The sequence below is a fragment of the Mobula birostris genome, chromosome 29 (assembly GCF_030028105.1).
Source record: "Mobula birostris isolate sMobBir1 chromosome 29, sMobBir1.hap1, whole genome shotgun sequence".
In the NCBI taxonomy this organism is placed as follows: domain Eukaryota; kingdom Metazoa; phylum Chordata; class Chondrichthyes; order Myliobatiformes; family Myliobatidae; genus Mobula; species Mobula birostris.
Window position 1 is genome coordinate 2,108,986 of NC_092398.1, and position 62,429 is coordinate 2,171,414.

Here is a 62,429-nt window from a genome sequence, read left to right on the forward strand (position 1 = left end):
AATCTAAAACCCTGCTCCCTGTACCAACTCCTCAGCCATGCATTCAACTGCCATCTCCTCCAATTCTTACCATCTCTGTCACATAGCACTGGTTGCAATCCTGAGAACGTCACCCTTGAGGTCCTGTTCTTCAGCCTTCTGCCTAATTCCCGAAACTCACACTTCAGGACCTCATCCCTCTTCCTGCCTATGTCGTTGGTCCCAACATGTATCATGACTTCTGGTTGCTTTCCCTCTCGTACCAGGATGTCATGCACCCGGTCAGAGACATCCCGGACCCTGGTACCCGGGAGGCAACAAACCATGTGGGTGTCCTTCTCATGTCCACAAAATCTCCTGTCTGCTCCCCTGACTATAGAGTCTCCAATGACGACAGCTCTCCTCTTCTCTTCAATTGTATGAACAATTGAATTCTCCAACTTCCGGTAATTCCCTCCCCCTCCCTTCCCCTAACCCAGTTTCACTCTGCCCCCCCTTCCCCAGCTGCCTATCACCTCCCTCATGGTTCCGCCTCCTTCTACTACCCATTGTGTTTTCCTCTATTCCTTCTTCACCTTTCCTGCCTATCACCTCCCTGACTCCCCTCCCCCACCCCTTTATCTTTCCCCTTACTGGTTTTTCACCTGGAACCTACCAGCCTTCTCCTTCCCACCCTCCCCCACCCCACCTTCTTTATAGGGCCTCTGCCCCCTCCCTCTTCAGTCCTGACGAAGGGTTCCGGCCTGAAACGTTGACTGATCGTTTCCACGGATGCTGCCCGACCTGCTGAGTTCCTCCAGCGTGTTGTGAGTGTTGCTGTGGTGATATAACACGCCAGAACGTGATTGGACAGAGTTCTGAGCATGCGCAGAAATGACAGAATGACGTAGCAACTTGTTTGGTGAACACGTGGTTGCTGTTTGTTGTTGTAAATAAAAGTTCTAGTTCGATTCCTCCAGAATATGGTTTGTTCTTAGTAACCCACGGTACGTATAAAGAACACAGCAATACCCCTCATAATTTTGTATAGCTCTATCAAATCTCCCCTCAGTCTTCTACGTTCCAAAGAATAAAGTTCAAAATATATTTCGTACTAATTAACTGCTCATCATAATTGCTACTCCTCCCTTCTCCAAAGCTTCACGCTAAAAGTTTATGTGATGTAGAAGCAGATACAAATACAGGTCACACGTGCTTTCAGTGTTCTGGAATGAATATGATGTTGTTAGTTTATTAAAATAAACAAAATAAATAGTTTAAAGGGCGCCACGTGACTTTGCGGTTAGCACGATGCTGTTACAGCTCTGAAATGTCAAAGTTCGGGGTTCGGTCCTGTCAGGAGTTCACACATCCAGGTGTGTGCGGGTAGTATTAAGAGTTAGTTTAGTTGTCGGTCAAAAGTCGCTTCTGGCCCGTTTGAATGATGCAGCAGCTCTCTCCCAAGGGTTGCCTTGTGTCCCACGGCACCGGTGCACAGATCCAGGCACCCTTCGTCCCGGGGGCACTTGGTTTCACCCAGAGGTCGCGAAACACTAAGGAAGTGTGCTGTGGACACAGGGGAGGCAACTGAGAGTCTGTGTGTCAAGTGTTTCCTCTTGTGGTTTGTGTAATTTAGGGTGGTTTAGATGTTCGGTCGAATGTCTGTAAATAAATGATTAATCTGTGGCTTGTGTCTCACATGCCGGCTTCCCCGTGACAGTGCGTGGATTTCCTGGTTCTGTAATATTAATTAGTCACTGTAAATTGCCCGATGAGTAGGCTATATAGAATTAAGCTGGGGGATCACCGTGACTGCCTGAATTTCCTCCGGGTGCTCTGGTTTGCCTCCTTAGTCCAAACACATATCGGTTGGCTGGTTAATTAGTCATTGTAAATTGTCCCGTGATTAGGCTCGTGTTAAATCCGGGATTGCTGAACTCATCGAGGCGGAAGGACTCGTTGTTCTGCGCTGCGACTCAAGTGCTGGAAACTTGTTGCTGTATTATCGTTAGATCCTGGAAAGTCTGCAAGAATCTGATTTATGTTTGGAATTAATAGACTTTAGCAACACACACAAAATGCTGGTGAACGCAGCAGGCCAGGCAGCATCTATAGGAAGAGGTACAGTCGACGTTTCCCTCCCCCTCCCACTTTCAAATCTCTTACTATCTCTTCTTTCAGTCAGTCCTGACAAGGGGTCTCAGTCCGAAACGTCGACTGTACCTCTTCCTATAGATGCTACCCGGCCTGCTGCATTCCACCAACATTTTGTGTGTGTTGCTTGGATTTCCAGCGTCTGCAGATTTCCTCGTGTTTGCGAATTAATAGATTTTTATGTCTTGCACTGGCCAACTGTTCCCTACATCTGAAACACAACTCCGATGAATCGCACTGGAAGGTTACTCGTTTCCCTCTCTGCAGACGCTGTCGTGTTTCCAGTGTTATCTGTTCAAATGGAAGATTTCCAATAAAATACAGTTTTAGGATTTTCAGGACATGAGCAGTTGGTTTGAAACGCAGCAGAGGAGGTCTGGTGGTCTTCCTGAAGAACTCTTTGTACAATGCCAGCTATGAAGAATCCTAGTGTATATCAGTCCAGGGGACAATTAATTGTTACGGCTCTGTGCACTGCTGTGAACCCTCGCTTCTCCACACAGCTTTGGCCAGAATTAAAATTATTCCAAATTCCAGGGTGATGAGAGCAGGAGCCAGCATCCACTTATTTCTTGTTGGAACATCATCGACTTTCTCTTCTGTGGAAGGAAGGAAAATGTTAAGGGAGTTTTGCGTTACTCCAGGCTTCTGTTTAACATACATTCATCATTGGAGAGCATTGATATCTACTGATCTTTGGGACGGAGCCTCAAGATAATTTTACAGATCCAAAAGTCTCTGGCTTTTGCACTGGCCAACTCTTCCCTACATCTGAAACACAACCCTTATCATCTATCTATACCTCTTATCATCTTGTATACCTTGATCAAGTCTCATCCTCTTTCTCCCCAAAGGAAAAAAAGCGCTCGCTTGCTCAGCCTGTCCTCATAGGACACTCTAATCCAGGCAGCATCCCGGTAAATCTCCTCTGCATCGTCTTGAAAGCTTCCATGTCCTTCCTATAATGAGACCATCGGAACAGAACACAATACTTCAAGTGTGGTCTAACCAGGGTTTCACAGAGCTGCAACATTACCTCACGGCTCTTGAACTCAATCCGCCAACTAATGAAGGGCAACACACCATACTCTTTCTCGACCACCATACCAACTTTAAGGGATCTATAGATGTGGACCCCAAGATCTCTCTGCTCCACCCTGCTAAGAATTCTGCCATTAACCCTGTAATCTGCCAAAGGGAATCATAGAAACATGGTAACAGAAAATAGGTGCAGGAGCAGGCCATTCGGCCCTTCGAGCCTGCACCGCCATTTATTATGATCATGGCTGATCATCCAATTCAGAACCCTGCACCAGCCTTCCCTCCATATCCTCTGATCCCCCTAGCCACAAGGGCCATATCTCACTCCCTCTTAAATATAGCCAATGAACTGGCCTCAACTATTTCCTGTGGCAGAGAATTCCACAGATTCACCACTCTCTGTGTGAAGAAGTTTTTCCTAATCTCAGTCCTAAAAGGCTTCCCCTTTATCCTCAAACTGTGACCCCTCATTCTGGACTTACCCAACATCGGGAACAATCTTCCTGCATCTAGCCTGTCCAATCCCTTTAGGATTTTATACGTTTCAATCAGATCCCCCCTCAATCTTCTAAATTCCAACGAGTACAAGCCTAGTTCATCCAGTCTTTCTTCATATGAAAGTCCTGCCATCCCAGGAATCAATCTGGTGAACCTTCTTTGTACTCCCTCTATGGCAAGGATGTCTTTCCTCAGATTAGGGGACCAAAACTGCACACAATACTCCAGGTGTGGTCTCACCAAGGCCTTGTACAACTGCAGTAGTACCTCCCTGCTCCTGTACGCGAATCCTCTCGCTATAAGTGCCAGCATACCATTCGCCTTTTTCACCGCCTGCTGTACCTGCATGCCCACTTTCAATGACTGCTGTATAATGACACCCAGGTCTCGTTGCACCTTCCGTTTTCCTAATCGGCCACCATTCAGATAATAATCTGTTTTCCTATTTTTGCCACCAAAGTGGATAACTTCACATTTATCCACATTAAATTGCATCTGCCATGAATTTACCCACTCACCCAACCTATCCAAGTCACCCTGCATCCTCCTCAAAGCTAACACTGCCACCCAGCTTCGTGTCATCCGCAAACTTGGAGATGCTGCATTCAATTCCCTCATCTAAGTCATTAATATATATTGTAAACAACTGGGGTCCCAGCACTGAGCCTTGCGGTACCCCACTAGTCACTGCCTGGCATTCTGAAAAGGTCCCGTTTATTCCCACTCTTTGCTTCCTGTCTGCCAACCAATTCTCTATCCACATCAATACCTTACCCCCAATACCATGTGCTTTAAGCTTGCACACTAATCTCCTGTGTGGGACCTTGTCAAAAGCCTTTTGAAAATTCAAATATACCACATCCACTGGTTCTCCCCTATCCACTATACTAGTTACATCCTCAAAAAATTCTATGAGATTCGTCAGACATGATTTTCCTTTCACAAATCCATGCTGACTTTGTCCGATGATTTCACCGCTTTCCAAATGTGCTGTTATCACATCTTTGATAACTGACTCCAGCAGCTTCCCCACCACCGACGTTAGGCTAACCGGTCTATAGTTCCCCAGTTTCTCTCTCCCTCCTTTTTTAAAAAGTGGGGTTACATTAGCCACCCTCCAATCCTCAGGAACTAGTCCAGAATCTAACCAGTTTTGAAAAATTATCACTAATGCATCCACTATTTCTTGGGCTACTTCCTTAAGCACTCTGGGATGCAGACCATGTGGCTTTATCTGGGGATTTATCTGCCTTTAATCCCTTCAATTTACCCAACACCACTTCCCTACTAACATGTATTTCGCTCAGTTCCTCCATCTCACTGGACCCTCTGTCCCCTACTATTTCTGGAAGATTATTTATGTCCTCCTTAGTGAAGACAGAACCAAAGTAATTATTCAATTGGTCTGCCATGTTCTTGCTCCCCATAATCAATTCACCTGTTTCTGTCTGCAGGGGACCTACATTTGTCTTTACCAGTCTTTTCCTTTTTACATATCTATAAAAGCTTTTACAGTCAGTTTTTATGTTCCCTGCCAGTTTTCTCTCATAATCTTTTTTCCCCTTCCTAATTAAGCCCTTTGTCCTCCTCTGCTGAACTCTGAATTTCTCCCAGTCCTCAGGTGAGCCACTTTTTCTGGCTAACTTGTATGCTTCTTCTTTGGAATTGATACTATTCCTAATTTCTCTTGTCAGCCACGGGTGCACTACCTTCCTTGATTTATTCTTTTGCCAAACTGGGATGAACAATTGATGTAGTTCATCCATGCAACCTTTAAATACTTGCCATTGCATATCCACCGTCAACCCTTTAAGTGTCATTTGCCAGTCTATCTTAGCTAATTCACGTCTCATACCTTCAAAGTTACCCCTCTTTAAGTTCAGAACCTAATCACTTCACACTTTTCCAGGTTGAAGTCCATCTGCCACTTCTCAGCCTACCTCTGTATCGCATTGTAACCTACAGTGACCTTCTACACTATCCACAACTCCACCAACCTTCATGTCATCTGCAAACTTACTAACCCACCCTTTCACTTCCTCATCCAAGTCATTTATTGAAATCACAAAGAGGAGGGGGGGGTCGCAGAACAGATCCCTGTGGAAAATGACTGGTCACCGACCTCCGGGCAGAATACACTGCCCTCCATGCCAAGCTTCCATGGATCTCACGCCTCTTGAAGTTCTAGATGGGCTCTCAATGGGGAACCTCATTGAACACTTTACTAAATTCCAGTGTTTCTCAAAAAAATGTCAATCAGGCTCTTGGCATGTTCAAGCGTAACAGCCAGCTCTACACAGACCTCATTATTCACATAGGCATAGAACACCTTGGGGTTTTCCTTAGTGCCACCTGCTAAGTCCTTCCCATGTGCCCTGCTAGCTCTCCTAAATCAGGAGGAACTCAGCAGGACTGGTAGCACCTGTGGAAATGAATAAACAGTCGACATTTCAGGCCGAGGAGGAGGACAGAACCTGGGGGAGGTGGTAGGCAGGTGAGAAGAGGTAAACGGTCAGAGTGGGAATTGGAGGAGTGGGAGAGGGGGAAAGCAAATATTTTAATTCCAATTCCCATTCTGACATGTTGGTCCATGACGCCCTCTTGTGCCAGGATGAGGCCACCCTCAGGGTGGAGGAGCAACACTTTATATTCCATCTGGGTAGCCTTCAACCTGATGACGTGAACCTCTCTTCTTCTAGTCCCTAGTCTGACCTCTTACCTCTTCTCACCTGCCTATCATCTCTCCTTGGGTCCCCTCCTCCTTCCCTTTCTCCTATGGTCCACTCTCCTCTCCTATCAGATTCTTTCCTCTCCAGCCCTTTAGATTAGATTAGATTAGATTCAACTTTATTGTCATTGTGCCAAGTACAGATAGAAAGCCAATGAAATGCAGTTGGCATCTGACTAGAAATGCAAAGAATAGTGTTATTTACAAAATAACTGCAAATAAAAAGTAAGTGCTATAGCACACAAATATAAAAGTACTGAGATAGTATAATATGGGTGCAATACTGCTTAGCGTTGTGATGAGAGGTTCAGCAGGGTCACAGCCTCAGGGAAGAAGCTCTTCCTGTGCCTGCTGGTGTGGGAGCGGAGGCTCCTGTAGCACCTACCGGATGGGAGGAGAGTAAAAGGTCCATGGTTAGGGTGAGATGCATCCTTGATAATGCTTTTCGCCCTGCCCAGGCAGCGTTTATGGTAGATGTTCTCAATGGTGGGCAATTGGGTGCCGATAATCCGCTGGGCAGTTTTCACCACACACTGGAGTGCTTTGCGGTCTGATACGGGACAATTGCCATACCACACTGAGATGCAGTTGGTGAGTACGCTCTCAATGGTACAGCGGTAAAAGTCTGTCAGTATCCTGGGACAGAGGTGAGCTTTCTTGATGCTCCGCAGGAAATAAAGGCGCTGTTGTGCCTTTTTGACCAAGATGGAGGAGTTCAGGGACCAGGTGAGATCCTCGGAAATGTGGACACCAAGGAATTTGAAGCTTGATACACGCTCCACTACAGCTCCGTTGATGTAGATGGGGACGTGAGTGTGGCTCCTAGCATGCCTGAAGTCCACAATGATCTCCTTGGTCCTCTGGGTGTTAAGGGCCAGGTTGTTGTCGGCACACCACGCAGCCAGGTGCTGGACCTCGTCCCTGTAGGCCGTCTCATCATCCACTTTGATCAGTCCAACCACCGTGGTGTCGTCTGTGAACTTGATTATGGAGTTAGGACCGTGTACAGGAACATAGTCACAGGTGAAAAGGGAGTACAGAAGAGGGCTCAGCACACAGCCTTGAGACATGCTGGTGTTCAGGGTGAGAGTGGAGGAGGAGAGGTTGTCTAACTTAACTGATTTACCTTTCCTACCCACCGTGGGAGTGTGGAATGAGCTTGCCAGTGCAAGCAGTGCTTCGAGCTTGATTTCAACCTTTAAGAGAATTTACGCGTGCACATGGATGGTAGGGGTATAGTCATAGTCATAGTCATACTTTATTGATCCCGGGGGAAATTGGTTTTTGTTACAGTTGCACCATAAATAATAAATAGTAATAGAACAATAGTTAAATAGTAATATGTAAGTTATGCCAGGAAATTATGAAATAAGTCCAGGACCGGCCTATTGGCTCAGGGTGTCTGACCCTCCAAGGGAGGAGTTGTAAAGTTTGATGGCCACAGGCAGGAATGACTTCCTATGACACTCTGTGTTGCATCTCGGTGGAATGAGTCTCTGGCTGAATGTACTCCTGTGCCCACCCAGAACATTATGTAGCGGATGAGAGACATTGACCAAGATGGCATGCAACTTAGACAGCATCCTCTTTTCAGACGCCACCGTCAGCGAGTCCATTTCCATCCCCACAACATCACTGGCCTTACGAATGAGTTTGTTGATTCTGTTTGTGTCTGCTACCCTCAGACTGCTGCCCCGGCACACAACAGCAAACATGATAGCACTGGCCACCACAGACTCGTATGGAGGGCTATGGTCCTGGTGCAGGAGGTTTAAATGGTTCAGCATGTACTAGATGGACTGAAGGGCCTTTTTCTGTGTTGTACTTTTTTAATCATTCTTTGACAAAGCATGCTGACAACCTCTGACTTGCCAAATTTATAGAAATCCAAACCCTGAGTATTTTCCCAATTAATTTCCCTGCCACTCATGTACTGTAAGGCCCATCAGCCTGCAGGTTAAAAGGCAAAATTAGTCAACATACCTATGGAAAGATCAAAAGTTCTTGAAACTGACTGATGTAAAACTTCATTTCTTAAATTGAACATGTAGCCTGAACTCTGGTTGGCATTGCTGACTCTCAGAATGCTCTGCAGTAAGTATAAGCCGTTGGAATCTTGTTGGTATAAGGTCTCAGACTGTGAGGAAATATTCTCCCTTTCGTTATTGTACCAAGAAACATTGGCTGCGGGATAACCTCTGGACTCGAATGTAAACACCATTGATGAAGGCGTTAATCTGATAAACAGCTTAGGTTCCTCATAGTAAGCTGCGGAATAAAAGAGATTTTTAAACGTTCATTAGAAATAAAGTCGAAACTGGTCATAAAAATAATTCCAGTCAGAAACTTTATTACACTAAAGAACAGTGCATGATTATGTCATAAAAGATTTGCAGACATGCACGACGATAACCAGCTAAAGATAATTGCTGAGAAAATACTCAATTTATTGAAATATCCGAACAATTTTATCTGAGATTATCCACCTACCAATACAGCGCTGGCCACTGCCAAAACAAAGTGGAATTTAATATGTGAAGCTTAAATTTTCAGTAAGGCCACGGTAGATTTTTAAATTAAATTCCCTGAGCTTTTGCATAAAACTCAGGGCCTCAAGCCTGGTTCACAGCCGCTGGTGGAGAGGCATCCGAGCTGGTGTGCCCCACTGGGAACGTGTGGTGCAGCATCCGGCTGGAGTTGGGGTGGCCCACACAGAGTTCATTCGGTGACCAAAGACAAGCGCTCTTGTGGTCCACTGAAGATTTCAATGGACTGAAGTGTCTGGACTATCGACAATTATATTTTGTGTGGTAGTGGTGTCCAGGCTGGAGTATACAGGCTCTACAGTGGTCGACTGTGGATTAATGGACGAGTTTTTGATTCTTTTATTGCCTGATCTGTGATACCATCTTGTGTGTGCTTGGTGCTGTGTGTAACTGTTGGTACTACGTTTTGTCTCTTGACCCCGGAGTAACGCTGTCTTGTTTGGCTCTATTCATGGGCATTCATGTATGATTGAATGACAATTAAACTTGAATTGAAAAGCAGGAACAGGTGGAAAAGAGAATTTCCACTCTGTGCACACCTTCTCCAACAAAAATAGGTGCTGAAATCAGGCAGCAGTTACAGAGAGTCAATACTTCAGGTTGATAACCTCATTAGAACATAGAACATAGAATAGTACAGCACAGTACAGGCCCTTCGGCCCACAATGTTGTGCCGACCCTCAAACCCTGCCTCCCATATAAGCTCCCACCTTAAATTCCTCCATATACCTGTCTAGTAGTCTCTTAAATTTCACTGGTGTATCTGCCTCCACCACTGACTCAGGCAGTGCATTCCACGCACCAACCACTCTCTGAGTAAAAAACCTTCCTGTAACATTCCCCTTGAACTTCCCACCCCTTACCTTAAAGCCATGTCCTCTTGTACTGAGCAGTGGTGCCCTGGGGAAGAGGCGCTGGCTATCCACTCTATCTATTCTTCTTAATATCTTGTACACCTCTATCATGTCTCCTCTCATCCTCCTTCTCTCCAGAGAGTAAAGCCCTAGCTCCCTTAATCTCTGATCATTGTTCAAAGTAAATTTGTATTGAAGTATGTCTGGGTCACCATACACTACCCTGGGATTCATTTTATTGTGGGCATTCACAGTAGAACAAAGAAATACAACAGAATCATTTGAGTCAATCACACAGACTGACAAGCAACCAATGTGCAAAAAGACGACAAACTGTACAAACACAAAAAAAAATTAATAAGCAAATAAATAATACTGAGAACATGAGTTGTAGAGTCCATAATTTGTGGAACCAGTTCAGTGTTGTGGTGAGTGAAATTATCCAAAATGGTTGAGGAGCCTGATGGTTGAGGGGTCAGAATTGCTCCTGAACCTGGTGGTGTGGGACAAAAGAGTCCTGTTCCTCCTCCCAGATGGCAGCAGTGAGATGAGAGCATGGCCTTGAAGGTCGGAGTCCTTGATAACAGAAGCTTCTCCCTTGAGTTAGCGCTCCTTGTAAATATGCCCAATCTTTCACCGGAACTGAGACATGTTTGACATCAAAGACACAATAAGATACAGAGAACAAAGGAAGTATCTCTGATATACATCTTGGCCTGCTATGGAAACACCATTATCCAGGAAAGGAAACCTCTACCAAAAGTGGTGGATACAGCCCTGTCCTCACTGGCGAAGCCCTCCCCATCATTGAGCACATTTACAACGAGCACTGCCACAGAGAGCAGCGTCCATCGTTAGTGACCCCCTCCCCCACCACCCCATCCAGGCCAGGCTCTCTTCTTGCTACTACCATCAGGCAGGAGGTACAGGAGCCTCAGGCCCCACACCACCAGGTTCAGGGACAGTTATTACCCTACTACCATCAGGCAGGAGGTACAGGAGCCTCAGGCCCCACACCACCAGGTTCAGGGACAGTTATTACCCTACTACCATCAGGCAGGAGGTACAGGAGCCTCAGGTCCCACACCACCAGGTTCAGGGACAGTTATTACCCTACTACCATCAGGCAGGAGGTACAGGAGCCTCAGGTCCCACACCACCAGGTTCAGGGACAGTTATTACCCTACTACCATCAGGCTCCTGAACCAGTGTGGGTAACTTCACGCACCTCCACTCTGAACTGCTTCCACAACCTACGGACTCACTCTCAACAACACCACAACTCACATTCTCAGTATTATTATTTATTTATTTTGTACTTGTACAGTTTGTCTTTCATCTTCTTCTGCACATTGGTTGTCTGTCAGTCTTCGTCATTTATGATTTTTCGTAAATTCTATTGATTTTCTTTATTTTCCTGTAAATGCCCGCAAGAAAATGAATCTCAAGGTTGTACGTGGTAACATATACGATCTTTGATATTAAATTTACATTGACTTTTTGGGTAGTGACCTAGGGCAGTTTGGAACTACATTTTGGTGATACTGGTTGGAGAAGGGTGGTGAAGTCATGTTAACATCGGATTATCTGTGAGGGAGAGGATGCTATAAAAAGGGGAAAGTACTTGACAAAAGGGGAGAGTAAAGGGCAAAAAAATGGCACTGAGAGAGAAGATCCATAACACATGGGAGCAAAATTAGGCCATTGGGCCCACTGAGTGTGCTCTCTCATTCAGTCATGGCTGATTTATCTTCTGCCTTCTCCCCATAACCTTTAAAACCCTGTGTAATCAAGGACCCGATGTTGGGGGAGTCCAGAGCCAGAGGCCACAGTTTGAGAATAAGGGGTAGGCCATTTAGAATGGAGTTGAGGAAAAACTTTTTCACCCGGAGAGTTGTGAATCTGTGGAATGCTCTGCCCCAGAAGGCAGTGGAGGCCAATTCTCTGGATGCTTTCAAGAAAGAGTTAGATAGAGCTCTTAAAGATAGCAGAGTCAAGGGATATGGGAAGAAGGCAGGAACGGGGTACTGATTGTGGATGATCAGCCGTGATCATACTGGATGGCGGTGCTGGCTCAAAGGACCAAATGGCCTACTCCTGCACCTATTGTCTATTGTCTGTTGACCTATCCAGCTCTGCTTTAAATGATTTAGCCTCCACAACCATCTGGAAGTCTCAGAATACAAGGGCGTACCTTTAGAACAGAGATGAGGAGGGATTTCTTTAGCCAGAGGACGGTGAATCTGTGGAATTCATTGCCACAAGTGGCTGTGGAGGCCAGGTCATTGGGTGTGTTTAAAGCAGAGGGTAATAGATACTTAGACACCAATAAGGTGCTGTAGACAGTCCACAGAAACAGAATAGCTCCCACCCAGCTGGTCATCTCCAGTGGCAGATCCCTCACTATAACAGTGTTGTCGAGTCCAGGGTCCTCCCCTGGTTCCATGAGGAGTGCAGAATGGTGTGGTAGGACCATCTGCTGATATACCTAGACATGAATTCCCAGCCTGGCCAAGATACAATGCAGGTCCACAGGCACGATTAACGACAATTAGCTAACCCATGGACGAGGGAAATCATGTTCTAAAGCAATGATTCCTAACCTTGGGTCAACAGACCCCCATGTTTGATGATATTAGTCCATGGCATAAAAAGGTTGGGAACCCCTGTTCTAAAGCCTTATCACAACCATTGCCAAATGTGATTGGGGAATTAATCAGTTGGAATTAATTTGGAAGATGTATAGCTCATGTGGTTGATAGTTGGGTTGAGATGTTCTCTGATCTTGGCAAATTCCTTGCAAACATTTCGTTGCCATACAAGGAGATGTCATCAGTGCACTGTCAACTGTGATGTGCCCTCCCAATGCCTGGCCTTTATCAATCAGCTGGTCATCATTTCGGGAAGTCAATTGTAATGTGGGGAGGAAATCTCGTCGCTGATTGGCTGTGTGGTGAACTTTGAGTGTTGTCCTCTGGAACTTTGCCCACATCTGCTCATAAGTAAGATCAAGGCCTCGCGTTTGTTCACAGAGAACCATGCAAGAGAATTCCAAGAAAATGCAGCTGATTTAAAAGTATATAAAGGCTAAGCATTTGGAGGACACTCACAATCAACAACACACTGATGATACCCTTGTATGGTGACAAAACGTTTGCAAGTAAATTGCCAAGATCAGAGAACTATTAATCAGTCGACGGGAATAGAAGGCCCACAGACCACATTTGTCTTCAGCATTAGCAGCGAAGAGTATAAAAGTGGACTAATTCAGCTCCAACATCTAACAGTTTGATGTTATCCCCAGTGTGGAGTCCATTAAAATTGTAATACAATCAATCGCTGCTTTACCCAGGGTTGTTTACGTCCTGGAATGTAGAAGAGTGGTGGAGAAAGGGTGGGCACTGCATCAGAACCTCAGGTTTCTGGCAGCCGCAGCTCTTGTTTTTACTTAGAAATATTGCTGCCATCAGATTGTGATATGACAGTGTGTGATAATCATTAGTAATTTTATCACCTAGTACTCAGGCTGAGTATTGCAGAACCCACAGAGATACATCTCCTACTGTGGGATTGGGCAGGCGACAGGAACGTGCAGATCTTTTCCAATCTAGAACTGGCTGAGCATCAAACTGTCATACAGTCACACCACACAGAAACAGGCCCGTCAACCCAACTAGACCACAGCAATATCTATGTCAACACCATCATTCCCTCAGTACTAATCAACAAGCTTCAAAACCTGGGCCTCTGTACCTCCCTCTGCAACCGGATCCTTGACTTCCCCACTGGGAGATCAGTCATTGTGGATCAAAAATAACATCTCCTCCTCGCTGACAATCAACACTGGCACACCTCAAGGATGCGTGCTTAGCCCACTGCTCTACTCTCTCTACACCCATAACCACATGGGTAGGCACAGCTCGAATGCCATCTATAATGATGATACAAACGTTATCAGATGGCGATGAGGAGGTGTACAGGAATGAGAAAGTGTTGACAAGAAAACAAGCTTGCACTCAGTGTCAGGAAGAACAAGGACTTCAGTGATGCTGAGACAAAACAACAAATCTCAATGTATCAGTGATAAGAAACCTGTCATTCTGCTGACTTGGTCCATTTGCCTGCGGCTGGCCCAAAAATCTTCTAAACTTTTCCAATCCGTATACTTTTCTCAATGTCTTCTGAAAATTGTCATTGTACCTGTCTCAACCAGCTCATTCCACATAAATACCACTCTTGTGTAATAAAAAAGTTGCCCCACAAGTTCCTAATAAATCTCTTCCTTCTCATCTTAAACTTACACCCTCTAGTTCACCCTGAGAAAAAGACTGACTGCTTTCAAATTATCTATGACCCTCATAAGACCATATGATAAAGGAGCAGAATTAGGCCATTTGGCCCATCGAGTCTGTTCTGCCATTTCATCATGGCTGATCCATTCCCCTCTCAGCCCCAATCTCCTGCGTTCTCCCCGTATCCCTTCATGTCCTGACTAACCAAGATTCTATCAACCTCTGCCTTAAATATACCCAATGACTTGCCCTCCACAGTCATCTGTGGCAATTAATTCCACAGATTCACCACCCTCTGGTTGAATCCCTCCAAATCCCCATTCTAAATGGATGTCCCTCTATTCTGAGGCTGTGCCCTCTGGATTTAAACTCCCCCACCATAGGAAACTTCCTCTCCACATTCGCTGTCGAGGCCTTTCAATATCCAGCAGGTTTCAATGAGGTTTCACTGACATATAATGTAAAAAGAAATGGTCCCAACACAGACCCCTGTGGAACACTGCTAGTCACTGGCAGCCAACCAGTAACGGTGAAAAACAGTGCTTTCAAATTATCAACAACACAAAATAATCTGCAAATGCAAGGGTCAAAGCAACACTCACAACGCGCTGGAGGAACTCAGCAGGTCGGGCAGCATCCGTGGAAAAGATCGGTCGGCGTTTCGGGCCGGAACCCTTCGTCAGGACTGAAGAGGGAAGGGGCAGAGGCCCTATAAAGAAGGTGGGGGGAGGGTGGGAAGGAGAAGGCTGGTAGGTTCCAGGTGAAAAACCAGTAAGGGGAAAGATAAAGGGGTGGGGGGGGGGGGGAGGGGAGGCAGGGAGGTGATAAGCAGGAAAGGTGAAGAAGGAATAGGGTAAAACACAATGGGTAGTAGAAGGAGGCGGAACTATGAGGGAGGTGATAGGCAGCTGGGTGCTCCTGGTGCGGCCTCCTCTACATCGGTGAAACCTGACGCAGATTGGGGGACCGTTTCGTCTAGCACCTCCGCTCCGTCCGCCAAAACAGACAGGATCTCCCAGTAGCCACCCACTTCAACTCTGCTTCCCACTCCCATTCAGATATGTCCATACATGGCCTCCTCTACTGCCATGATGAGGCTAAACTCAGGTTGGAGGAGCAACACCTCATATACCGTCTAGGTAGTCTCCAGCCCCTTGGTATGAATATAGAATTCTCCAACTTCCGGTAATTCCCTTCCCCTCCCTTCCCCTATCCTTATGTCACTCTGCCCTCTCCCCTAGATGTCTACCACCTCCCTCATGGTTCCGCCTCCTTCTACTACCCATTGTGTTTTCCCCTATTCCTTCTTCACCTTTCCTGCCTATCACCTCCCTGCCTCCCTCCCCCCACCCCTTTGTCTTTCCCCTTACTGGTTTTTCACCTGGAACCTACCAGCCTTCTCCTTCCCACCCTCCCCCCACCTTCTTTATAGGGCCTCTGCCCCTTCCCTCTTCAGTCCTGACGAAGGATTCCGGCCCGAAACATCAACCGATCTTTTCCACGGATGCTGCCCGACCTGCTGAGTTCCTCCAGCGTGTTGTGAGTGTTGCTTTCAAATTATCTATGCCCCTCATGATTTTATACCACTCTAGGAGATTACCTCTCGATGTCCTACACCAGTCCAACCCCTCCCTATAACTCAGTCCCTCGACATCCTTGAAAATCTTTTCTGCTCTCTTTCCAGTTTAATGGCAGCTTTACCATGGCAAACCAATCAAAAGCAAACACAACTCTTCCATTGCAGTCTCACCAGCATCCTGTACAACCTCGTCATAATCTTCCAACTCAGTGCTTTGACACCTGAAAGCCAGTGTTCCAAAGACCTTCTTCACCACCCTGTGTACTCTGACTCCACTTGTCCTGTTCTGAGGCTCAGGTTGGATCAGTAGGCCTCGCAGAGGAGCCATGTGGTTCAGTGTGAAGCATCGATAGGAGAAAAATCAGAAGAATCTTGCACATACCTGCAAATGTGAGTGAGACAATCCCTTGGCCACTGGCCTTTAAACTACTGACATAGCAGAGGTACTGTCCAGCATCCTCCAGCTTCACCGAATCCAGTCGCAGTGAAGCGTTCCCATTTTTAATGTCTTCGGGGAATAAACTTGTCCTCCCTGAATACCGAGGGCTTTGGCGACTCAGTTGCTCTTTGTCATAGTAATAACTGTAAACAACCTCCTCTGTACTGAGACATTGCCAGTTGATGACCAACTTGTCCAGTCCTATCTCGGCGTTAACAGGGAAGCTACACGTCAATACTGTGTACTGGCCGTAGACAGCAGTTACTGGAGTTTCCGGTGTAGAAACTTGAAACTCAACTGAAAATGAGAAAAAGCATCAGATTACCAACCATTTTCAAATCAGAATCAGGTTTATTTTCACTGGCGTATGTTGTGAAACTTCTTGTTTTGTTATAAATTACAATAGGAGTATATTAAAGATAATATATAAAGCAAAATAGCATTGACGGGTACAACGACCATTCAGAGACTCAATGGCAGAGAGGAAGAAACTGTTCCAAAGATGCTGTGTGTGCACCTGCGGGTTCCTGGACCTCCTCTCTGATGGTAGAAATGAGAAGAGGACACGTCCTGGCTGACGGAGGTGCTTAATGATGGACGCCGCCCTCTCGAGGCATCGGCTTTTGACCATGTTCTTGATGGTGGGGAGGCTGGTGCCCATGATGGGGCTGACTGAGTTTACAACTCTCTGCAGTTTTTCCCAACCCTGTGCAGTGCCCCCCCCGCCCCGATACCAGACGGCAATTCTACCAGCCAGTTAGAGTGCTCTTCATGGTATGTCTGGAGAAATTTGCTAGAGCCTTTGGTGACATACCAAACCTCCTCAAACACCGAATGAAATATAGCCACTGTCGTCCCTTCTTTATAACTGCATCAGTATGTTGGGCCCAGACAGGTCCTCAGAGATGTTGGCACCCAGGAACTTGAAACTGCTCAGCTCTACCCTTTCTTTTCAATCCTCAACCCAATATTTGATCCAGTTTGCCAACACACACATTGCTTGCCTTAGAGATTTCCCATTTCCATATGTTCATAGTATATGTCTGTAATTGTATCAAAATTGGCAAACAAGCCATTTATCTTATCACTCGTTATATATTAAAGGATCATCATCATCATTATGTACTGTGTCCATGACCATGATTGTTCTCGGCAAATTTTTCTACAGAAGTGGTTTGCCATTGTCTTCTTCTGGGCAGTGACTTTACAAGACGGGTGACTCCAGCCATTATCAGGGATTGTCTGCCTGAGTGTCAGTGGTCACATAACCAGGACTTGTGATGTGCACCGGCTGCTCGTACGACCGTCCACCACCTGCTCCCGTGGCTGAGCGGGTGCCACACCATGAGGGACCTGCAGGCCAGCAGAGGGAAGGAACTCCTTACACCTCCTTTGGTAGGGATGTATCTCCACCTGCCACGCTTTTGAAAGGGTATTATTTCAAAAGGGTTTAATAAAGCACTGATCTGAAAGATGAAATGCAGAGGAGGTGTCCAAGGAAGTTGCTGGGACTTGAGAGACTGAGTTATGGAAAGAATGAGGGGTAACCTTACAGACACGTATAAAACCATGAGGGGCTTACATGGCGTTAATGCACACAGTGTTCTTCCCAGGAGTGAAGAATCAGGAATTAGAAGACATGGGTTTAGAGGAGAGAGATTTAAAAGGAACCTGAGGGGCAACTTTTTCACCCAGAGGGTGGTCAATATGGAATGAGCTGACAGAGGAAGTGGGCGAAACAAAGATTCAAGGTACATTTATCATCAACGTAGGCATACAGAATCCAACCCTGAGGTTCGTCTTCCTTCAGGCAGCCACAACATGCAACCCCTTCAGGAAAACATCAAACATCCAAGGCACATAAAAAACAGAACAAATTGCGCGAATGGCAAAAAAAAAATGAGGGAAAAGCCCACAGAATATTAAACATCAAGGCCACAGCGACCTCAAAACATTTAAAAAGGTACTTGGGCAGGTACATGGATAGGAAAGGTGTGGAGGGAGGTGGGGCAAATGTGAGGAAATAGGACTAGTTTAGATGCGAATCTTGGCTGGCATAGACTGGATAGACTGAAGGGCCTTTTCCTGGGCTGTATGGCTCTGTGACTATGACAAAATTACAAGCATAATTATGTAAAGTTATCAATATCCCTCTGTATTTCCCTCCCCCCAGCCCTGTTTCCCAGAATATTTCAGTAGGTACTCTACTGAAACCAGTTCTCTGAAACTTTTCAAAAAAATTTGATTACCTCAGCCACTTTGGTTCAAAACACTCAGATTAACTTTGCTTCTAATTTCAGTTGAACAGCTGCAAAGATCCAATGTGCTGCCACTGACCGTAACCAGGGCAGGTCCAGATGAAGGGTCTCGGTCTGAAACATCGACTGTTTATTCCTTTCCACAGATGCTGCCTGAACTGCTGAGCTCCTCCAGCATTTTGTGTGTGTTACTCTAAGTAATTACATGTTGTTGTTGTAAGAGACTTGAGGATTTCCTCTCTGGTTCCAAAGACTTGCGGATTGGTGTATGGTGATATGGTAGAGTAGCAGTTAGCGTACAGCGCCACCAATCAGCAAACGGGGTTCAATTCCTGCCACTATTTCACGATAAAGATTAAATTTAAACTCTTCTCAAGCTTCCAGCCGGGTACAGGTATTGAAAACAACCGATGTTTCGAATGCCGAGAAGAGTTCCATTTGTCATGCACATCAGGAAAGCACCTGATCGTCTTTCAGAGATTAACTTTGTCACACATATTGTACATCAAAATGTACAGTTTGCGTCAACGACCCACAAGTACTGCCAAACTTCAGGCGACAACATAGCATGCCCGTAACTCTCTAACCCTAACCCGTAAGTCTTTGGAACGTGTGAGGAAACTTAGAAGAAGAACATACAAATTCCTTTCAAATAGCAGTGGTGGGGGGAAGATTTGAACCACTATCACTGGCATTGAGAGCATCGGCATGAAACACTGTCGTAGGAAAGCAGCATCCATCATCAGAGATCCCCACCACCCTGGCCGTGCTCCCTCCTCGCTGCTACCGTCAGGTAGAAGGTACAAGAACCTCAGATATCCCACCACCAGATTCAAGAACAGTTACCACCCCTCAACCATCAGGCTCTTGAACCAAAGAGGATAACTTCTCTCATTTGCCCATCCGTTGAAATGTTCCCACAACCAATGATCTCACTTTAAGGCCTCTTTATATGTTATTTCATGCTCTTGTTATTTATTGCTATTTATTTATACTTACATTTGCACAGATAATTATCTTCTATGTCTTTTTGTTTCTCCATTAATCCTGATTGTAGTTACTACTTATAGATTTGTTTCTAGTCTATAGGTTTGCTGAGTATGCCTGCATGAAAAAGAATCCCAGGGTTGTATATGGTGACATTGTACACTTTGATAATAAAATTTACACTAACTTTGTATCTTTATTCTTCAGCTATCAGCAATGCAGCATATCTTGGTTGCATCATGCAGCAAGTTCTGAGTAATCTTCCACATTCTTACACTACACAATTTCCAGGTACTCAGTTGGTTCCAGTGAATTTCACATCAGGAAGTGGAAACGATGCCAAAACTCCTGTTTATGTCAATGGTGTTGAGGTCAAGAGATTCAGGTTTCTTATTCATCACCATTAGTCTGTCCTGGTCCAGTCCTGTTGATACCACCACCAGGAAAGCTCACAAATGCCTCTACTTTCACAGGAGGCTACAGAAACGTTGCATGTTCCCCTTAACCCACACCAATTTTCAATGCACCTTCGAAAGCAGCCTGTCTGGGTGCATAACAGCTTGGTACAGAAACTGCTCTGCACTTGACTGCAGGAAACTGCAAATAGCTGTGGACACAGCTCAGCACATCACTGAAACCAGCCTCCCCTTCCATGGACTCTGTCTACACTTCCCGCTGCCTCAGGAAAGCAGCTAGCATGATCAAAGGCACCACCCAGCCCAGACATTCTCTCTTCTCCCCTCTCCCTTTGGGCAGAAGATACAGAAGCCTGAAAGCACATTCCACCAGGCTGAAGGGCAGCTTCTACCCCACAGTTCGAAGATCATTGAACAACTCCCTAGTACGATAAGACCTCATAATCAGTTTTGTTATGATCATGCACCTTATCATCTGCCTGTACCACACTTCCTCTGTAACTGTAACACTTTATTCTGCATCGTTACCATTATTATTGGGTGGTAGGGTGGAGATTCGTCTCTATAAAAAGGAGGTGGAAGGTGCTCCCTCCCTCCACTTGCCCCCAGGTCAACCTTGGGCAAAGTGTAGCACCTGCTTAGCCCCTTGATCAGGGTCACGTGAAACCATGGGAGCAGGTGGTGGATGGTGTGACAAGAATACACATAGATTAAGATTTTAACTGTCCTGTGGGATCAGCAGTTGGTCTGCCACCTGTCTTCAGGAGAGAGAGAGATAAAGAGAACAATGGAGCAGCATTTGGAGATGTGTAATGAAGGGACGGGAGTGAGAGTAACAGAAGGAGGGAGCTGTCAAGAGTGGCTCCCCCTTTGAACCCTGAACTGTTTGAAGTGATGGACAGGCGATACCCCAGCAGGGGGATAAAAAGGGACAGGTTCGCTAAGGCAGGAGACACACGACACCCGAGGTAACGAGACCCTGGAAGCGGTGCGCCTCTCACAAGTCGGTGGGAAGTACCGGGCCATATACGCACAGGGTGGAAAGGCACGATCGGCAGGAACCTGGTGTGTGTCCACCCTTGCCTGGGTGCCAGGTTCACCGCAGGGAAACGATCGTATCTGGAAACGGAGGGGTCACGGTCGGTGTCCTCAGATGACATCACAAAGGACTCGCCGGAAAGCTGACTGCGAAGGTCTGTGTGTGGAAGCCGTTTTGAATATTCATTCGTTTTGCTCTCTCTCTCCTTCCCCCACACTGTCCATCTCCCACGGCAGCGATTACTGCAAACTGAACTGAACTTTGCGTCACTTTGAAACTGGTCATTTGCTCCTAGACAACGATAGAGCTTGATTGATCCTGTTATCTGAATTCTGTGTACATGTGTGTTTATCATTGCTGAACTGTTGCATTCATTATCCTTTTGATTAGAGTACTGTGTTGCTTGTTTCTTTAATAAAACTTTCTTAGTTCTAGTAATCCAGACTCCAACTGAGTGATCCATTTCTGCTGGTTTGGCAACCCAGTTACGGGGTACGTAACAATGGTCATACGAGCAGCCGGTGCACATCACAAGTCCTGGTTATGTGACCACTGACGCCAGGCAGACAATCTCTGAAGAGTATTGATAATGGCTGGGGTCACCCGTCTTGTAAAGACACTGCCCAGAAGGAGGCAATGGCAAACCACTTCTGTAGAAAAACTTGGCAAGAGCAATAATGATCAAGGGAAGGCCATAATCGGCCACATGACACATAATGATGATGATGAAACCTCTCATCTATGAATTAGAATTCCCTGGAGATCGTTATGTTGCTTCTAATGAAGCCATGAACACTAGCTCACTATTTTTGCACTACTCATTTACAGTACTGGGCAAGAGTCTTCGGCACATGTAATAAAATTCTGTAAAGTGAACATGCTTTCTAAAATAACGAAATGAAAATTCTCTCTCTCTCTCTTTATATAGTGTATCAGCTGGGGTCACCTGTCTTGTAAGGACATTTACCAGAAGAAGTTCACACCCGGTTAATTAAGCCAAGTGGTGTCAAACCAGGTTAATGAAAGACATGGGCCAGATTAACATGGCTCCGCCACAGCCCCACGTACCTCCTGACACGAAACTCCAGAAGCCTATCTCGCCCAGCCCCACGTATACATCCCCCAACCCTACCCAATGGCCCACACACCCCAGCTGACTTGGACCACACCCTGACTAACCCTGGTCACACCCCCTTGTGAGAGCCTACTTGTGTAAGGAGGAGGAAGATGCCATTAAAGGCAAGTGTAGGACCTGGTTAATGAAGGTGTGGCCAGATCAAAGCGGCAGGGTTGTGTGACACTGAATCTCGCTTGATGAGATCAAGAAGCACAAGGGGGATGATTCTCCCACTCCCCACATAATCACAAACCATTTCTGTAGAAAAATTTGCCAGGAACAGACATAGTCACAGGATCTCGATTGCCCACATCATACAACATAGCATGTAATGATGATTATTGTTTACCCCTGTTCTACCTCAGTATTAATCTGATCTGTATGAACAGAGATATAATGATCTTTTCAGTTCAAACAAACACTAATTCTCGTGGTTTGTAAAGTCCCAATGATTAACGATTCTCATTAAACAATATTGATAACATTATTTCTCTGGAAAAACTTTGGTACTTTTTATTTGCATAAACAAAACCAGTTGACAAGGGAAGTTTCCAATATAAGATAACGAAATTTTACAAGCCCTTGTTATTGCTCTTGGCATGTCACCTTTAACTGCTGCTAAACCTCACTGGCACTTTTGTTTTCTCTTATCTTGACCGTCCCAATCCACTCCGGCCTGATCTCTGAGTTTCCGTTATCTTTTAACAAAGACATCCAAACCTCTGCTGCCCAGGTCTTTGTAGAAGGGGCTGCACTGAGACTGCCAGATGTAGCAGTCTAGGTCGGAGGAGATGCACATGATCATCTGGAGGATGCTGGTGAGGGAAAAGGTCCTATACCCCCCCCCCCCCACAGCTTCAGAGACAAGTACCAGGGGATTGGGGGTGGGGGCGGGGTGGTGAATGGAAAGGGATGAGCGGACTGGGAAGTCTCTATAAAACACAGATAAAACATAAAACATAGAAAAGCTCAACATTGTGCTGACTCTTCAAGATGAATTTAACCCTTCCCTCCCACATAGCTCACCATTTCAATATCACCCATGTGCCTACCTAAGAGAACCTTACATGCCCCTAAGGTATCTGCCTCTACCACCATCCCTGGCAATATATTCCATGCATCCACCCATCTCTGACAAAAAAAAACTAGCTCTGACAACCCCCCTTATATTTTCCTCCCGTCATCTTACATCATGCCCCCTTATTTTAGAAATTTCTGCCCTGAGAAAAAGTCTCTGGCTGTCAATTCAATCAATATTTTTTTATCATCTTGTACACCTCTATCAAAGTCACCTCCCATCCTCCTTCGGCCCAAAGAGAAAAGCCCCAACTCACTCAAACATGCTCTCTGATCCAGACAGCACCCTGGTAAATCTCTGCACCCTCTCTAAAGCTTCCCTGTCCTTCCTGTGATGAGGCAACCAGAACTGTGTTCAAACCAGGGTTTTATAGAATTGCAAAATTACTTTGTGGCTCTTGAGCTCGAAGTTCAAGGTAATTTTGTTAACAAAGTACATATATGTCTCCATATAGAAACTTGAGATTAATTTTCTTGTGAGCATACTTAGTAAATCCAATAACCATAACAGAGTCAATGAAAGACCACCCCAACGGGGTGGACAACCAGAGTGCAAAAGACAGCAAACTGTGTAAATACAAAAAAGAAAAAAACATAATAAAAAATAAATAAGCGATGAATATCGAGAACATGAGATGAAGAGTCCTTGAAAGTGAGTGCATGTATAGTGGGAATATTTCACTGATGGGGCAAGTGAAGTTATTCGCTCTGGTTCAGGAGCCTGAGGGGTATTAACTCTTCCTAAACCTGGCGGTGTGAGTCCTGAGGCTCCCGTACCTTCTTCCTGATAGCAGCAGCGAGAAGAGAGCGTGATCTCTGTAGTGAAGTTCACCAATGATGGAGGCTACTTTCCTGAGACAGCGCTCTATGTAGATGTGCTCAATGGAGGGCAGGGCTTTATCCGTGATGGACTGGGCTGTATCCACTATTTTTTGTAGGATTTTCCATACAAGGGCATTGGTGTTTCCATACCAGTCCTGCTCAGTATATCAGAGTGTTCCCACGGCTTCCAGGAAATGAGATCGACAGTGCCTGAGCTCACCAACTCTCAGGTTGGGTTTTGCCTGGACTAGTCAGATCCACACCACAGCACAGCCTTGGTCCAACCACACGCAGGCGAACGGAATTCAGATTCATTTACTTATCACGTGCACACTGAAACTTATGGTGGAATGTGTCATTTGTCTTAACGAACAACACAACCTAAAGATGAGCTGGGGCCAGCTCACATTCCGACGCCTACATCGCATACCCATGACGCTCAGCAATGCAATAACAACAGTAGTCTGACAGGCTCTTTCCTGTACACATACTCAGAGAGGTCTCCAACCCCAGTTCAGGCTGCCTCTAGACCTCCAGTCCCTGGCCCTAGACTCGCAGACACTGGGCTTCCGACTTCTGGACATGATGACCCTGGGGCGTCGACCTTCGGCCTTCAACCTCCGACCTCCAGTATCAACCCCAGGACTTGCCAATCATGGGATATTGAGCTCCGTGTTGATCTTCAATAATAATTAATAAAAAAGATTTTAAAATGGATAATTGAACTCCGGGCCTCAACATCTAGACTGCACGGGATCAAAGTAAACTGCAAAAAATTGTAAACTTAGTCAGCTCCATCAAAAGCACTAACCTTTGTGATATCCATGACATCTTCAAGGAGCGATGTCTCCTTGACCACCATTAACGACCCCCATCACCCAGGTCATGCTCTCTTCTCATTGCTACCATCAGGGAGGAGGTACAGGAGCCTGAAGGCACACACTCAACGATTTAGGAACAGCTTCTTCCTCTCTGCCATCTGATTTCTGACTGGACATTGAACCCATGAACACTACCTCACTACTTTATTAATTTTGTATCTTTCTCATTACACTACCTATTTAATAATTCACTGTTTAGTAGTTCACAGTTTTTTCTATTATTATGTGTTGCTATTATCATTGTACTGCTGCCTCAACACAACAAATTTGATGGCAAATATCAATGATAAATCAAGGCAGTAATGATGAGGCTTTATAAGGCACTGCCGAGGCCTCACTTGGGAGTACTGTGAGCAGTTTTGGGCCCCTTATCTAAGAAAAGATGTGCTGACACTGGAGAGGGTTCAAAGGAAGTTCATGAAAATGATTCTGGAGTTGGAGGCTTGTCATATGAGGAGTGTTTGATGGCTCTGGGCGCAGAAGAGTGAGAGATGACCTCATTGAAACCTCTTGTATATTGAAAGGCCTCGACAGAGTGGACGTGGAGTAGATGTTTCCTATGGTGGGGGAGTCTGGGAACACAGCACACAGCCTCAGAATAAACAGAAGGGTGTCCATTTGGAACAGAGATGAGGAGGAATTTCTTTGGCTGGAGAGTGGTGAATCTGTAGCATGTATTCCCACAGACGGCTGTAGGGTCCAAGTCACTGGATAGATTCTTGATGTCAGGGCATGAAGAGATACGGGAGAAGGCAGGAGACTGGGGCTGACATTAGCCATGATGAAATTTTGGAGCAGACTTGATGGGCCAGATGGCTCAATCTGATCCTATATCTTATGGTCTTACAATAAACCTGATTCTGATCTTTTGCTGATTTACCAATGGTCAGAATGATTCATTAGTGTCATAAGATAAGAATTCAGGATCAACACTCAGGTCAGGCACGGGCTATGACACAACAGATTTACATTCATAGCACGTGACTGCGCAGCAATCACCATCTCCAGCAGGAGAGTCTCGTCAACTGCCCCGACATTGTCCCACTCCCACCAGGAGGGGACGACAGGCCAGGACCCGAAAAACAGTTACTTTCCCCAGTCGGTGAGCCTGATCCACCCCTCCAGCTGCTAACCCACCCACCACTACTTTATCACGTCCTCTTAGAGCCACCTTATGTACAGACACTCCTGTGCCTAGCGTCACTTCATGGACATACAATCATTCTATGAATAAAAGCTATCTTATGTATGTATATTTATTGTATTTTTATTATTGTCTCCTTCATCGTATTGTGTTTTAAGCTGAATCAAGAATCTGTCAACATCTGCCTTAAATACACCTACTGGCTCGGACTCTGCAGCCGGCTGTCAACAAGCTCCACAGATTCGCCACTCTCTGGTTTACAAAAGTCCTCCTCATCTCCGTTCTAAGTGGAAGCCCCTCTGTTCTGAGGCTGTGTCCTCAGGTCACAGACTCCCCGCTGCAGCGGAAGGGTCAGTCAGCTGTTGTTGGAATTGTTTACAGGCGCGGGCTGACTCAGACTGTGCTGATCTTTGTTGTAAACGAAGCATTTCTTTGTTTCGGCGGGTTACAAAAGAGAAACAACGGCTTTTCAAGGAGGCAACTCTCCCAACTTTGGCATTTAGGGATGGGCGAGACACAAAACACATATTATCTAAACACAGTCAAATGTGTGCGGTGTAAGTGGTGAAAACGATGCTTTACTTGTACAGAAAGTTCACAAAGTCTTACCTGAAGCAAAGCTGAATCCAATTCCCACCAAGACACTGAGGAAATATAACATAATTCCCAGAATGCGAACTTGTCACCTGCGACCGGGTATAGAGCGACGAATGAAACCAACTGAGCAAGTGCCGTTTAATGTCTCCGCCGAATTCTCCCGGAATCCCCGCCCCCCACCTACACACTCTATCGACCCACCGGGAAATCCCCCTCTCCCCCAACACACTCCATCCCCAGCCGGGATCCTGCCCCCAATACTTAACACTCTTATCCACAGCCGGGACCCTCTCCTGATTTACCCGATTCCGTGTCGTTTGTGCGACTCCTGTTAAAGTCCCAAAGCATAACAGCCCCCGTCCACCAAGATGGCTCCGCCCCCCCCCCCCACCCCGGGAACAGGGCTGCGAGGATATTGAGATGCTGCTGCTGAGGGGAAAGGATCGGTGGCCGGCGACCGGTCTCTCCGGGAGATCTTCTGAACACTCCTGCCTCTGGAGCAAGTTATTAGTTAGACCGAATTTAGAGTGCCAATCACCGGTTGGTGTATTGTGAGCCGTTTTGGACCCCGTTTCTAGGAGAGAATGTGCTGGCATTGGAAAGGATGTACACGAGAACAGCTACCAGGAGCCACAGGTGAGAGGTGAGTGCCAGGTGGGGACCAAAGGTGGGCTAACCACCCTGAAAAGGACGCGACATGTTCCCCCACCGGAGGTGCTACCCCCTCCCTGACACCCAAGATAGAGTGGATGTGGAGAGGATATTTCTTGTAGTCAGGGAGTCTGGGCCCAGTTGGTACAGCCTCAGGACAGAAGGACGAACCTTTAGTACGGAGATTAGCCAGAGGATGGTGACTCTGTGGAGGTTAAGTCATTGGGTATATTTTAAAGTGGAGTTTGATGGGTTCACAATTAGTAAGGGGCGTCTAAGGTTTCAGTGAGAAGACAGAAGACAGGGTTGAGCGGGATAATAAATCAGCCTAGATGTAGAGTAGACTCGATGGGCTGAATGGACTAATTGTGGTCCTATATCTTCCAGTTAACTCAGTGGGTCAGTCGGCGTCTGTGGAGGCAGAGGGATGAGATCCAGTCCCGCTTCTGCGTTCAGGACACTCGTTCGGTGTGGCTCGGTGGAAGTGTTTCAGCTGCTGGCCACACCTGGAGATGTGCGTTGATTTCACAGAAAGACACAGATGACCCTGCCACCAGTGGTGGAGAACTTGTTTCGTGCCTCCGTGGGATTGTTGTCGGCAGTCGGAGTGCTTGGCTTGAGGGAGGGCAACAAGCAAGGTAGGTAGTGCAAGAGGCACAGTGCTGTGTGAGGCAAGCATGATGACCCAGGTCTCCTCTCTAATTGTAAATGCTTGTCTGAGGTCAACCGTCCAATAAAATCACATCTTTAAAAAGGTGCTGTTCATTCAGGATCCTCACTGACCAGGATACAGCCTCTTCTCATTACTACCATCAGGGAGGAGGGACAGGGGCCTGAAGACCCCTCTTCTCATTACTACCATCAGGGAGGAGGGACAGGGGCCTGAAGACCCCTCTTCTCATTACTACCATCAGGGAGGAGGGACAGGGGCCTGAAGACCCCTCTTCTCATCACTATCATCAGGGAGGAGGGACAGGAGCCTGAAGACCCCTCTTCTCATCACTACCATCAGGGAGGAGGGACAGGGGCCTGAAGACCCCTCTTCTCATCACTACCATCAGGGAGGAGGTTTGGTAGCCTGAAAATCTACCCTCAATGTTGTAAGAAAGTCTTCTGCCCCTCTGCCATCAGATTCCTGAACGGGTCATGAACCCATGAAGACGACCTCGCTAATTTGCTCTCTTTTTCCTCTATCTGCCTGTCTGCCTGTATGTCTGGAGAAATGCACACAAAATGCTGGAGGAACTCTGCAGGTCAGGCAACATCTGTGGAAATGTTGACGTTTCAGACCGAGACCCTTCTTCAGGACTGGAAAAAATGGGGGGAGACAGCAGAATGAAAATGTGGGGGTGGGGGGAGAAGGAGGCTTAGCTAGAAAGCGACAGGTGAGGGTAGGTGGGAAGGAAAGGTAAAGGACTGGAGAGGAGGGAATCTGATAGTCAAGTCAAGTCAGATTTATTTATATAGCACATTTAAAAACAACCCACGTTGACCAAAGTGCTGTACAGATCAGAGCAAAGTAGACGAGAAGGGACCCTGGGAGAAAGTGAAGGAGGAGGGGACCCAGGGGAAGGTGATAGGCAGGTGAGAAGAGGTAAGGAGCCTGTGTGGGGATAGAAGAAGAGGGGAGGGAGCGGGAATTGCTTTTTTTTTTACCGGAAGGAGGTATCTATGTTTACGTTTTCAGAGTGGAGGTTATAGGTGTTGCTGCTCCATCCCGAGAGAGGCCTCATAGTGGTACAAGAGGAGGCCATGGTCCAACATATCAGAATGGGAATGGGAATAAAAATGTTTAGTAACTATATAACCATGTAACAATTACAGCACGGAAACAGGCCATCTCGGCCCTTCTAGTCCATGCCGAACTCTTACTCTCACCTAGTCCCACCGACCTACACTCGGCCCATAACCCTCCATTCCCTTCCTGTCCATATATCTACCCAATTTAACTTTAAACGACAACATCAAACCTGCCTCAACCACTTCTGCTGGAAGCTCGTTCCACACAGCTCCCACTCTCTGAGTAAAGAAGTTCCCCCTCATGTTACCCCTAAACTTTTGCCCTTTAACTCTCAACTCATGTCCTCTTGTTTGAATCTCCCCCACTCTCAATGGAAAAAGCCTATCCACGTTAACTCTATCTATCTCCCTCATAATTTAAAATACTTCTATCAAGACCCCCCTCAACCTTCTATGTTCCAAAGAATAAAGACCCAACTTGTTCAACCTTTCTCTGTAACTTAGGTGATGAAACCCAGGTAACATTCTAATAAATCTTCTCTGTACTCTCTCTATTTTGTTGACATCTTTCCTATAATTCGGTGACCAAAACTGTACACAATACTCCAGATTTGGCCTGACCAATGCCTTGTACAATTTCAACATTACATCCCAACTCCTATACTCAATGCTCTGATTAATAAAGGCCAGCATAACAAAAGCTTTCTTCACCACCCTATCCACATGAGATTCCACCTTCAGTGAACTATGCACCATTATTCCTAGATCCTTCTGTTCTACTGCATTCTTCAATGCCCTACCATTTACCATGTATGTCCTATTTTGATTAGTCCTACCAAAATGTAGCACCTCGCATTTATCAGCATTAAACTCTGTCTGCCATCTTTCAGCCCACTCTTCTAACCAGCCTAAATCTCTCTGCAAGCTTTGAAAACCTACTTCATTATCCACAACTCCACCTATCTTAGTATCATCCGCATACTTACTAATCCAATTTACCACCCCATCATCCAGATCATTAATGTATATGACAAATAACATTGGACCCAGTACAGATTCCTGAGGCACACCACTAGTCATCGACCTCCAATCTGACAAACAGTTATCCACCACCACTCTCTGGCGTCTCCCATCCAGCCACTGCTGAATCCATTTTACTACTTCAATATTAATACCTAAGGCTTGAATCTTCCTAACCAACCTTCCGTGTGGGACCTTGTCAAAGGCTTTACTGAAGTCCATATAGACAACATCCACCGTTTTACTCTCGTCAATTTTCCTGGTAACCTCTTCAAAAAATTTGATAAGATTTGTCAAACATGACTTTCCACGCACAAATCCATGTTGACTGTTCCTAATCAGACCCTGTCTATCCAGATAATTATATATACCATCCCTAAGAATACTTTCCATCAATTTACCCACCACTGATGTCAAACTCACAGGCCAATAATTGCTAGGTTTACTTTTAGAACCCTTTTTAAACAATGGACAACATGAGCAATATGCCAATCCTCCGGCACCATGCCCGTTTCTAATGACATTTGAAATATTTCTGTCAGAGCCCCTGCTATTTCCACACTAACTTCCCTCAAGGTCCTAGAGAATATCCTGTCAGGACCGGGAGACTTATCAACTTTTATATTCCTTAAAAGCTCTAGTACTTCCTCTTCTTTAATCATCATAGTTTCCATAACTTCTCTACCTGTTTCCCTTACCTTACACAATTTTCCTTAGTGAGTACCGAAAAGAAATTAAGAAATTGTTCAGAATCTCCTCCATCTCTTTTGGCTCCACACATAGCTCAAAATATAATGTGTGTGTGTGTGTGTTTGTCTTTCTTTTTTTTCCCCAAAAATACTTTATTCAGAAATATTACAAAATAAAAATAATTACATACAGAAAAAGAAAACCATTCGTTGACTGTGAGTCCTTATTCAATACAGTTATTAACAATAAAATTTTGCGTTGACTCTGTTCATTTACAAATGAAAGATGTTTACAGTAAATCATGCGTTTACTCTCAACTCTTGGTCAAGTGTTAAGACTTATTAACAATCAAAATTTTCAACAATAAAGGCAGGCAATGGCTCTAATACTTTCCCAAATTAACAATTGCACCCACTCCTTGGGCACCATGTTGATTATCTGTCCACACCGCTGATGAGGGTAGGTCTCCTCACCACCCAACCTCTTCCCCCTCCTACGGGTGATGAACGGTAAACTGTGGTCCTTCCCCACCGGGCCTTCGCGGTGGCTGCACCAAGTTTTTGTCTTTCTATCTACCTATATTTGTAATTGTAAATTGTGGTAATTTTTCATTTTCTGCTGCCTCAAAACAACACATTTCACGAAACAACACACATCAAATTTGCTGGTGAACGCATTTGATGTGTGTTGCTTGAATTTCCAGCATCAGCAGAATTCCTCGTGTTTACATTTCACGAAATCTGCAGTGACGAGAAAACAGTTTTTGATACACACGCACATTATTCGGAAGAATGCTGGCTTTGAGGTTTTGTAGTTTTGAAAATAGAGAAATTTGGATTTTAAAGCGCAAGAGATCAGAATCCCAGTGTCCTGATTCCACACCAGCCTCCAACATTGTTTTCATGTTCCTATGACGTCCGAGCATGCGATTGGTGGGGTGCAATGTATCAGTTCGCTGGCGACTCTGATTGGCTGAGCGCCTGTTTCCGGGTTCGGCGGGGGTGAGCTTGGGCCTAGCTCGGAGCGACGGCGGAGTGGACCCCGAGCTGGAGTAAGGCTGCGAATGACGGTAGTGGGAAAACCGAGAGGGTGTGCGAGGGAGGGGCCCGATTGTCCGTCAGTCCGTCCCGGTAGAGGCCAAGATCGGGACCGCCATCCACCTTTTGTTCCTCGGTGCCGATGTGTTTTCCGTTGGGGGCCCAGAGAGGGGTTGCAGGAAGACGGGGGTGGGTGCGGGGGAGCCGGGAGGCGAGAGAAGGGGGCGCCGCAGTCTCGGTGTCGATGAGTCGGCTAGCGGGACGATACCCACCCCCGGGGTTGTTGACTCCCATGGGAAAGGGAGGGCGTGGTGTTGAGGTTTAATTTGAAGATTACGCCCGACCGTTTTGCAGAGTTCGGGCTGCTCACCGCCTCCTTATCCCCGACAGGCGGCGAGCCCATGCCGGCTTCATCCTCGGGCTGAGTCCCGCTGCACGATCCGCAGAGCTCCGGACGCCTTTGCTACCAGGTAGGGTTGCTGGTGCTGGCTCTCGGCGGCTCACACTGATGCCGTGCCCTCCCGCCCCTGTGGCGGCCATCCGCTGGGGAACCCAGTGCTGGAGAGGTGGTCTCCACCAGAATAAATAAAAATCCAAAATCAGGTTTATTTACCCACACAATCACCCACCGAAGATGCCAGCCCTTATGGTCGGTAGTTGCTAAGGTTTTCTGTAAAGCCCTCAAATAAAAACACATTAGTCTTTCCCCTGTACTCTGACACCTCCCCTGAGCTGACGATGATGCCTGTATCTCAACCAGGGTCCTGCAATTTCTCCCATAGTTTTCCGTAGTGTCCTTGGATCTACTCACAAAAAGTGAAAATCTGTAGATGCTGGAAATCCAAGCAACACACACAAAATGCTGGAGGAACTCAGCAGGCCGGGCAGCATCTGTGGAGAAGAGTACAGTTGGCGTTTCGGTCCAAGACCCTTCAGGAGGTGACAATATACTCAATCAAGCCCCATAGATTTATTCACCTTTGTGGCTCTTGGCACAATGTTGCTACAGCTCAGAGCTTTCCGGAGTTTAATTCCAGTGCTGCCTGTAAGGCGTAGGTACTGCATGGCTTTCTGCTGGGTTTTCCAGTTGCCTCTCAGTTCAGAGCCGTACTGGCTAATAGATTAATTGGTCATTGTGAATTGTACTGTGAGTAAGCTAGGGTTAAGTGCTAGGCAGGGTGGCTCGTTGGGCTTATTCCCAACTACATCTCTCAATAAATAATGCATTTTAAGAAATCGGCCACCATTTCCACTGTGATGCGGACTGTCCCATCAAATTACAAAGTCTTCATGGTTATGGTCAACTACTGACCATAAGTCTCCACGGTAAAACAAGAGAAATATTAATGCAGGATCTTTCCCATCTCCTAGAGCAACACACATGCCCACTTTGGTCTTTGAAATCCTATTCTGTCTTTAGTTACTCTTTCTCCCTTAATAAACATCCACATTCTCCCTTGAATGTTCAGTGGACTTGTGGCCTTTACCCTCTAAGATTAAAACCATTAGGTTTCTGTTTCTTTGGTAACCATGTGATTCACAGTTTAATACCAAAACCAGTCCTACAGCACACCAGGTGTGATCTCATCATCTGTTGGGGGGGGGGAATGTAGTATAGAGCTGGTTAAATTATTGGGTACAATTCAGCAGTCTGGTTAAGTTACTGGATTGCAATGACAATTCTGTGCTACCATGGTGGAATTTACAGCTTCCAGTTTAAGATGGTGCTACTGAAGGCATGTGACTGGTATACTGGTAGTTTGAAAGCAAAAGAATTCAATTAATAACATCACGGGTAACACTTTTTAAAAAGTAACTTGTGGTAAACTTATCACCACAAACAGTGAAGAGGCAAGTGAAGGCGACGCGGATTCGCAGCATGTGCCCTGGTGGTGCGTTGAGTAATCGACGCACTTGGAGTTGGAGTGAACGATTTGGAGAGAAGAGACAGTGGAGTCCGGATGTGCGGCCAATTTACCTGGGTGGACAGCTCTGAGTGCCTTGCCAATTTGGAGAGGTCTTCGGCAGCGAAATCGAGGCCCGGAGCGATTTGCCACTGCAGAGCCCGGGTCTGAGTGTGAGGTGTGATCCGCTGTTTGGACATGTTAAACACCAGCTCCGATAGACTGGGGGGTCCTCCCCCCATGACCGGCTGCCGTGCTTCGTGTCTGTGAACTTTGCAGCAATTTGCCCCCCTAATATGATTAAATTAGATTAGATTATGAGGACACTCAATCCTCATTTCTTGTCATTTAGAAATGCATGCATGCATTAAGAAATGATACAATGTTCCTCCAGAGTGATATCAGAAAAAAAGGACAAACCAAAGACTAACACTGACAGAACCACATAATTATAACATATAGTTACAGCAGTGCAAAGCAATACCATAATTTGATGAAGAACAGACCATGGGAACGGTAAAAAAAAAGGTCTCAAAGTTCCGATCGACTCCCGATAGTCCCCGATAGCAGGCGGCAGAAGGGAGAAACTCTCTCTGCCGTAAACCTCCAGGCACCGATAACTGTCAATGCATCGGAAGCACCCGACCCCAGCCGACTCTGAGTCCATCCCAAAACTTCAAGCCTCTGACCAGCCCTCCGACACTGAGCACCATCTCTGCCCAGCGCTTCGACTCCGTTCCGACCGCCGAGCAACAAGCAAAGCCGAGGATTTGGGGCCTTCCCCTTCGGAGAATCTGGATTACACAGTAGCAGTGGCAGCGAAAAAGGCATCTTAGAAGTTTCTCCAGATGTTCCTCCGTTCTCTCATGTCTGTCTCCACCAAATCAGGATTGCGCACGGCACCCTACTTGACAGATTACAGATATCATTCACCGGAGTGGCCGCGTAAGCTGCGTCGCGCTGCCATCGTCTCCTCCTGAATACCGAGGCTTTGGGCCTAATCCGGGGATTTGGATCTAAGGACTCAATTTAGTTCGGAATGCTGCTGTCGTTTGCATGATTTGTTTTGTTTTTTCTTTCTCCACGAGCTTTGAGGTTGGATCTTTATAATTTCATTGGGTTCTTTCAGGTTCCTCGCTTTGCGACTGCCTGTAAACAAACAAATCTCAAGGTTGTATAATTTATAATAAATGTACTTTGAATCTTTGAATTGGATACATGAATTTAAACTCCACAGTGGCCACGGACTTTGAATTTGGGTGATTTAATCTAGATTAAAGAGCTAGATTTCCTGAAAAGCGGCATCACAGTTGGATAGGGTCATAAAGAGAGCTTTTGGCACATTGGCCTCCATAGGGTTTAGGAGCAGAATTAGGCCATTCGGCCTGTCGAGTCTGCTCTGCCATTTCATCATGGCCAATCCATTTCCCCTCTCAGCCCCAACCTCCTGCCTTCCCTCCATATCCCTTCATGCCCTGACTAATTGAGAATCTATCAGCCTCTGCCTTAAACGTATCCAGTGACTTGTCTTCCACAGCTGCTTGTGCTATCAAATTCCACAGATTCACTGCAGTCTGGCTAAAAAAAAATCCTCGTCGGCTCCATTCTAAATGGACGCCCCTCTATTCTGACACCGTGTCCTCTGGTCATAAACTCTCTCACCATAGGAAACATCCTCTCCACATCCACTTTACCGAGGCCTTTCATCAGTCAATAGGGTCATCCCTCATACTTCTGAATTCCTGTGAGTGGGGGCCCAGAGCCAGCAAACACTCCTCATGCGGCAAAAGCACTTAAATCATTCTCGTGAATCTCCTCTGAACCCTCTCCAATGTCAGCACATCCTTTTTTACATAAAGGGCCCAAAACTGCTCACATTACTCCAGGTGAGGCCTTACAAAGCCTCAACATTACATCCTTGCTTTTATATTCTAGTTCTCTCAAAATGAATGCTTACATTAATTTGCTGATGCTTTATAAGGCACTGGTGAGACCTCACCTTGAGTATTGTGAACAATTTTGGCTCCCTCATCGTAGAAGAGATGTGCTGGCATTGGAGAGGGTCCAGAGGAGGTTCACAAGGATGATTCTAGGAATGAAAGGGTTATCATACGAGGAATGTTTGATGGCTCTGGGTCTGTACTCGCTGGAGTTCAGAAGGATGAGAGGGGATCTCATTGAAACCTTTCGAATGTTGAAAGGCTTAGACAGAGTAGATGTGGAAAGGATGATTCCAATGGTTGGAGTCTAGGAGGGCACAGCCTCAGGATAGATGGGTGCCCTATCAAAACAGAGATGTGGAAAATTTTCTTTAGCCAAAGGTGGTGAATTTGTGGAATTTGTTACCACATGCAGCTGTGGGGTCCAGGTCATTGGGTGTATTTAAGGCAGAGATTGATAGGTTCTTGATTGGACATGGCATCGTTATGGGGAGAAGGCCAGGAACTGGGGATGAGAAGGAGATAGAAAAAAAAATCAGCCATGGTTGAATGGTGGAGCAGACTGGATGAGCCGGATGGTCTAATTCTGCTCCTGTGACTTATGGTCTTGTATCACGTTGGCTTTTCTTATCACCGACTCAACCTTCACATTAACCTTTAGGGAATCCTGCACAAGGACTCCCAAGTTGCTTTGCATCTCCGATTTTTGAATTTTCTCCCCATTTAGCAAATAGTCTACCCTTTTATTTCTTCTACCAAAGTGTGTGACTGTACACTTCCCGACACTGTATTCCATCTGCCACTAGCTCATCCACCTATCTTCATATTGTCCGCAAACTTGACATGTAACGTAAAAAGAAGCGGTCCCAACACAGACCCCTGTGGAACACCACTAGTTACCAGCAGCCTCCAAGAAAAGGCTCCCTTTATTCCCACTCTTTGCCTGCTGCCTATCAGCCACTGCTTTATCCATGTGAGATTCTCTCTTGTAATACCATGAACTCTTAACTTGTTAAGCAGCCTTATGCGTGGCACCTTGTCAAAGGCCTTCTGAAAATCCAATTACACAACATCCACCGACTCTCCTTTGTCTATCCTGCTAAGTATTTCTTTAAAATCAGAGTACCGAGTACAGGAGTTTCGGTGTTGGTGAGGTCAAATTTGGAGTATTGTGTGCAGTTTGTAAGATTGAAAGAGTAGAGAGAAAACTTACAAAGGTGTTGTAAAGGTAGGAGGATGAAGAGAGATTTGATAGAGGTATACAAAATTAAAAAATTTAAAGAAACACAAAATTATGAGGGGTATCAATAGGGTAAATGCAAGTAGGCATCTTCCACTGATGTTTGGGTGGGACTAGAACTAGAGGTCATAGGTTAAGGGTGAAAGGTGAAAGATTTAAGGGGAAACTTATTTACCCAGAGTGGTGCTAATGTGGAAGGAGTTGTCAGTGGAAGTGGTGGCTGTGGGTTCAGATGCAGTAGTTAAGAGGATGTGGATGGGTGGGCTATAGTCCAGGTGCATGATGGGATTAGGCAGAATTATAGTTTGGGATGGACTAGATGAGCTGCAGGGTCTGTTTTTGTTCTGTACTGCTCTATGACTCTATTGATAATGGTGATAATGAAGCTATGAGATTGCCTAAAGCACCTCTGAAATATACCACTCCCTTCCCTCTGTTCTGTGAGCAGGTCCACTGGTGAGGTTGAGACTTAAACAGCCTCCTTGACGAAGGGACAGTAAATCTTGTGAATTAGTATTTATTTAAAATCTCTGCAGTGCTGGCAGGGTTTTGGTGAGATCTGTATTAGAACATCTAAGCGTCTGCCCCTGACTTCCTTTGCTCAATAAAATGTGTCATTCTGAGAGTTGTACAGCCCCGTGACTCTTCCAAAGACCTATGACTGAGTAAATGTAAACAGTCACACATCGGTGATGCCAGAACCAGCTGAGCATAACAGAAAGCAACATTCCCTCCGTATGAAAGGGGGATAGAGGGCAATAGTAATTATGCTCACAAAACCCTTCACCATTGACTCTAGGCTTGTGCTCGCTAGAGTTTGGAAGAATGAGGAGTGACTTCATTGAAAGGCCGAGATAGAGTAGATGTGGAGAGGATGTTTCCTATAACTGGGGAGTCTATGACCAGAGGCCTCAGCCTCAGAATAGAGGTGTGTGCATTTTGAACAGAGATGAGGAGAAATTTCTTTCACCAGAGGATGGTGAATCTGTGGAATTCATTGCCACAGGCAGCTGTTGGGGGGCAAGTCAATGGGTATATTTAAAGCGGAGGTTGGTAGGTTCTTGATTAGCCAGGGCATGAAAGGTTATAGGGAGAGGGCAAGAGAATGGGGATAAATCAGCCGTGATTGAACGGTAGAGCAGACTTGATGGGCTGAAAGGCCTAACTCTGCTCCAATGTCTTATAGTGATTTATTTAATATAATTCTGCAGTTGCTAACTGGGATTTGAACAAGTCTCTGGATTACACAGGACAACAAAAATTTTGCTACCTGAATCGCTTTGGGTGGATCTTGGGGATTTTAAGCTGCTGATCATGAGAATCCATAAAATTTCCCTATCACCCATCACCTTTATTTGTTACTTCAATTCATAATTCAAGTCTATTAAAATATTGTCCACAATGTAAGCTGATAAGTTTTCCATCTTGTCCAGGCATGCTCTTGCAGTGCGGGTATGTTTTAGAAAGGCTATAAATTTCCAATTAGTATTTTGATATTTGAGACTGAGATTTCCCGGAGTAACTGATGCCAAGAATAATTAAGAAGGGCATTTTTGTTGGTCCACAAATCAAATGGATAATCAATGCCAGGCAGTTCAAAGAACAGCGGAGGTTCAGCATGTCATTGAAAACCTTGGCAAACCTCTATAGATGCATGGTGGAAAGTGTGCTGACTGGCTGCATCACCGCCTAGAACGGGAACACCAATGCCTCTCAGCAGAAAATCCTACAAAAAGTAGTGGGTTCAGCTCAGTATATCATGGGTAAAACCGTCCCAACCATTGAGCACATCTACATGAAACATTGCCGTACAAAAGCAGCATCCATCATCAAAGATTCTCATCATCCGGGCAATGCTCTTTACTCGCTGCTGCCATCAGGTAGAAGGTACAAGAGCCTCAGGGCTCGCACCACCAGGTTCAGGAACTGTTACTACCCCTCAACCATCAGGCTCTTGAACAAAAGGGGATAACTACACTCACTTAAGGACCCTGTTGTATTGTTATTTCAAGCTCGTTATTTGTATCTGCATCTACGCAGTTTGCTTATAGTTAACAGTTCCTTATGTTTAGTTTATTGTTCTATAACTTTGCTAAGTACGCCTGCAGAAAAAGAATCTCAGGGTTGTATGTGGTGACATACATGTACTCTGATAAAAAAAATTACTTTGAACTTCGATGTTGTTGAATATTTTCGTGGCAACTACTGAGTACCAAACTATGCATTTGGTTGACAACATGCTTCAATCATACAAAACCATGAACTACAACGTCACTGAAGATTCATTTTCTGCATTCCCATTTAGACTACTCTGCCAGAGACAAGCATGGTGAAAGGTTTCACCAGGACATTATGTTTATGAAGAAATGGTATCAGGGCAACAGGAATCCATCAATTCTGGCTGATTTTTGGAGCTGTTGCAAAGCGTCAGCACTTGCGCAATTAACATTATTTTCAATAAAAGTTCATTTCATATTTCTCCAAATTCCTACGTGATACAAGTAGTCTGAAATTATATGTGTTCAGTTTCAAGTGGTCTATCATAAACAAAAAAAAATTTAGAGGACACTTTTGGGGGAAAAAAAATCCAGAATTAATTAGTGCTTTAATTTAATCACTCCGTTTGCATACATTGAGGTTTAGTGAAGGCAGGATTGCTGCTGCGGTCAGCAGAATCCTGAAACTTGAAGCTTCTAGTCAGTAATGTTATCTTATTTCTAAGCCTGAAACATGGCAGTGTGAAAGATCTACGGGAGCCAGAGTTAAAATGTTGCGGGAAGTTTTTAAGGAATTAATTCATGTAATAATCTGCTGTTAAGAAATGTGCTTGCTATTTATCTCATTTTCTCACTGCAAAAAGACTTGAGCTGGCTGTTTGTTTCTGATTGTACAGATTATTAACTTCTTCGGAAAAAGAAAATGGGAGGGGTTGAAAGGCTAAACATTCCAATATCACAGCCAAGTTCTGGCACTCCCAAGCGAAACCAGCACCTGAACAATAACTGGCAGAAGGGCAAGGACGACAATCTCAACCACATGAAGTCAGCACACAAGGCCCATGAACAATGCATCTCTGAGACCTGTCAGATTATGCAAAAGGATGCAAAAATGGTTATGCACTTTACTGCAAGTAATCAGAGCTGGGAAGCAGTTCTGAACACTTCTAATACACTACTACAATCGCAGTGTGACCAAAATTATGCTGGAGCCAAGTTTAGTGAGCCACCATCCCCAAGTGTATTACCCAAACCTCCGAGCCACTGGGTACATCTTCCCCTGGAGCCTTCTGACCACAGTGACATGACCTTCCAGTTGAAGACCTTACTTAAAGTGCAAGCATAGTCTGTAGCTTAAACAGGGCAGGTTCAAACAGAGCTGGAAGCTTTGTTCTGTCATTCAATACAGTTTTCAACCACTGCCTTTAATTACCCATTCGAGGTGCATGTTTGCATCGTGTATACCAGTTCAGCCTTATGTAGTTGGTCTATGTGTGAAATTTGGACTGTTTTTAAAAAAAAAAGTGAAATAGTTTTTTCAATTCGTTCCCCTCTGTCCTGAAGAGGGAATGGCATGTAGTTTTGCAGCTGACCAGTTTCCCCTCGGTCTTGATTGGGTCTAAAGTCCGGAGCCAACATTACTGTTGTCAGATCCATGGAAAAGTACAGCACAGAAACATGTGCTAAACTATTTAAACTACCCAGTCCCATCAACCTGCAGCTGGACCATGGCCCTGTTGCCTTCCTTTCCAAATTGCCCAGCACAACTTGTACATGTAACTTGTGGCTCACCTATTTCCATCTGAGTTTTGCTTTGTTTATTGTAGAAGGCAGACCCACAGTGTAGTACTTGTTGCAACCCCTGACCACACTGCCAGCATTACATGCCAGGTATCCATTTTAATTTTTATTTTTTTCTAAAGGAATGCATTTATAACGTTAACTGAGTATATTAAGCAAGCAACCACCCACTTAAAATACCAGTTTAGTTAACAAAAAAAATCTTTTTGACCATTTGTTTCTTGCCATTACTGCAATTAACACAGTGGAGCTTTGTAAAGGTTTGTGAAATAAGATCTTATTTTGCCTCTCCTGAAAATTTGTTCATTTTGAAGCAAAACTGAAGCCCAAAGTTGGTTTGAGATTACATCATTCCCAACAAATGAGGAAAAGGAGTTAATTTTATAATTTATGATCTCCTAAGGATTAGGTACAGATTTTTAAAACCTTGTTTTCACGTCTAGATTGAACCACGTAAATAACAGACTTGTAGCATATGTATATTTTAAAACAGGATCTCCCTCCTGTTGGAGAAATTATTTTGATACAATAGTTGTGTAAACAATGCCATCTTTCTTGGCATGTCAAACCTAAGAATATTGTTTTATATAAAGACAAATAAAAAAACTTTAACACTGTGAACATCCAGCATAGATGTGATAAGAGCATTTAACCAAAAGAAATGTCAGCAGTAAAAAGCTAATTTCCTGTTCTAAGCAGTGACAATGCCAGCTGTACATTTAAAGCACAGAGCTAATCATATTTGAATGTTGTTGTTTGGTAATTCCCCTTACTCAACATTTAGTACATAGAGTATATTTAGTAATATTAATGTCAGAAATTGAACTAATGCCTGCGCTGTTATTAGCACTTGTTTAATGTTGTCAGTTCTTTTAAGACGTGGATCAAACCTGAAGCTTTCCAACTTACCACATGAGATAAACGATTTGGACACCAGAGGGGTCCAGTCTGAGCTGTGACCAGAACACTTATTTTGCCTAATGTTTGAATTAAGTTTGAGTTAGGTTTGATCCAGTTTTTTGTTTGCAAATTCTCTAATCCACTATTTTATTGGATTGTAATTCAATAGCCATGTCCACTTTCAGCCCAAATTAATTCACGTGTACAAGGTGGCTCTTTAATAGTGCAGCCACATGAATTCAGTAATAACTCTTGCATATTGTCCAGTTACTGTCTTATAACAGGGGCCACAATGTAAGCAATTATATTTTGTAGCTTACTGTGAAACAGTGCAAGTTGATTTTATATGAAATCTCTCCCAAGTTAAACTCAATTATGAATTGTTCTTCCATTCTCAATTACTGTTGAAACTGAATTAGGTAGATGAATTAAGTACATTTAGTGTTGTGTAATGGTATGTAAAATAAAGTTTTACCCCCCCCCCCCCCCACACCAATGGTTTGGTTTATTTTGAGCTACCTGCTTTGTACAATACTGTTCTGGTACCAGATTCACACAAGCACTTTACCAATACCATCAATATTATAACTGCACCAAGAAAACAGGTCTTGCAGATGCTTCATATACAGTAGAGATTTATTTACAAATGAAGTTACAGTCAGCTATGAACAAAAAAAGATGAGTACAACCACATCTGTCTCAAAAAAGTAAAATGTCGTCAGCTTTTAATTCTAAATCTGTGTTAAGTTTGCAAGGGTTTATTTGTACTGCACATCTTAAACCGAATTCTATAAAGTAATGAAATGCGTACCCTGTATTTATGGTCTTTAGAAGCTCAGTCAAAAAAATCTGGTTAATTAAGTTTAAGAAATAAACCAGGCCTTATGACAAGACAACCTCAATGTCCTGGCAGACCCTAAACTGTCACAAACTGTAAGGTTATCTTGGTTTTGCTCAGTTATAGTCACATAACCCTAAATTGATCTACACATGTGCAGTGATCAGGTCACTTAGACAAATATCCAGTTTTGTTCCTCCCAAACTAAAAAAAACTAGACATGACTCGTAGGGCCTCTATATTCTTAATCCTAAAGATATACTATTGTTAATTGTAGTTCAAAGCAACAGACTAGAATGATCAATACTTAATTTAACATGTCACATCCTTCTAGGCATGCAAAAACTACACAACTTGCCATTTTAAAGCTTAACTGAAAACATTTATACTAGAGATGAACTTTTACAAACAGCTTTTATTAAAAAGACTTGGTATAAAAAATCCCTTTTGTTTTTACAAGCTTCTACATGAAAGAAAATAAGTTTGATCACAACACTTCTCAGCTGTTTCCCAGTCACTGTTATTTCTTACATTTAAACGCAGATTCTCCAATGTTGAGGCAGATTATCTTTACAGCCAAGTATGAAAGAACTCATGCAAAATACACAAATCAATATTACAGGAAGCATGCCAGACCACTGCATTGTATAAATGAATGCACGCTGATGGAACAAAATTGTGGCAGCAAATTGCCGGAGCTTGCTGATCACCTTGAGCACAAAGGGAAAGGATTTCTGCATGACTCCTGATACAGAGCTTCAGGCAGCAAACTGAAAGACCTAATAAAAAGCTCACATTATGTATGGTAATGAATACAGGGATCATTAACAAATTTTGAATTCACACGGTTTAATTTGTACCAGCAGCATTAGAATATTAACTGGGGAAACAATTTAGTATTTTTCTTTGCACAGTATAGAGGGCACTGTTTTATAAAAATTAACAGTAACATAGCAAAGCTGCAGATCAAATACGAGAAACTTGCCTAAAAGTAAATGTGAAAATTGAGTTTCAAACAACTAATGAATATGTCAATGTCAAATGGACTGTTATCATCTAGTTATAGTTACTGCATCATTCTGTTTAAAATCATGGCAAAAATCTTTCAAGCACCATCAACAAATTAGCCTTCACACAGTTTTCTTGTAGTCAAAACAGTACCCACCTTCTCTTAACACCTACAAGACCCCAATAAACACAAAAAGAAAATAATCACAATGGAAGCTGTAAATGGACGACTTTCCGCTGCTTCAGTCTTCATGGTGACTGTCAGACTTGTGGCCGCTCAGTGACCTGGATTTAGATCTAGACCCAGACCTTGAATGGGTGATTGACCTTGATTGTGACCGTGTCTTAGAATCCTTTCTGGATGCAGATTTTGACCTGGATCTTGACCTGGACCTGGACCGTGATCTGGATCTTGATCTGGTGTAAGAACGATGGCGACGTCTATGCCTGGGGAAAAAAAGGCAACTGCATTTTCAACACAGGCCATTCAGTCCATGATATTGTGCTGACCTCCCACGCATCATACACATGCCTCCACGCTGCTGAAAAGCCTCAAACTCCAATCTGCCAACTTCCATCACTAACCACTACATTGTCATTTGACTGAAAAACAAAAACAGATTCATTCAGACTAAAAAGCTGGCTTTGCAATGTATCAAGATCACGCTTAATCTCAATGCCATTTACCATCACTATCACCACATAGTTAACATCGAGCAATCTATTCTCAACCTCCCAGGTTAGAGAATTTCAAATAGAGGATTCTGATTAATTGGGCCAACTGTTAATCAGGAAAGCCATTTATTTGGGACATTATGCTTCTTAATTGGGACAGGAGACTTTCCAGTTTCTAACTAGCATCAGTCACATGCACTGTGACTGCTAGACATTACATCATGCTCAGAACGAAGTTTTAAGTTTCAGTGGCATGTGCTTCTGTTCAAAAAGCAGTAAATTTTGTCACTGATAGTCAACAAGAAGTAAGCAGCAAGACAATTCAGAGCTCCCCCCACTTTCTCCAGCCTCCAGGGGCAAGCATGTGCATCTGACAGGCACCCCAGCTATGCGCCACGTAGAACCTTCCCTGGTAATACACCCAAATTTCCTCTGCAACACTGACAACTGCATCAGTGCTGCTTCATGCTCCAAAGCAGAGTTTGTCAACTTCATCAATTTTTCCTCCAACTTCCACCAACCCTCCTCCTCAATCTGTCTCCATCTCTGGAGACAAAATGTCAACCAACTTCTTTCACAAACCTACTGATTCCCATGATGATCTTGACCATATCTCAGTTCTTTTGCCTCCACTGCATCTGTCCCTGGGATGTGGCTTTCCTTTCCAGGACATCAGAGATGCCATCCTCCTCCTAAGAACAGAATTTCCCTTCCTTTGCCCTCACCCGCATCACTCCATTTCCCACATTAACAGTGCAGAGTTCTGTCTGCCTTACCTACCGCCTCATGAGGCTCTGCATTCACTGACTCCCAAACATGCATAACAGTCAGAACAATTCACATGAATATACCTGTCATTGAAGGAGTTACTACGGCTCCGCCTGCGCTTTCCACTTGATCTGCTCCGTGAGCTGCACAGAAGAAAAAGGCATAATAAAACAATGAAAGCACTTACATTGAATGCAGACCAAGATTATGCTTTTGTGATATCATACTTCTTAGGGCTGTCAGATCTCCTGTGGCCACGATCATATGAACGGCTTCGAGATCTCCTCCGGTCATAACTGCGACTTCTGGACCTCCTCCTCCGATCATAGTCATCATAACGGTCATATCGAGGCGAACTTCGTGAGGATCTTCGCTCCTTTGATTTCATCTGACCAGGTGCTAGAATTTTAAGATTCAAGATTTTCAGAACTGCATGGCAAGGAATCAAAACAACAGCTTTTGCTTTCGAGGCACAAGCAAAATGGAAAAGCATCTTGCCTTTCTGCAAACATGATGCTGGAGTGAGTTTTAGATGAAACAAACCTGAATAGTAATCAACCCCACATTTCCCCCCTTAGCAGCCCAGAATGAGCAATATGGAAAATACTTCTGAATTCAAAAATACACTAAATTTGCTGATCATCAAATAATATAGCCCTCAATTAAAGCTGTCAATGGCCATCTTGGTTTCTTAAATACAAATTAATGAAACTATCCTTCAATAGAATTAATGTGAAACATGCCTGAATTTCTGTTTTATTTGAACAATACTTACTCTTTCGATCACCTTGGGCAAACTGGATCTCGATTTGACGGCCACACACCCACTTTCGATCCAGGTTGTGGAGGGCATCTTCTGCATCACGAACATCTTCAAACATGCTAAGCTGTTAAGGGGGCTTTTCACTTTCACAGGTTTCGAACAAATCCTACAATCTTCAATACACATTTTCAGCCATAACATTGTTTTACCAAATATCTAGAAAGCTAGTTCTTAAAAAAATGCATAAGACGCCAAAACTCCATTATCCAGTCTATTCCTTAAAACACACAGACGTTTGCTAAATTTACAAAAACAAGATTTTGATATCAATAGCTAAACAATTAAAACTAATCAAAGTAATTAGGTTCTAGTTATCCCACCACCACTATCCACCTTCATTCAAATTTTATAAAATGCTGCAAACAAAAATTGGGAAATAAAATAAAACATATCACACTGCCAGTCAAAGAATCAAAGACTGTTCAATCATCCCGACAGGGAAGCACCAATCATGTGCCACTACAGTGGTCACACTGAGAAGGATGTTAAAGACCCAAGAAGGCAAATGCCTCCCACAAAGTACAGGTGCTTGCAGGCATTCACCAATGTTAAATCTAATAGGTGAATACAATTCACTGCACCTGCAATTATAATTCTGCAGCAACTCACTGATTTTGGAGTGGCAGTTCAATAACTTAAGAGAAACAAAACCACTGAAGCTCAAGCAATCCAAAGTGGTACTGCTTTAAGGGGAGCATTAACTGACAGGATTTTTGTTGGGGAAAGAACAAATGATGGAGAACGGATTGGATTAGAAGAGCACTCTAACCCATCATCTCCTGTCAAGTCAATGTAGCTGGTAAAGTAAAAAGCTGCAAATATTTCAAATAAAAATACCCGAAAATAAACAAAACTAAATTGATCAGCAGCACTGATACTAAGATTTATGCTTTAATAAAGTTCATTACACAAGGATCAGTTTGTAAAAAAAAAAAATCACAATCAAAACATTTAAAGAGCGAATGAATTGTTTTCACTACAGTAGGATACAATATCAGGACTTTGCTGGTTACCTTAAATTTGGCTGTCAACTTGACCTTGCACCGTCAGCTTGACCTTTAACTCTTTAAGTGCTTGCCAGAAGGACTTGACATGAGGCGCTGGCCCAAATAAGACACTTGACTTTGACATAACAACCTTTTTCCAATTGCGGACAAATCGAAGCCTTGACTTTTCCCTCTTCAAGCTTTAATCTTTTTTTCACACCCTCCCTCTCTTTTCTTCAAGCCTGATCCTTAAGAGGTCTTTGGCTTGTCTGCTTGTCTTATGCTTGGATTCTATCTAAAAGGCTCTTTCATACTCTTTGTGGGATCGCCAGTTACAGTGGAATGCTTTACATTTTCTGAGGCAACAACAACAAAAAGATTATGTCAGGGGATGGTATAAAGAGACAAACATGCAGGGTTTGAAATCACTTTTTTGTTTGACTACCTCCAAAGCTAGCCAAAAAACACCAGCAAGTACATTTTACAAACAGCTTAAAGCTATCCATGATCTGAACTTCATGTTAGGCAAGTACTTACAGTATGACATAAATAGGAAAAAAGTTGTTATAAAAAGCAACACTGGAGTGCAATGCATGAAGCCAGAACCAGCAGTCCCCTACAACAACCATCTTGACATTAACCACACAAATCAGTACTATAGGTTCATATTATGTGGAAGCACATTAACACTTCCTGGTCCTAAATTACTCTAAACCAGAGTAATTTAGAGCAAACTAACATTCATGAGCATGATTTCAATACAAGTTATACACATTGAACATATAAAATATACATACCTTTGACTGGTTGTACTCTGATAGCTAGTCTAAAAATACTCACCACACACCATATTTGGTATTGGGGAATGTAATTAATACAAATTACTTTTTCAGCAAGGCAATTAGTCCACAACCATTTTACCAAAAAAAAAATTGTCAGATGACCAATTGGTCTCTTACTGAATTTATTTGACCTACATACACAAAAGATTAGATTTCCTTAATAAATGTTCAGAGATCTTGCTGTCATTAGACTTTAAAGAAAACTTGAAGCAATAAGGGGAAAGATTTACTCACATTTTCAAAATTGGAGTGAAATAGAGAGAAAAACTAGTCACAACTGACAACTGAATAAAAGGATGAAAACTTCCAATTTGTACAAAAAGATGTTTTTATTCTAGTAAATTTCCTAAAATAAAACTAATCTATCATTTTAGTTTTGGTTAAGTCAATGTCATTAGTGAAAGGGAATGGTAAAATGTATTTCCTTAATTAAACCAACAAAGAGGAATATATATTTCACTTTGTATTCACAGCTAATGAACTGCATACAATATTAATGGTCTAGAAAAAATGGTGAAAGTTTAAAAAAATTGACAAGCTAATTTTGCTTAAACTTGTGTTTTTAGTAACTTGGTGCATTAAACATATCCCATAATTCACATTCAGATGTACAAGGACGCAAGTGTTAAAAAGTAATACTTGTGTTCATTAATCCCAAGAATTTGCAAGAGATAAGTTTCTCTTAATTCAAAAGATGTGGTAAATTTTTTTTAGATATAATGTAATAAACATTTTTTGTCTTTATAAACCTAGAAAATCAGTTTTAACTTCTACATAACCATTGATATAACATCACACATGGATACAACTCAGTATAAATGCAATTTACAATGGCCCAGGGAATAAGTGTGCAAAGCCTTCCAGGGCAACGAGAATGAAATATCGCCAGACACTTTAAAAGAGCTCAAACCTCATTTTACACCAGTAACTACATTCTAATGAAACTGGATTATTCACAACCAACCAGTACTGCGCACCAGACTATTTGTGTCTCCTTGCTGCCTGGGGAAATACAAAACCATTGTCCTTCAAATACCCAAGATTTGTCAGCTTGATTTTTATTAGCACATTTCTAAAAGGTTTATTTTCCTTGTGGTAGGGAATGATCCTTTAAATGCAGTATAGAATAGGCCACAATTACATTTACTTTGGACTCCATAATTTACAATGTCCGTAACTAGGCTGTTTCATTGTCAATTCTAATTTGATAAGTGTTGTAAAATGCCCATTATATTTTGTAGAAAATCAGAACAAATGCAAACTAACCACCTATGGCTTAATTAGCCCAATATCATTCATCCTAAAAGTATTACCAAATAATACTCATTCAGATTCCATCAGGGACATTTTGTATTTCAATTTAAGTGACATTGATGCTGTTGCAGCAAACTACTGAAGTGAGAAATGACCCCACATTACTATCCTAACTAGCATGAAGATGTATGTACATGAGAGGCAAGACGTTTAGAGGGGATGCAGAGTGGCTTGATTTGCTGCCTGGGGTACAGGCAGATATTTTCACATTTAACAAGCATGCCAAAAGCATTTGAATCACTAAGGCACAGAAAGCTAAAGCCTACTGAAAATGCAATTAGCATAGATGGGTGCAACACAGTTAACTAAAGGATCAACCCATTTCAGGGCTGTACAACCACGATTCATGTTGTAGACTAATGATCTCGATTTAAGATCACTGCAGTTTCTCCAGGTTCTGCTTTAAGCACAACTCTAAGTCAGTAGAGCCATTTTCTCTGCATCACAAATTCAGAGATGGTGCTTTTATTAACAATATCTGTGCTCATCTCTAATTAAAATTCATAGAAAGACCTGGAGAAGAACTCGTCTCAAGCTGCAAATACAGTCATAGTCATGACACAAGACATTCTCCATGACAGACCTCCTACCCATGGGGTCAACAGGAACCAGTGTTGCAATGGATCAGGTACAACTACAGTGGATCATTCACAGAGTGAAAGCAACTCATCCCAATTCTCAGAACTTTACAAGCACCTACAGCCTGAATGGGTGCAGCCGTAACAAAGGTTTTCATCAAACCCAAAGTAGTCTACCATCTTAGCTTAAAGAGTTATTTGTAAACACCTGCTGCTGTCTTCTGTGCTGTACAATGGAACTTTACTTTATTGCCACTCTACAAATTGATATTTTAAGATGAAGGTTGAGGGTACCATATAAGCACGATCTCCTGTAACATGTACAATTATGATGGTTGCTGTGATTAGTCAGTGCAGTAGCAAAGCTGGAGTGAACCTGTCCAAAACTTCAAATCACTTCTCTGAATGCTCAAATTTGAACATCCAATAATCTGGAAAAGTTGTGTGCATAAGTACATTTCTAGTCAATTCATAATCAGCCCAACAACCTGATATTGCTTTCTTACAACAGAAACGTGGTTTGAATTTAAGTATGAGGAGCCAATTTCAAAAAATGGCACTATTAAATCCAGCTCCACTTTCATGCTGCTGACCTAACTGTATCTATGAATCTATAGTAGGAGCATTTAGGAATCTAAAGAAGCCAGCCTCCCAAGATCCAAAACTAAAAGCAAAAAGCACATTTGCTGAGACTAGTTATTTATTTTATTATTTTTTTTTTCTACAGGGCCCATTGCACTGTTGACTTTAAGGAATTGGGCAAGATTATTTCAACGGAGTTTGCCAAATACCCACTCCATTACATAGCTGCTATTAACTGGTAAGCCATGTCATCAGGCATGTTTGAATGTTGGTAATGCTACCTTTCTGGTGGAAATGAAACAACTCTGCTGCATACTTGACAGGTGAAAGAGACCAGGTGAGACCGCTCATTTAACTTGAGCCCAAGGACAAACAGTCTAAGTATGCAGAGTCAATACTTACTGCATGGTAATGAAATACTTAGAAATCCTGGTCAAATAAGGGAAAAAGCCCAGCTGGATAATTTTACATCCCAGTCAATTTTAAAACAATTATTAATTTTTGTTAATACTCAAAAACCTTCAATTAGACACTCAAATCATTAGCATAAGAAATCTTGCATATGTACATTTGAACATGTAAGGGATGTAATACTGTAACAAAACTGCAAATTTTCAACAGTTCTGGCATTTAGTTTGAAGCTAAGTACTTGAAGTTCAAATGCTCCTTCTGACACATTAAAGACTAGTGCCCTCACCACTTCATAGCCATTCCTATTAATTTGCAATCCTAAATTAACTACATAAAATTCCCATAACCAGCCATTCAAATAATCAAAAAAAAATATCACAATCATCTGGTGCTTGGCTCATCATAGCTCAGTTCCTCATGCTCTCTCAGCTCAAGGAGTTCACCAGATTATACAACACTGTATCTAAATTTAAGAGTTTAGGGTTTTAACAGGAGTAATATCCAATAGTTCAGAAAGGCCAGTCAATTCAGCAAAGCCCTGAGGGTACTGGATTAATCAGACTCTCTGAAGTGTCAAGTTCAAAGTTGGAGTTAAAGTTATTGGGTAATTTCTCTGAGTACAGTAAATTTAACCAGGATCCCACATCGCTCGTCATTTCGAGACACCTAATAACTTGAGCTATTTTATGGAGCATCCCTATCTAAGGAACCAGCAATGAGGTCAGATGGGATCACACATTTGTGAGTAATACCACTTGAGGGAAAATTACTGCTTCAAAAATGACATTGTACAGGTGTCAAGTTATCACACAAAATGATGCTTAAATATCTCCTGTAGTGGCCTCTCAGCATTTCCACTCACACATAGCTGTTCTCCAGTGCTACCCAGTACCCCAACCACTGCACACACAGACAAATCAAGAACACATGAACATGCCTGCTAAAAGCAGTGGAGCCTGTATATATCACTGCGCACACGCCAATGTTGTATTAAATAAGTCACCACCAATTGCCACAGGTATAATGCTATACCAGACTAAAAATCATTAAGACAATCAAATCCATTAAACTGGAAAAAACTGAGCATCTCGCTTCACTCATTTAGGAGAATTGAAGAAAGGATATTGTATATATGCAAATCCTCTTGGTCGTCGAGTGTAGAAGTCAAGGGGAACGTAAACATCTACTATTGGGCCATAGCGACCAAATTCACGACGTAAATCCTCAGGCCTAAAGTACCATAAAAATGATATAGTTGATTTGCAATAGGAAATGTCCAGCATGCATGTGCTGAAGAGTCCAAAAAAAGTAATGATTTTAAACCATCCAAAAGGAGATTCGATTACTTTCTAAAAAAATTCAACATCAAATCAACATAATCTACAGGATGAGTAGAATAGAACTGGTGAATTTGTTGGTATTCAGGTGAGCGACAGGTTTGACAAAAAGCCATTTTAATTGGGATTGCTACTGCTGATTTAACAAGATAATTGTTCCATTGGATTTATCAATTTAACTGAAACCTTTTAAAGTCTAATTTGTCACCTGAAGTTACATGATCCTTACTGAACCTTTCAACCTGCCCATAAATTACCTTGTATCATTGAAATTTGCACCTCATTTCAATTTCTTAACTATCAATAAATGTGCATATGTACCCTCATTATCAGTGGCCAAAGGAATAGCCATAATATTTCACCTACATCCTGCATAGTAAATCGGATTCTAATTATCTGCAGAGATGATATGATGCCCCTTGTGGGATACATTATGGTATTTTATATATCCCATCTAAGAATAATAATCTATTATTGTAAAAATCTACTGAACAATAACTAATGATTTCTAAATTCCCAGAAAGTTGCTCTTCAGTCAAGACAACAAAATTAAATTAAAAATCTCCAATATGAAGCATTATTTAGCTTTCCCACAGATGCTGTCCAAATTGTTGGGTATTTTCCAGCATCTACAGTGTATGCTTTGAACTTCATTTTTGCTCAGCACAAATATATTCTTGAAGTTTTTTTTTGCTTCAATCCTTTGGGTTAAATAGAATGAAGTGCATTAAGGAATATAACTAAGTATCCACATGTTCTTTTGAATAATACAAGTCTGGTTTTCTTTGTTTTGAGGCTGTCTGTGGGGAAGACAAATCTCAGGGCTGTATACTGCATACATACTTTGATGTAATTCAGTTAAACCAAATCTGTAAATGGCTACTGCAAAGACTTATCAGAAGGACAGCTATAGCAAAATAAAAAACTTTCTTTAATCTTTTACCCACTTTAAGGCATAAAATACCAGCTGGAGAATTGCAGCACTTCAGACTAGCATTCCCCATCCAATCACCATTAAGTAGTCACCCCACGAGAATCATACTGGCTCAGCTATGATATATTCTATTGTTAATAGTAGACTCCAACCTCCAACTACCCAGGAGGAAATACTACCCACATGAAGCCATTAAAGATAACAGTTAAGGATGTCCATATATGATGCACCTTTTTCTCTCACTGAAGTATTAATGAGACGTTAGCCACACTCTTTGGTATGTGGGCAAAGTCCAAACTGTTAAATTGTGCAGCCACTAAGCTCGACATTTTCATTTGATACCCAGTTAAATTGCATACAGCTTGATACAAAAAGCTCAGCAATTTATTAACTGTTGCAGAATTCTTGGTAATTATAACCATTCTCCGAATTTATAAGCTTTTATGATATACTCAATGATACTCAGTGATGTACCCAAAAAACAAACCTTTAAAATCAATGATTGATATTAATAATGCAGGCCCCTCAATAATTTTTGCTGGTGTGATGTACAAAACTCCAGATTCACTTTTAACACGATATGCACTTTTCTTTTGGGACAATTAGCCAAACCTAAATTGCAAGGTTTGAGTAGCATTAACATTTATAACTTCTAACTAATTTCTAATTCTTTCAGATCAAATCCAAAGAGAGATAATGAAATGACCAAAGATTCAGCAACTTTTAATGTGTCTTCTACACTCCCATGATTGATCTCCTGCAAACATACTAAACGAGATAAGCATTTACACTTAAAAATCTAACTTTATATACTTTAAAAAAAGCTACCCTTGCCAGATCTTTTAAAGAGATATCAACATTCACAAAAAGCAATTTAATTTTTTTTTAGGGCGGGGAGAAATCAAAAATGGAATCAGAAAACGAGATGAAACTCGAAATGTGTTTTATACAGACGCTAGTAACAGCAATGCAGACAAAATTCCCTCAGTTTCCACACGCCAGGCCTTACTTCCACAGCCCCTCTCGGTGTCCCAATGACCGAGAGAGGCTTGAGAACTTCAGGTATTTTTTTCACAAGCCATCGTGGGCTAGTCTTGCTGGGACCTATCTCACATGATAGTAAGCACGACCAACCCGCTCCCCCAGCGCTCAGCAAGCCAACAGAGATGTAGGGCCAGCGCTGCGGCCTTGTCCTTAGGCCTCGTGGCCCTAGGACCCTGAGCCCGCCTGACCCATGCCAGCCACCGCCCCGGGGGCGAATCTGCCGCCCTCCAGCCTCGCCCGGGCACCCTTCTCACCTGGTGCAATCGCCCACATTCCTGACGAAGAGCGAACTGTTGGGCGGACGGGCGTACCGAGACATGGCGGCGGCAGCACCGAAGCGAAAGAGGCGGGCAACCAGTGCGCAGGCGCGGCCTCAGCCGACCCGAGGCATGGAACCCACTAGAAGCCGCGTCACAACCGCGCTATAGCCAATCAGAGCGCAGCACCGGAGCCGGCTGTTGCTGCTCCCGCGGAGCGCCAGCCAATTAGAGCGCAGCGGCTGCTCCCCGCCATCTTGGTGCAGGCGACACGGCCGCCATTTGGTGAGGGGTGAGGCGTGAGGCGGTAACCTCCAGCCGAAGGACGTGTTCCGCCGCCTTCGTTCAGACCTTTATCTACCGCTGGGATCCTCCCAGGTCGCGCGTCATGAGGTCGCCGGCAGGATGGCTTTAAAAGGGTGCAGATGGCTCGCTTGTGTTTTTATTTCAATGGGACTCAGTGACCGCTGTCCGTTGTGTCCAGTTCACCTTTCCGTCTGCTCAACGTTAAAGTAAATTTATTATCAGAGTAGAGATATGTCGCCACATACAGTCCTGAGATTCATATTCAATAAGTCTATAGAATAGAAACTGTAACAGAATCAATGAAAAATCAACCAGAATGCAGAAGACGACGCACTGTGCAAATGCAAATATAAATAAATAATGAGAATATGAGATAAAGAGTCCTTAAAGTGAGATCATTGGTTGTGGGCACATCTTAATAGATGAGTGTAGTTACCCCCTTTTGTTCAAGAGCCTGATGGTTGAGGGGTAATAACTGTTCTTGAACCTGATGGTGCGAGTCCTGAGGCTCTTGCACTTTCTACCTGATGGCAGCAGCAGGAAGAGAGCATAGCCTGGGTGGTGGGGATCTCTGATGATGGTAGCTGCTTTCCTACAACAGCATTCCATGTATATGTTCTCAATGGTTGGGAGGGTTTTATCCATGATGGACTGGGCTGTATCCTCTACCTTTTGTAGGACTGTCAATTCAAAGGTACTGGTATTTCCTTACCAAGTCATGAGGAACATAATACTCTCAAGCTCCAGCTACACGAAGGTGCTGGTGGCAGTGGTGGGGAGTGCGGGGGGGGGGGTACTGTAACAAATTCTTTTGTGAAGAGTTTTATTAGAGCTCTGCCATCACTGGACATATACAGAAGTCTAATAGCAGGACACAAGAATTATCAATCTCTTAGGAGTTATTGATTTCTTCAGCTTCTTATTATCACCATCTCCTTTCCTCCCTCTTTGTTTTTCCTTCCCTACACTCTCCATTTGCCCATTATCTACACATTCCTCCTATGCATCCTGCTCCTCGCCTCCTCTCTTCACCTACTTATCCCATGGTCCCCAGTCCTTGCCCATCTTTAGGAGATTTCTTATGTCACCAAAGACGCTAGTAAATTTCTACAAAATGCCGTGGAGAGCATTCTCACTGTCTGGTATGGGGGGCATGGGGGTTACTGCACAGGATCAAAATAAGCTGCAGAGAGTTGTAAACTTAGTTAGCTTCAACATGAGCTCAAGTCTCCATAGCATCCAGGTCATCTTCAAGGAGCGATGCCTCAGAAAGTCAGTGTATATCATTAAGGACCCTCATCACCGAGGACATGCCCTCTTCTCATTGCTAACATCAGGGAGGAGGTACAGGAACCTGAAGGCTCACACTCAATAATTCAGGAACAGCTTCTTCCCCTTCGCTATCAGATTTCTGAATGGACATTGAAGCCATGAACACCACCTCACTACTTTTTAATTTCCATTTGTTCACTGCTTACTTGATATGTACTGTAATTCACATTTTTTCTATCATTGTGGTTTGCATTGTACTGCTGCTGCAAAGACAACAAATTTCATGACATTTAACCTGAATCTGATTTGGATTCTTCAGCACTTGGGCACTTACACCTGTCTTTTCTCAGCTTCTTATACCATCCCCATTCTTTCCACCTGCCCTGTCCATCTCCCCCTCACCTGGATCACCGATCATCCACCAACTCTAGCTCCACATCCTCCCGGCTTCCAATCCTTTTTTATACTGGCTATCCAGTCTTCAGGGAGGATCTTTCCCCAAAACATCAACTGTCCATCTCCTTCCATGGTTGCTGCCTCACATCCCGGGTTCCTGCAGCATCCTTGTGTTGCCAAGATCCAGATGCAGCTTGGCAGCGTGCATGTTGAAGGCTCCTCACCAGAGGACAGCCACGTAGGAGGCGATATGCTTTCAATGTCAGGAGTCAATCACTTCAGCTGAGATGAGGGATCTTTGCAACTTTCCCCCTTTTCTGTAATAATTGCTGCAGTAAATTGAAAGGACTGGAAAATATTACAGAAAAGGAAAAAAAAAACACTAAATCAATGATAATAATCAAGGTCAGCTCAACATTTTGGGGCAAAGAGCCTGTAGTGTTCTATCTCTGATTCTAGATATTTTTGCAACTCTTGACTTTTTTCACCCTGCCATTATCAGTTGTGCAATCTAAGGCCCCGTCTCTTGACCCTCACTAAGGTGTTTCCAAAACCTACATTGATCTGTCTGAAATTCAGAGCCAGTCTGGTAATGCTTCTGTGAAACTTCTTTAGTAACCTAGCTGCGCCAAGACAGATCACAGGGCACTCCATCGGGTGATTAGGACGACTCAGCACATCTTTGGAACTCAACTACTGGACCTGGAGACAATCTTCAACTTTTGATGTCTACGGTGTGCTCATAACATTAAAGGCCCATCCTATCCTAGACACTCTTCAATCTCCTGCGATCTGGTGGGACGGGCTGCATCATGGCCTGGTATAGGAAACACCAATGCTTTGAATGGAAAATCCTACAAGAGTTAGTGGATTCGATCTGGTACACCATGGGTAAAGCCCTCCCAACCATTGAGCACATCAGCATGAAACGCTGTTGTAGGACAGCAGCATCCATCATCAGGGGTCACCACCACCTAGGCCATGCTGTCTTCTCAATGCTGCTATCAGAAGGCACAGGTGCCTCAGGACTCGCACCACCAGGTTCAGGAACAGTTACTACCCCTCAACCATCAGGCTCTAGAACAAACTACACTCACTTGCCCATCATTGAAATGTTCCCACAACCAGTGATCTCACTTCAAGGACTATTTATCTCATCATCTCATGTTCTCGTTATTTATTGCTATTTATTTATATTTGAATTTACGCAGTGTGTTGTGTTCTGCACTCTGGTTGATCTTTCACTGATCCTGTTATAGTTACTATTCTATAGATTTGCTAAGTATGCCTGTAGGAAAATGAATCTCAGGGTTGTATGTGGAGATGTGTAGTCATAGTCATACTTTATTGATCCAGGGGGAAATTGGTTTTCATTACAGTTGTGCCATAAATAATTAAATAGTAATAAAACCATAAATAGTTAAATAGTAATATGTAAATTATGCCAGGAAATAAGTCCTTTGATAATATATGTACTTTGATAATAAAATTTACTTTGAAGTTTGAGATACAGAGACATCTTAACCAAGACAGTAAGACTGATAAACAGCTTCTTCCCGAGGGTTGTTGTGTAGCTAAATAATGCTACACCTCGGTTTGCCAATGGCCTTTGAGTGTTATGGTCCATGAGGGTAATTTGTTGCATAAAAATATGGGATTTAAAAAAAATTAAGCCATACCACATACATTGTAAATATGTAGCACTGTAATCTCATTGTTTTGAGCAATGACAATAAAGCTGTTTTCTATTCTAATGTATTATGTTAAAGGTACTGCTTCATGCTTTTCATCCATACTCTTTAATCCCATACTTTAGAATTTGTCAAGAACTTCTCACTGAACAAGGGATATTATAGTTTAACTTGGAAATTGCAGTATGTGGTAACTACAGTGTATTTTGTTCTGTCTCATGGCAAGATTGAAGTGTTTTATGCCAAAAGCACCAGCGGATAGCATGTCAGAGTTCATGCCAAATTATTTCACTTGAAGCAAAGAAAGCCTTTCTCTTCCATGCCAGCTTTCCATGATCCCTGAGTACTTTACGGCCAAATGAGCTTATGAAATATAATTTAGAAAATTGATAACCACTAATTGCCCTTGGCAACTCCCAATTCATTGTGTCTAATTAATCCATTTACTTTTAGTTCCACTTCTGTAATCTGTGAAAAGGACGAATTTCAGGTTATCTACTGTATCAACACTCTAATATTAAATGTACTTTTGAATCTATGAATCACTATTATAACTATAAGATTTTCACACTAAGGCGCCCTGAAATAAAATTATTTCTCCTTACAATATTCCTTTAAAGAAGTGTGCAAGACTTGAGCCAACTGTATTGCCAACCCCCATTATTTGGCAGCATGACTGGAAGGCTGAATAAATTACTTCAGATGGAATCTCTTTTTACACTACTTAATTTTATACATAAATGAATGTCTTACCGTAATTTATTGTTGTTATTATGTATTGCAATCTACTGCTGCCACAAAACAACAAATTTCATGATATTTGCCAGTGACGTTAAGCCTGATCCTGACGCACTCTAAGTTTCTCAGGTAGCCTATTGTTGGGACCTCATTCACCCTGCCAGAGAGTCTGTGTACCCTATTCCACAGGCAGTCCTGATGAAGGGTCTTAGTCTTAAACATTGACTGTTCATTCCCCCCCAAAGATGATGCCTCGCCTGCTTGGTTCCTTCAAAAAAGAATAAACCAGGGAAGGTAGTGCACCCGTGGCTGACAAGGGAAATTAGGGATAGTATCAATTCCAAAGAAGAAGCATACAAATTAGCCAGAAAAAGTGGCTCACCTGAGGACTGGGAGAAATTCAGAGTTCAGCAGAGGAGGACGAACGGCTTAATTAGGAAGGGGAAAAAAGATTATGAGAGAAAGCTGGCAGGGAACATAAAAACTGACTGTAAAAGCTTTTATAGATATGTGAAAAGGAAAAGATAGGTTAAGACAAATGTAGGTCTCTTTAAGGTCAGAAACAGGTGAATTGATCATGGGGAACAAGGACATAGCAGACCAATTGAATAACTACTTTGGTTCTGTCTTCACTAAGGAGGACATAAATAATCTTCCGGAAATAGTAGGGGACCGAGGGTCTAGTGAGATGGAGGAACTGAGGGAAATACATGTTTAGTAGGGAAGTGGTGTTAGGTAAATTGAAGGGATTAAAGGCAGATAAATCCCCAAGGCCAGATGGTCTGCATCCCAGAGTGCTTAAGGAAGTAGCCCAAGAAATAGTGGATGCATTAGTGATAATTTTTCAAAACTCTTTAGATTCTGGATTAGTTCCTGAGGATTGGAGGGTGGCTAATGTAACCCCGCTTTTTAAAAAAGGAGAGAGAGAGAAACCGGGGAATTATAGACTGGTAAGCCTGACATCGGTGGTGGGGAAAATGCTAGAGTCAGTTATCAAAGATGTGATAACAGCACATTTGGAAAGCAGCGAAATCATCGGACAAAGTCAGCATGGATTTGTGAAACGAAAATCATGTCTGACGAATCTCATAGAATTTTTTGAGGATGTAACTAGTAGAGTGGATAGGGGGAGAATCAGTGGATGTGGTATATTTGGATTTTCAAAAGGCTGTTGACAAGGTCCCACACAGGAGATTAGTGTGCAAACTTAAAGCACACGGTATTGGGGGTAAGGTATTGATGTGGATAGAGAATTGGTTAGCAGACAGGAAGCAAAGAGTGGGAATAAACGGGACCTTTTCAGAATGGCAGGCAGTGACTAGTGGGGTACCACAGGGCTCAGTGCTGGGACCCCAGTTGTTTACAATATATATTAATGACTTAGACGAGGGAATTAAATGCAGCATCTCCAAATTTGTGGATGACACGAAGCTGGGCGGCAGTGTTAGCTGTGAGGAGGATGCAGGGTGACTTGGATAGGTTGGGTGAGTGGGCAAATTCATGGCAGATGCAATTTAATGTGGATAAATGTGAGGTTATCCACTTGGTGGCAAGAACAGCAAAACAGATTGTTATCTGAATGGTGGCCGATTAGGAAAAGGGGAGGTGCAACGAGACCTGGGTGTCATTATACACCAGTCATTGAAAGTGGGCATGCAGGTACAGCAGGCAGTGAAAATGACAAATGGTATGCTGGCATTCATAACAAGAGGATTCGAGTACAGGAGCAGGGAGGTACTACTGCAGTTGTACAAGGCCTTGGTGAGACCACACCTGGAGTATTGTGTGCAGTTTTGGTCCCCTAATCTGAGGAAAGACATTCTTGCCATTGAGGGAGTACAAAGAAGGTTCACCAGATTGATTCCTGGGATGGCAGGACTTTCATATGATGAAAGACTGGATCGACTAGGCTCATACTCGTTGGAATTTAGAAGATTGAGGGGGGATCTTATTGAAACATATAAAATTCTAAAGAGATTGGACAGGCTAGATGTAGGAAGATTGTTCCCGATTTTGGGGAAGTCCAGAATGAGGGGTCACAGTTTGAGGATAAAGGGGAAGCCTTTTAGGACCGAGATGAGGAAAAACTTCTTCACACAGAGAGTGGTGAATCTGTGGAATTCTCTGCCACAGGAAACAGTTGAGGCCAGTTCATTGGCTATATTTAAGAGGGAGTTAGATACGGCCCTTGTGGCTGAAGGGATCGGGGGGTATGGAGGGAAGCCAGGTACAGGGTTCTGAGTTGGATGATCAGCCATGATCATACTGAATGGCGGTGCAGGCTCGAAGGGCCGAATGGCCTACTCTTGCACCTATTTTCTATGTTTCTATGTTTCAGCATTATGTGTTCGTTCCACAATCAATTTTCTTTTTGATTCTCTTTCACCAAACCTACGTGAGTTAAAATTAAAATGCATCTTTTTTTTTGACTTATCAGAACTGTTAAATATCAGAATTTTAGAGATTATAGATTTTGGAAATTACAGTTTAAGTTACTATCTACCCACAAGAAAACAGAAAATAAATTTGCTGGCTGTTCATTGCCTTCATTTCTTATCAGATTTTATGTGTTGCTTATCAGCAAATGGAAGTGCTATCAATGTGACTTTGTAATTTGTAGAAGATCCTGTTTACTTTTAGAAAATCTCAGGGGCAACAACATGATAAATTTAAAAACACTTTGCATCAAGGGTGAGGTCACATTTGCCTGACAACTAATTAACAAATTTACAGCGCAAAAGTGCTGGGAACGAAGATTCTAATGTGATTTTTATTTCAGCAAAATACTGTTCCAAGTGATTTTCTTTCACTGATAACGAGGCCTCCCTCGGTCAGGGTCGACCGTGGGCGTTACATTCCATCTGTCTTGATATGCAAGCCTGGGCAGTACGATATGGAGAGCAAGCTGTTACCCATGTAGCAAGCTCCCCCTCTCCACTCATCAGATGTGCACCAGAGGTCCCGACACACTAGACCAGGGGTCCCCAACCTTTTTGCACCGCGGACTGGTTTAATATTGACAATATTCTTGTGGACCGGCCGACCGGGGGGGGGGGGGGGTGTTCATGTAGGGTTAAACTCATCTCAACATGTCTTTTACAGTTAGGGTTGCCAACTTTCTCACTCCCAAATAAGGGACAAAAGTAGCAGTCAAATCCCAGGACACTTTACCCCAGGAAAGACTACCATGACCATGAAGCCTTGCGCGGGCAACTGTGTGCGCATCCGCGTGTGTGCCGATTTTTTTCCCGCACAACTCGGTTTTGCCTTCATCTTCCCAACTATACTGTACATATATTATTTCTACTTTATATATGCTGTGTATTTATCATATCATTCCTGCTTTTACTACATGTTTGTGCCATTTATTTTCGGTTTTATGTGTTATTTGGTATGATTTGTTAGGTTATTTTTTGGATCTGGAAACGCTCAAAAATTTTTCCCATATAAATTAATGGTAATTGCTTCTTCGCTTTACTCCATTTCGGCACGAAAGGTTTCATAGGAATGCTCTACCTTAGTGGGGGAAATACGCGACAAGGGCGGTCCCATATGGGACAAACCAATTTAGCCCAATATATGGGATGTCCCAGCAAATACGGGACAGTTGGCAACCCTATGTTCCAGTTCAACAGTGCATGACAGGGAATGAGGAAAGGTGCAGCTGACTCATATTGTTTCCTCGCGGCCCCATAGCACATGCTTGTGGCCCGGTACCGGTCCGCGGCCTGGTGGTTGGGGACCGCTGCACTAGACCACTGCTACACGACGATGAGGAATGTCTATCGTTTCTTCCTGAAGAGCAAGGCCCCAGTGATTAACTAGGAGCTGGTCACGGGAGGCAGAGGAACGGTTACAAGGCTCCAGTGATTAACTAGGAGCTGGTCACGGGAGGCAGAGGAATGGTTACACGATTACATTGAGTCAGTGGACTGGGCTGTATTCAAGAACTCATCTGAGGACCTGAATAACTACACCAGGGTCCATACAGACTTTATTAAAACAGCTGTGGATGAGTGTGTCCCCATGAAATAGTTCAGGGTTTCTCCCAATCAGAAGCCCTGGACGAGCAAGGAAATCAAGAAATTGCTGAGAGCCAGATTAGAGGGATTCAAGTCTGGAGATCAAGAATGGTACAAAAGATGCAGGTATGATCTGCAGAAAGCCATCTCTTGGGTGAAGTGGAGATTCCGGATTAGACTGAAATCAACGAGGGATGATCGACAGCTGCGACAGGCTTTGAATGCTGTGGCCTCCTACAAAGCTAAATCTTGCAACACAGG

General features: G+C 43.5%; 2 protein-coding genes across 2 annotated transcripts; both read right to left on the reverse strand.

The window, feature by feature from the left end:
- Nucleotides 1-1,182: 1,182 nt before the first annotated feature.
- Nucleotides 1,183-26,582, reverse strand: LOC140190117 (CD276 antigen-like). The gene is made up of 4 exons (XM_072246614.1): nt 26,440-26,582; nt 16,033-16,386; nt 8,363-8,647; nt 1,183-2,711 (listed from the first exon to the last, which is right to left on the reverse strand). The coding sequence occupies exons 1-4, from the start codon at nt 26,489-26,491 to the stop codon at nt 2,572-2,574; spliced, it is 831 nt and encodes a 276-aa protein (XP_072102715.1). The 5' UTR covers nt 26,492-26,582; the 3' UTR covers nt 1,183-2,571.
- Nucleotides 26,583-42,581: 15,999 nt separating this feature from the next.
- Nucleotides 42,582-53,851, reverse strand: srsf10b (serine and arginine rich splicing factor 10b). Its single transcript, XM_072246806.1, has 6 exons — nt 53,741-53,851; nt 51,297-51,401; nt 45,411-45,514; nt 44,863-45,034; nt 44,719-44,778; nt 42,582-43,639 (listed from the first exon to the last, which is right to left on the reverse strand). The coding sequence occupies exons 1-6, from the start codon at nt 53,803-53,805 to the stop codon at nt 43,435-43,437; spliced, it is 711 nt and encodes a 236-aa protein (XP_072102907.1). The 5' UTR covers nt 53,806-53,851; the 3' UTR covers nt 42,582-43,434.
- Between the last annotated feature and the right edge of the window lie 8,578 nt (nt 53,852-62,429).

Bases quoted from the DNA above. Each gene is read 5' to 3' on its own strand.
- LOC140190117 (XM_072246614.1), bottom strand. From the start codon at position 26,491: ATGTTATATTTCCTCAGTGTCTTGGTGGGAATTGGATTCAGCTTTGCT. The intron at 16,387-26,439 runs GTAAGACTTTGT...TCTCATTTTCAG, and splicing joins TGGATTCAGCTTTGCTTCAG to TTGAGTTTCAAGTTTCTACA. The intron at 8,648-16,032 runs GTATGTGCAAGA...TTTATTCCGCAG, and splicing joins TGTCTCACTCACATTTGCAG to CTTACTATGAGGAACCTAAG.
- srsf10b (XM_072246806.1), bottom strand. From the start codon at position 53,805: ATGTCTCGGTACGCCCGTCCGCCCAACAGTTCGCTCTTCGTCAGGAAT. The intron at 51,402-53,740 runs GTGAGAAGGGTG...ATGGTACTTTAG, and splicing joins AATGTGGGCGATTGCACCAG to GCCTGAGGATTTACGTCGTG. The intron at 45,035-45,410 runs GTAAGTATTGTT...TTAAAATTCTAG, and splicing joins TGCCCAAGGTGATCGAAAGA to CACCTGGTCAGATGAAATCA.